The 72,089-nt window shown below is 41.7% G+C and overlaps 2 protein-coding genes and 1 long non-coding RNA gene across 20 annotated transcripts in view; 1 reads left to right on the plus strand and 2 right to left on the minus strand.

The window, feature by feature from the left end:
• pard3ab (par-3 family cell polarity regulator alpha, b) overlaps positions 1-10,251 on the minus strand; it is a 354,566-nt gene extending 344,315 nt beyond the window's left edge. For 12 of the 14 annotated variants that reach the window (XR_004898393.1, XM_031292481.2, XM_031292478.2 and 9 more), the window contains exon 1: positions 9,871-10,250. Coding sequence is in view for 13 of the 14 variants with exons in the window: in XM_031292481.2 (XP_031148341.1) it covers positions 9,871-9,990 (120 nt within the window). In the remaining variant the exon portion in view is untranslated. Of the gene's footprint in view, positions 1-9,870 lie in introns of all 14 variants that reach the window. The other 2 variants (XM_036005563.1, XM_036005564.1) reach the window with 1 other exon arrangement.
• A 20,194-nt stretch (positions 10,252-30,445) lies between these two features.
• Positions 30,446-56,915, plus strand: crema (cAMP responsive element modulator a). 5 transcript variants are annotated; one of them, XM_036005152.1, is made up of 8 exons: positions 30,446-30,551; positions 31,626-31,731; positions 33,142-33,268; positions 42,347-42,440; positions 42,561-42,706; positions 44,245-44,412; positions 53,860-54,019; positions 55,128-56,915. In XM_036005152.1, exons 2-8 carry the CDS (start codon positions 31,636-31,638, stop codon positions 55,267-55,269), a joined length of 933 nt encoding a protein of 310 aa, XP_035861045.1. In that variant the 5' UTR covers positions 30,446-30,551; positions 31,626-31,635; the 3' UTR covers positions 55,270-56,915. The 5 variants fall into 5 exon arrangements, with proteins under 5 accessions (XP_035861045.1, XP_031148287.1, XP_031148288.1 ...); XM_031292427.2 differs by having other exon boundaries at positions 30,452-30,552; positions 31,631-31,731; positions 33,142-33,273; positions 42,352-42,440; XM_031292428.2 differs by having other exon boundaries at positions 30,452-30,552; positions 31,631-31,731.
• LOC118495850 lies at positions 40,949-49,943 on the minus strand. Its single transcript, XR_004898299.1, has 3 exons — positions 49,732-49,943; positions 41,550-41,554; positions 40,949-40,959 (listed from the first exon to the last, which is right to left on the minus strand). It is a non-coding gene; the product is annotated as an uncharacterized LOC118495850 (long non-coding RNA).
• Positions 56,916-72,089: the final 15,174 nt, after the last annotated feature.

Here is a 72,089-nt window from a genome sequence, read left to right on the forward strand (position 1 = left end):
CTATGGTGCAGTAAGTGCTGTCTTTTTTAGTAGTTTCGGCCATCAGCTATATCAGTTATGAGTACCCAAAATAAGTCATGTGATCTGAATGTAGAGGGATGTCTCTAAAGAGTTTGGGTAATCATTTTACTGTCTTCCACTGCCTTCATTTTCTCTTCCAAATAAGATCAGCTAACCCAGGGTTTGTTTACTACCTTTCTGATCATCTCACTGCTCATGTTTCTTGACCAATCAGACTTCTTTTTTAGCTGTTGCCATGTTACTAGATCTCAGAATGATACCAACATAAGAAGTGCTGGGTATCGTTCAAAAAGTTTCGATATCGGTACCGATACCAATACCGTGACTTTGATACCGATTCCATACCAATTTTATAAAACAAAGAGAAATTACAACATTGCACATTACGGCACAAATCTTTTTATTTATTTTTCAGCTCCTACTACGTGAGCCCCAATTCTGACAAACCTGTATTTTATATGAGTATTGTCAGTTTAAGCTACTTTATATTATTCCACTATATTTCGGAGGGAAATATTGTCCTTCAATATCATGGACTATTCTTACATTGTGGTATTGCTATTTTTAATTAAGTTCAGCTGAAATGACTACTCAATTAAATAGACAATTAGGAAATTAAACTGGTATTAATTTGGTTCATCGTATAAAAAAAAAATCGTGTGAAAAATGTATTTGTAGAAAAAAGTAACATTGGTTGGTTGGTCGGACATTGTACGGGCATGTCTCACTATTTTCTGACATTTCATAGACCAAAAGATCAAATCAATACAAAATAATCAACAAATAAGACAATCTTTGGTTACACTTTACTTGAAGGTATCTACATAAAGATTGACATGACATGCATAAATGACAGAAACATTATAAACAAGTCTTTAACGTTTATGACATAACGCTTCTTTTAGTGTCATTTGGTTTTTGTCATGACAAATTATGGTTAGGGCTAGAGTTAGGGTTTATGTGTCATGACTGTGTCATGACAGTGTCATGTCACTCTTATGTAGTTCAAGTAAAGTGTTACCCAATCATATTTCAAGTTGCAGCCATGTAATTAAGTAAAGGATTTGAGTTCTGAGTATTCCCAGATGGTCAGCCTGGCAGCACTATGAAGCAAAGTCAAAGTGGTACGGCATGAAAGAGTGAGACACATAGTCTCAGAGAACATTGTTCCTTTGAGCAGGCTACTTGGAGACAATGTCTGGGCTTTGTAACCTCCATGTTTGTTATGGGAGAAAGTTGATGACTACTCAGTTATGCTTGGCCAGCTTAGTATAACTATCAGTTGAGCCTATTTAAATGTTGCTGTGGCTCAAACCACAAAACTCCAGGGTGAATTCAACCTGAGCTGACTTGAACAGAGAGGTGAATACAACGCAGTGTTCTCAACACAAGTGATGACGCTGTTCTGTAAGCAATCACTCAAACTGCTAATGACTTCAATAACATGGTCACGCCAGATGCTTTATGGTGTCACATGTTTCAAAAAGTGAACACAGTATATCTAACAGTGGAGGCCTACTTCAACAAGACTCGCATTTAACATCCAAGTCGGGAAATCTTCTCGGAGTTAAATCATCGTAAACTCACACTTGCGGTTGGCTTCTGCAATGACTGTATAGTCCTGAAAACACACAAGCTTTCTCAGCATCCAATCCTGGTTTTCCACTCTCTTCTGGGAAGACGCGCTAAGAATCCCTTTCATAAATAAACCACGGCTTCCAGCTGAAAGGCCTGGTAGACAAAGGTTGACAAAAACCATCAGAGCGGAGCAGATATGTAACGTTTTCATAAGCTTCCTGATCCTTCTTCCATACACCAGTTTACATTCAGGAGCTTCCGCTGTTTATGGAAGAAAGTCTACAGCTGAACCAAAAGGGGGGGGGGGACTTGACATCTAAAACACCACCCTGTGATGCAAGCACTCATCAAAAAGAACTTCAAGTGCTGGTGATAATTTTCTGAAGCATCCATCACCCAAAATAGTTACTGTTGTCAGAACGTCTCTGGCCTACTTTGTTTGTCCGCGGGGGCCCTTGCTGGGGGAAGCAGCTCCATATGTAGCCAGCTTCGGTGCACATGGTTGGGGTACCAATGCTCAGCTGACTGGGATCCATGCCAGGGTTCAAGTAATCTGTTTTCATAGCACTCTGTAAACCACTTAAGCGCTCTGTGTCATTAAGTCTTATGATCTGGACTCTCATTAACTATGGTCTGGTTGGGAAGCCCCCCCTTCACCGTTCAGTTTTCAACGGGGCACATTAAAGACAACCTTTACAGTTTTATGCATTGTGCTCGTTTTCAATGCAGGGATCATTTAGGGAAAGCGTCTGTGTGGATTAGGGCTGAACGATATGGGGAAATGATCTCATTTAGTCATTTGGTTATCTTTGATTGTACAGCACTTGGTCAACTGTTGTCGTGAAGTGCATAAAAAAAAAAAAAAATCCATTTTAGTTTAATTGGGATTGCACTACTGTGAACGGCAGCGACGAGCCGCGAGCCCATTAATGAGGCAACTGTCCATGGTTAGTTCCCGTGTGTTACAGCAGGACACTCGAGTGGGTTATCTGGACTGCTTAAGTTAGTTGAACACGGGTAGCGGAGATAATGCTGTCGGTAGCCTAACAGCTACAAACAGGCTCGTTAATGAACACCACGCCAACGTGCTGACGGATTCTGTGTTGTTATTTTAGCTGAGCTGGAGCAGAGAATTTTCTGATAAAACAGTTGGATGGTTTTGCCCTCATTGTTCTCTGTGTAGCGTTTTATGTGTAGCGAGCACAGCGCCGGACTCCGTTTAAAAAAAAATAGCCTTCTAAATGCTACATTGCTGTGCAGTGGATCCAATTCATGCCGATGTGAAGAGTGGCTGATGTGGACTAGAAACTTTAAAGTGTTAAATTGAGGACGGAATTTGGTGTGGTGGTGACAGCACCCCAGTACTTAGTGTTGCAGCAAACCTGTTCAACAAGTGGAACATTCAGTTCGAGGAGGATTACTGCATCTATAGAATACCTCATGGAAGACCTTGTAGCAGGCATTCTATGCAACAATATGAAAAAGGTTTCCTGGCAAGTTTTCAATAACATTTTATTGCGGAATATTCTTTAATCTCCAGCAGGGTGCTGAATGATGCTTTGATCCTTTCACTCTTTAACACAGGGTTCCTCCATTACTGGAAATAGAAGGAATGTCATTATATTCAACGGTTGCTCTTACTGTAACAATTGTGAAAAACCACATGAGCTCAACTTCTTAAATGCAAATGAACTTCAAAAAGGAAAGCACCTCTCTCTCTCTCTCTCTCTCTCTCTCTCTCTCCTCTCTCTCTCTCTCTCTCTCTCTCTCTCTCTCTCTCTCTCTCTCTCCTCTCTCTCTCTCTCCTCTCTCTCTCTCTCTCTCTCCTCTCTCTCTCTCTCTCTCTCTCTCTCTCTCTCTCTCTCTCTCTCTCTCTCTCTCTCTCTCTCTCTCTCTCTCTCTCTCTCTCTCTCTCTCTCTCTCTCTCTCTCTCTCTCTCTCTCTCTCTCTCTCTCTCTCTCTCTCTCTCTCGAAAACCCGCTGGCAAAGGGCGAAAGAGGTGCATTTCTATTTTCACATCAACATCATGATGTCAAACACTAGTAGGGATGACAGATCACTTGTGTAAATTACTCACAGTAAATCTGTTATTTAGTTGTAAAGAAATTCTAAAATGCACAGCGTGGCAAAGAAGCACTGTGGGAAATGTAGTAAAAATGATGATATACTTTGCAGCTGCTGACTACAATCATCTTCTTGGTGTTCAAAGCCCATTCTGTAATGTCAATCATTTGATATAATTCTTATGTTCTCCATGTTCAAGAATATTTGCAAAGATTGTATTTCACACAGGAAGCCTCACATGGCTAACTTTCTTCAGTTCCTTCCCGTGGCTCTTTAACGGACTCCTTTAGGAAATGAAATGCTGTGCCAGGTCATGTTTTAGGACATTTTTCACAGTAGTTTGGTCAAGGGCAAAGTCAGCGGCCCGGGGATCATCAGTGAAGCTTTTAATCCTGCACTGTGCCCGTTTTGGAAGCAGGAACCCCTGGCTGGTACAGCCTGGTGACATGAGGATCAAACAGATGAACTGTAAAAGGATTTGAGCTTTCGACCCATCATGGGGTAGATCTACTGCACCTACACTAACAGTACAATCACATTAGGTGTTTCTTTAGCTCCAATCAAATGAGAAATCTGTCCCGAACTAACCTTTGATCTTGGTTCATTTCACTGAGATCACTCGTCCACACCGAACCTTGGACAATACATATCTAAACTAAATAAACATTCCTGCATTTAAATAAAATATGCATGGTATGAGCATGCCCCATGGATGAAATGCATTGTTAGCAAGTAAACAGGAGAGATAAAAATCATCACTGCATAAGTAGAGAAAACCATGCAAGCTTCAGGTGTGAAAATTGTTGCACATGGTTCTCTCTTTACCATGCATCCGTCAAAATGGGCGGCAATATCGTTTCTTGGCAACTGTGATAAACAGATGCACTTCAAACAAACTACAGATTGGAACAAAGACTGGGTAAGTAGACCAATGAGGTCTGAGTTAAGGCTGACTCAGACAAACAAACCGAGTTTTAGCTCCAGTAACAGAACTAATCTCCGTCCATATTAACACGTCTGACAACGCATACCACATGACCATTCACATACACTGGGCATGTAGGTGCCGGTGTAAACAGGAAGCAGTGTCTGACGTTACTCTGTGGTTGAAAATCAGGGATGTAGAAGTTGATAATACAGAAAATACTTTGGAGACAACAAAAAGGCAAAAAGAGCAGGGATTTATTAGCTTGGTCTGTAAGGCTACCTAACAGATAAGACTGACGGACGTGCGTGCGTTGTTGTTTCCAAAGGTCTCCGTTTGTGTCCATCCAGACGACAAAGCAACCCCGGAGATTTTAAACCAAAACGGGGGCAGCAGTGTTTCCAAACGTCTCCGTTTTAGGGGATTGGAAATGATGATCCAATAATGTCACTCTTTTGAACAAAATGGGGCCAACTTGAAGATTGGGAGCTTTTCCTTTGAAGACGTGGCACATTTCTGGTGGCGACCATGTTAATGTGTATGACTGTAACAGCAGCAGTTAACTCTCACAGCATGCAGGACTGCTGATCTCCAGGCCCCGTCCTCCATTAAAGGCTCCTGCACACTAATTAATAACTTGTGCTAATTTGTGCAATGGATTGAATGATATCTTGAGCACACTGCAGCACATAGGAACATCACATCAGGACAAGATTAAAAACAGGCTGACAGATTGGAGTCAGACCACAACAGTACTGCTCAAATGTGATGGTTTTCTGAGCTCAATCCACATTAAGGTTATCTTTGGATTATTAGTTGTTTTTTTACCTAACCTGTGAATAGGTTAGGTAAAGAATTTTCTCTTCACATCTGCCACTGAATGTACCACCAACTCAAAAATGTAATCATTTCCCTCTGGTTTGCTATAACACCCTATTAACCAGAGGACATTTTTCAAACATTCTTGTTCTGGGGGGGCATCTCATCATCTTGAAACTTTCAATTTCAACATCACCAAAAGTTAGCATTGATAAGTATGCAGGTTTCCACTTCTTAAATGTGAGAATTAAATGCTTTCCTTTCTTTGACGCAATTGTAGATTGAATACGTTTGGCTTTTCCATTCTTGGTCCGTGACAAACAATTTGAAGACAGCATCTCAGGCTCAATAATGAAAGCAAACATGAGTTGTGCAGCGCTAATGAGTTCATCTGAATGCATAATTTGAAGTAAAAATCACAACATAGTCCTATTAAAACTATTGTTGGGCATCGTTTTGAGTTTAACAAGTATGATTCAGATTCTGATTCTTTGAGGGGCGGAGTTGAAACGGGTCACATGCTTATTTCACAGATAAGAGGAACATTTTATTGTGATTCCAAGGTGATTTACAGTGTTACCGAGCTTTTTCAACGTAAAATAAAGCCACACTTTAGAGCGCTTCTTACTGCGCTCCATGGCTGCAACACAACAAGCGCCTGGAACTACGGTGGTCGCTACGGAAACCAAAACTTGCACATTTTGGGGCGACCTCTAGCTCACCCAGTAGAGTGTGCGCTCCATGTAGGATGAGTCCTTGGCAGCGGCCCGGGTTCAAATCTGACCCATGGCCCTTCGCTGCACGTCGTCCCTCCTCTCTCTCTCCCCTTTCCTGTCTTCAAGCTATCTTGTCAATTAAGGGCCATAAAAAAGCCCAAAATATAATCTTTAAAAAAAAAAAAAAAAAAACTTGCACGTTAAATTTGAACCGATGATCGGATTTGAAACCCAATTTTCCAAACGATTCCATAAAAAAAAAAAAATAAATCAATTCCATTGGAATCGTAATTTTTGCAAAGGTTCCAAGCTGGAACCATTTCTCGATGCCCAATCCTATTTAAAAACTATATGTTTTGGAAGAAAACCTACTTATACAGACCAACAGCAGATACTGCTCTTTTTACCTGCAACAGGTCAAAATCAAGTTAAATCTGTCTGCCTCAACGGTATGTACACAATAGCCAACTCCTCCGGAGGAAACTCCAGCAGTGTGGAGCTGCGAATGGAAATCTGCAGTGTGCCGTTGTGTGGACACAACAATCCAGACACCTGATATCCCCTGGGAGGCTTCGGAGCATTAGAAATCTCATGGTTCTTCTGACATGCCTATGTTTATGTGTCATTTGTGGGTTTGGAGCGTTAAACCACCAGACGGTTTTCTAGTCAAGGGTGTCATTTTAAACGCTTGCCACACTTAGTCAAACTGGTGAGGATCTACCCTATGATCTGTGGGTGGAAAAAGAGCAGTGGAGGATAATCAGACACCATTTGACTTTTCAAGACATTCACAGACTTTGAAGCTGGCAAAACGGTTTCTTCTCTCAAGTCCAGTAAGATTTCTGTGCGACAGTGTTGTACAAACAGCGTCCGTACAGTTATACTAGTTTCCTCATCTTTCTAATTCCAGTTAGGAGATGGCTTAAGGCCCTCAGAAGTGGACAGTTTTTTGGTTTTCTGCAGGAAGCATTCCTCTCTAATGACAGGGGAAGTTAACAAGAAGGTTCTTACAAACACTAAAACAAACTTAAATTGGGGCCTCTTATTAAGGCGGGCTAACCAAAAAAAGCTGTGATCTTCAACAACATCTGTGACCAAAAGACTTTCGGAGACACCCGCTAGACATGAGACATTGAAAATGCCCAACCTCGGTCAGAGGAAATGTAGGCAGGGTGGGAGTGGAGCCATAAACGCACATCTGAGGTGATGAAATGACAAGGGGTTTTTTGTATTTTGAGGCAGTATGTTTTGTTGTGGGTGACAACTTCATGAGGAGCGGTTTTATTTTTAGCATTTTAGATCAAAGCTTTGAAGGAGAGAGAATTGAACGTGTGGCCTCGTTTTCACAGGACACAGGATCAGGCCACCCTCTGCATTTAAACAGCAGCACGACTGCCCTTTCCTAAATTGTTATAATAGCCTCAAAAACAGATACGACAGTGATCTGAGCTTCTAGTCAGATGCAACACTGACTTCAACTGGTAACAACAAAGAGTTAATTTACAAAACCCTATGAAGAACCGGGCAATAAAGAAATATACTAATATTGTGATACAATATCAAATTGTCATGGTCAGCCACTTTCAATTCTTTCAAGGGAAACTTATTGACTTCTCTCAGAAAGCTACACAATCTGACACTTTTTTTCCCTAAATCTGAAGACAAACTAAATTATTGTTCCCTTCTGTCAAGATTAGGCCAATAAAATCCCAGTTTGCGTTAAGTCAAAGAAGAGTTAGTATCTTCTCTATACAAGCACGGTGGAGGGAGTAGTTTAGCAGGGTTCACTAGCAGTTCTTTACCTGCCTCAGCTACACACAGATATTCTCCTGCGCTCCTCTGTCTGCTCACACTGAATTATTCAAAGCAGGAGGATACAGATGACTTCTAGGTCACTATCACTGCAACAAAAGAGACTGCCTTAAAGTTAGCAAATGGAAGGGCAAAGTCTTCATTATTTAGGAATCTTGACAAGCTGTTTTAACATTGTACCTTAAATGAAGGCTGGACAATAAACCAAAAATAATTAAATTACCATCTAGTCTCGCATTGCCAGACCTTCCTCCACAGCGCTGCGGAGGAAGGTCTGGCTAGTCCACACAGCATTCCGGGATGGGAGAAAAACGTGCTCTGGTTTATTGGTATTTCTTTAAACCAATCACAATCATCTTGGGCGGTGCTAAGCTCCGGACGGAGCCACGGTGCCTCTGCTAAATAGTCTCAGGAAGGAACTTGTTTGGGTGGAACATGTGGACGTTCAAAAGTAGTTTTAGTCGTGCAACAGAAAACTCAGATTGGACAGATAGTCTAGCTAGCTGTCTGGATTTACCCTGCAGAGATCTGAGGAGCAGTTAACCATAGTCCTCACAAATCCACCGGAGTTTACAACGCCAACACAAACAAAGAGGAAGGGGACGGACATCCGGCCAAAAATCCCAGAAGTGGAACTTTGTGAATATAGACTAATTACCATCTAACCTGACCTTTTCACAGTAATCACTTATGATTGTGAATATGAATTATGTAAACTGAAAATTATAGTCGGTCGGCCAAATAATTACACATAGACTACAGAAGAGAGGAACAGAGTTGTACTTTTGAATGAATTCGAGCAAAAGATATAGTGATGTTGATGCCAAAAATGGGTGAGTTCCATTGCATTATGGTGGAAAGAATTTCTAGGATCAAGGAAAAGATCGTGTTTATAATGCTCCTGTACCCCCAGTCCCATCTTATCTGATCTAGCCAGAGAACATGGCACACAAAGCACCGGGCTGGTTCAGAGGTTATCTGCTGCTACCCTGACATCGTGCTACAAGTTATTTTAGATTCACCTTTATCTCCAAGATTTATGTGTCGGGTCCATGCCTCCACCAGTCAGCTGGAGCTTGGCACTGCAGTTTCCCTCCCTATCCTGTAGGGCCTGGTGTCTGCTCCGACAGCCATGCAGCTGCAGGCAGCTTCTTCTCGGCAAATTCTACATTTAGTCTAAAACTATAATGCAACAGAACTTATCAGATAGGCCTTTGTTCTTGCTCTTCCCCATGTTGCATTTGAAGCATCATTGATTAAGCTGAACTTCTGTGCCATTACTTGCATACTCTAGCTAACCCTCCTATCTCTGCCATCATAATGAGCTCATAACAAGTCGAACAAAGGGGAACTTTTAACGTTTTTCGTGATGGACACTTTAACACAGAGTATAGACTAAGCTGATGGGACTTTCCTGTTGCTAATTATATTGCTCTGAACCGAAGCCTCAGACTGCAATCCTACTTTTGCAGCCTGCTGGCTAGCTTGCTAGTAGGCTAATGTCTGCTGGCAACTTTCAGAGGCATGAACTGAGGTCTTACAACTGGGTTACTAAGTCGTGTTTTGTGCTTACATGTGTTAAAAAAAACTCCTATGTTCTGCTTCTAGGCTGCAACAAAACCACAGTCTGCTGTGTTCGGTGCCACAGTTAGAATCCCAGAGGAAGTTCTGTGGCTTTACAAATACAAGAACCACAATGGCGGTGCGCCTTTCTTTGAAAGCAGCAATACACGGCGAATAGCACGCGCATGCAGAATATGTGCCCGTGAGCTGAACAAACCGAGCACCCCGAGCATGAGACAACACAAACAGGCGACCCGCTCGCTCTTCTTTGCGTTTATTTTAACTTAGCGCCATATTGAGTGCGCGTGCAGAGCCCCCCGGGACATCACAACATTGTTTCCAGGAAAACAAAGTAGCCGCCACTTCACGTACCTTAGCGATAGCCTTCTTATATCTCATGACAGCCTGCTGGATGAGTGTGTGGACTTTAATATTTCCATCCCCGCACGGCACCACCACCCGGGTCCTGCCAAAACACACCGTGACTTTCATGGTTCAGTATCCGAGATCTTGCCCAGATTCGGAGTAAAACCGAGAGGAGGAGGAGGAGGAATCCGCGTGGAAATAAAAAAGGAGCATGGGTTTTTTGTTTGTTCGGCTCCGCAGCTGTGCTGGTATTCCTTTACAGAAGCGAGGACTGACGGCCTTTCCGCTTCTCCCCGCCGGACGACATTGTTTTCTGTGTGTTTTCAGACCACCTGTTTAGCTTCTCTCTCCCTCCTTCCCTCTCTCGATCCCAATCCCTCTCTCCCTCTCTCTGCTGAGTGCTCGGTCATATGTTGCGTTCAGGTGCGTTCGGGAATGTTGACATCTAGATATTAACATCCAACATGAATGACAATGGGTAAAGACTCTTAAATTATTTCAAATATAAGCTAATTGTTTCTGTCAATATGACGGGGAAAATTAATATATATAAACTTAAGTTCACAAAAAGTAATATCACACTAGGGGAGATGATTTTTCCCTGACCAAATTCAATAAAAAAGAAGCCTAATATCAACTGCTCTAGTTTGTTACCAAAATCTCAAGCAGATTTGGGTGCAAATGAAACAGATATTTTCTCATTTTTGCCAATTCTGTCGAGTTTACAGCCCTGACAAAACTTTATAACCTATTGATGTATAGCCCAATTAATACAACCATGGAATGGTGCTTTATCAACAGAGGTGTTGCATTTAGGGGACAGAGAGCGTAGTTTATCATTAGCCTAGATGTTAATATTGGGAACCTGTACATTATTACAGTAATGGCTGTATCTTTAATCTCATATTCACTTATTCATAGGAAACATGTTGTTCCTTAGAGAGAACAGCTGCTGCCAGTGTTTAGCTAAGAGTTGTATCACATGGCGACAGAAGATGCAATGAAGTCTGGATAAATGAACAGCTACTTTTGGATTATTAGTTTTTTGATTTCATTTGATTTGATTTACCACATGTAAAAAAAAAAAACAGTGTTACACATACAAAAAATTAAGTAAAGAAGACATGCAAAGGAAACCCAGAAAACCCTAAAGTGGCTTGGCATGTTGGGTTCCCTAAAATAATTCAACGAATAAGCAATCACAAAAAACAAGATACACGTTAGGCTACTGATACAGTCAATCATTTTTCACAGATTTTTTGGAATGGTACAGTAGAAAGTTTCTGTAGGCTGGGAGGGAGATAATTCCATATCTTAGAACCTCTGTAATTAACTCTGAATTGGGATGAAGTGGTTTGCGTCTTTTAGGATATAAATTTATGAACACATCCATTAGGCTACATGACAGATGTATGGTCTGTTGTCATCTAGCTAGTTGCTGCAGCATTAAGTAGCTGTGCCATACCAGTTCTGTTGAATGCCTATACTTTACACATTGTTGTGAATAAGTTACTATAAATAATATTGAGTGTTGATTTGTGTCTATCCTACTGTCTACTTTATTCCCTTATAATGCCAATATTTAATGCTGTATTTTTTAAAACTATGTCCTTGCACTGCTATATAGTTTTTATATTACTATGTCGACATTATTCTCTTATATTGTCCATGTTTAAAGTGTAACTCTCGCCAAAATGCAGCCTAGGGCGTTTTTGTGAATGTACCCGAGTCAAACTTTAGTTTAAAAGCATATTTAGGACAGAAGCGCCACTTTTAAGATTTACCGTATTTTCGTTTTCGGGTCAAATGGCCTTTTGAATGGGAGTGCTAGGGGCACTACTATAATCTCATCAAAATCAACATTTTTAGATCAACTCTTTTTGACTGGGAAAATGGCGGATAGCGTAAACAACAACAGCTACAGTGAGTTGTTAAAACCTTTTTTTTAGTAAATCTGTGAACACAATCAATGTTCTCAGTGCTGAGTTCATGTGTAGAGCTCCTGGTGATACTTGGAGCAAAGTTCCATGTTGTGTCCAGCCTTCTTAGTGTTTTAAAAATGTTGATTTTGATGTGATCATAGTAGTGCCCCTAGCACTCCCATTCAAAAGGCCATTTGACTGAAAACGACAATACGGTAAATCTTAAAAGTGGCGCTTCTGTCCTAAATATGCTTTTAAATGAAAGTTTGTAATCTGGGACATTCACAAAAAGACCCTAGGTTGCATTTTGGCGAAAGTTACACTTTAATGCTGGTCTCTAGACTTTATCCTTGCACTATTGGACTTATTTGCACTACCACCATGACACCCACTCTCATAGAGCACCTTACCATGCAGACCGTCCCAGGGTCAGTCACTGCAGGCCTCTCATGCTTATACATTCCTCAGTACATTCATGTGGATTTTTTATTTAGTATCTTTTCTTTTATTGTCCATATTATTCATGTGGATTTGTTATTTTATCATCCTGTTTGTGATGTATGTGTATGTTATGTGTGATGTATTTAAGCTACTGGGACCTTCAATTTCTGCTTGGGGATCAATAAAGTATCTATCTATCTATCTGTCTGTCTGTCTGTCTGTCTGTCTGTCTGTCTGTCTGTCTATCTATCTAAATAGGCTACAAAGAAAGTTTTTCATACCCTCACCTTATTTGGTTGTCACATCCAACAATTATCCATTAAAAGGAATGAAAAATGTCTTTCACACAATTTTCTGCTTATAGAACTCAGAAGTAGTCAAACAATCGCATCTGAGAGTTCTAACTTTTGAAGCAGGAGTTTACGAGCGGTCCATGAAGGCATCAGAGGAGCATGGAAGGCCACAGCTGCAGTCTGTACACCCCCCCCCCCCCCACGCTGGTCAGCATGGGTAATGTATGGCAAGCAGGGAAGCAGCGCTGCACTCACAGCAGTGGTTATTCAAATCAATACATTTCATATATTGGAAACAATGCAGATTACAGCTACTACAGCATTTAGATGTGTCCTCACAAGAATAGAAAGTTGAGTAAATTCTCTAAAGTAAAGAATTTTAGATTTAAGGTTAGAATTAGGATTAGACAGACATTAGGATTTCTAATGTGACTGACCCTTTTAGGTAATTCAAGTCTTTACAAATCCAGCTGTTTTGAGCATGTTTCCTTCATAGGCCTTCATTTCTTTTTGCTAAGCAGTGATATATAGGCTAAATATATATTTATAACTGTGCTTAATGATACATCACCACTTGTTAAAAGCCACAGGTCTTCTTGTGTACCTGCTCCTTTCCTATTTCAGGGCAGCGTTCCACCCAGGTCTGAAACTGAACCAAAACCTCCAAATAAAAAGCAATTCAAATCCGTCTGGGGAGCTTTTAGGAACAGCCACCCCCGGCACATGGACCACATGGATGGACTACACTGAACACGTCTGCACCGCAGGGTCCAGGCTACTGAACAATCCACCTGAGCCAGGGAGATCCTATTTCTAAGTTCTGTGTTTTCATACTGGATTCATTCAATCAAAGACACAAAAAGACAGACACATTTTAGAGTGTGCAGTGAGATATCCCTGCTCTATGGGTTGTAGTTAAGGTTGGGCATCGTTTTGATTTTAACAATTCTTAACGATTCCAATTCCGATTCTTCCTTTCTTTTCCGGATCTTATTGATTCTCGATTCCGATTCTTTAAGTGGTTGAGTTGAAACCGGTCACATCATGCTTATTTCACAAATAAGAGGAACATTTTATTTTGATTCAATGGTGATTGACAGTTTTTACCGGGCTTTTTCAACGTAAGATAACTTTAGAGCGCTGCTTACTGTGCTCTGTGGCTGCAACACAACAAGCGCCTGGCAGTACTGTGGCGCTATGGAAACCAAAACTTGCACAAGTTAAATTTGGAACTGATGATTGTATTCGGAAACAATTTTTTTCAAACGATTCCAATCGCTTCTAATAAAAAAAAAAAAATTCCATTGGAATTGGAATTTTTTAAACGATTCCAAGCTGGAATGCCCAAACCTTGCAGTGTCTATAAGGCAACGTAGGGCTGCAACACAAGGTTTAATGAGAACATGAAATGAGGGGAGAGACACTGAATTTCAAGTATGTGGAAAGTGTGTGTGTGGTTTACATGGGCACTGGTTAAATGGGGCCGCTCCACCATTTAATGCCAGCATGCAGCTGCGGGACTATTTTAACTCTTAACACAGCTGGAGCACTCGCAGGCCACCAACCACAGCTTCAGCAGCTGTCACAACGCATTACACAGCTTCAGCTCTGGAGAATATGAGCACTATATGAGCACAGAGGAAATGTGCCATCACACTGGTGGGATGAAAAATAATAAATGGTGAGGGGGACTATTGTAGGTGTTGTAGCATTACAAGCGGATGTTCTGGCACATAGTTACTTACAATCCAGTAGAATGTGCTTCAGTTTTTTCTTTACAATATTAGCAGTAATATAACAGTAGTGTCAAAGGTCTAAACTACTGGAGTGGTGGCGGATTAGTGATCACAGAATAAACTAGTCATTTAACAAAGTGACACTAAAGAAGCATATCACAGAGTTTTTATTCCCTTAAAGACAGACGTATAACTCAAGGTCCTTGGAGACACCGTTCAATAAACTTTTTCACTCCAAAAAAGAAGAAATCCACTTGACTTGACCAAATATAAAATTTGTAATAATACAAATATATGTTACTCACTTGGTCATCTATTTTAGTTTTTAGTCAAATATTAAAGGACAATTTAAAAATAAATTCCAAGTAAAATATTTTGGAAAAAAAATGTACTGGCTTTTTCCAAAGCTTTCAACTGCATACTATATAATAAATGCAAACTCCATCCACGTCGGTGGACATTGATTTTTTTATTGTCTGTTATTCTCTGGCAAGTTACAGACTGAACTGTGACCAGATGTCATCAAATGTTTCAAAGCAACCAAGTGTGTTATGTTGCTTCTTTATACATAATTACAATGTGGCATTATTGATCATACATGCAATATACAAGGTTGGATGCAAGGGATTTAGATCATATTTTGGACTATTTCACATATTTTGAATTTTGCCCAGTACCTAAAATACGTTACATTCAGGTCCCCATACCATATTTGTCTTGTCAATCGAAATAAGGGGAAATTACAATTTCTTCACGCTGTTGTTAGAACACACTACATGCAGGCCTTTACGTGCACTAATGGAGATAGGTCAGAGTGAGGGGGCTGCGACTGCTGAACAGGCGCCCTGAGCTGTTGGGGGGGGGGTTCGGTGCCTTGCTAAAGGGCACCTTGGCAGTGCCCAGGAGGTGAACTGGCATCTCTCCAGCTATCAGTCCACACTCCGTATGGGGACTTGAACCAGTAACCCTCCAACCCAACTCCCTACAGACAACAGTAACAGTGAGAGTCGCTAATATTAGGGACATATAAGAGCAGAGTTTATATAAAAAAAGGACAGAGTTTTTTTAATCTGTCGGGTTTTCTTTAATCCCATCATCAGGAGCGGGTAGGTGTCAGGAAACAACAGCTAATACATTCCAGGTTTGCCAGCTGATTACAATCACACAAATACAACTGAAATGTGCAAATGTGTTATACTATAGTATCAGTATCCCCATACAGATTAAAAGCATGGTTCCACCTTCCAGTACAATTCTTATATATCATCACAGAGTGTGTAATAAATAACAAACATGTACATATAAATATACCTGTCTATGACCCTTGTGTCTGTCATATTTGAATCAGTAGCGGCCTCTTGTGGTGCACACTGGACACTCACTCCTGATTTGAATCTCAGTACTTTCAAACCTCCTCTTCTCTCGAATAGTAGACAATATTTCATTTAATCCACCTCTGGGTCAAATGAATCATAAACAGTTCAATTATGTGTGTAACACAAAGTGGCACTGTATCAGAAAGCATTTTTCAGACAAACCATCATATAGACAATGTCAAACAAATCAGAAAACATTTCAGACAGCAGGGAGATACAGGGTAGAGGTGTTTGGGTTGTGTGGATGGTACAGTGTTGGGACGAGGACTAGGCACCTCTGACACAACAAACCCATGATTACGGGGGACTGCTACAGAAAGAATACATTCCATAAAACTGTACACAATGTACAGCTGTGTGTGAGAACACTATCTCATTACCTCACACATTACAATATTATGCTGCTTGCGCTCTGGTCATTTCATATTTGTGTGAATGCTGATTCAGCAGCATTCACAGTATTGTTATCCGATTCTTCATTCTTCAACTTTCTTTGGTCGCCTCTAACTTCTGCATACGTTCAGCTACAAAAAACATTCAAATATCAAAATGTTCAGCTCTTTAGGCACATGACATGACATGACATGACAATTAAATTAAATTAAAGTCAATGAGAGCAGGCTTCAAATCCTTTTTTACTTCAAAATGCTACTCCTACTTCATACTTTCCCCTACAAACACCAATCAAACTTTAAACCATTCACAATAACTTCAGCTATTACGCTCTCTCTCAGCAACAGTATTTGTGAAAATTAAGTTTAAGTTTAGTGTTCCTTTCCTTGTCATACAACAATTTCACTTACGCCACCTATAGCTTAGGCTGTCTGAGCCTGTCTTTCACAGGTCGCTCTCAGCGTCCGTTAATGGCAGCAGTCTGACACAGGTGATAGGTCGTTAGCTGAGCTCAAAGGGACCATGGTCACTGATTAGTAAGCATGACACAGCATTTTTGGAACATAACAGTAATTTCCCAATTTGAGATAAATAAAGTCCATCTATCTATCTATCTATCTATCTATCTACCTGTCTGTCTGTCTGTCTGTCTGTCTATCTATCTATCTATCTTATGTCAGTCCCCTAACACTTTATCTACAGCCTCCTACATTGTCTGAGAAGCTAACATCTACTGCAGACAATTCGATGTTCATCTTTTGTTCTGTTTGCAAGTCATACTGCAAGAAAAACATAAGTTAGATCATTATATTCTCATAGCCATTGCATTAGTGATAACTCTTGCTTTTATGATTTTATGTAGGCAACAGTTACTTTGTATGTATGTATCTGTTTTTCTGCATTTATTGTTTATTTCACATTACTGTAATGTTTAATATGTTTGTTTGTTATATATGCACCTTTCACCATGGCAAATTCCACAAGTGTACTTATTGTGGCAATAAAACTTTTTGTATGTATTTGTAAGTATGTATGTATTTGTAAGTATGGAAATAAGTTATAGAAGCTTCATCTTGCATGAAAGACTTTGACATATTAGGCCAGTTAAGCTGCAAAGGCCACAGCGGACGCCTCTCTGATGGTATTAACAGCATGTAATTGTGTAGCGCGTTCATCCCAGGTTAATTTTGTGCTAAAGAGCTGTCTGGCCCAGGTCATATGGCTCCCTGCTGTCAGGCCTTCATGCCCCCCCGAGGGTCCCCCTTCTGCTGCTGGTACCCGGCCATCTGGAGCCTCCATCCTCTAACTGCAGCACAGGCCCAGGAGGGAAAGGAGGGGTTTACCCAGGGCCTGTTTGTTTAAAGCAGGGGTCTTCAACTAAAAGAGAGACAAAGCAGGGACCCCCTACTACATATATTTTATAAAAGGAAGTTGCATATTAAACTGGGCCTACAATAATGTGTGGGGGGGCCTAAAGACTTTTTTATTGGCATTTCCGCCTATAATGATAGGACAGCTCAGACATGAGGGGGGAAGACATGCAGCAATACCATCACAGGTCGGACGCAAACCCTGGACCTTCTGCTTCGAGGAATAAACCTCTAAACATATGTGTGCCTGCTCTACCAACTGAGCTAACCGGCAACTACACACTGTTTTTAGTGAATAGAATACTAAGCTGTTAAAATAATACTTGTTGGCACGATTTTATAAATCATGTTTTGATGTTAAACATACATGGATGAACTGTATCTGTGAATGGCTACCTTAGTGACTACCTTACCTATAGGCCAGTTAGCCTATCAATAATGTTTTTGTTTTCACTAATAGGCTGATTTATATCTCCTAATATGTTGGATTCATGTTAAGAAGTTTTCATTTTTTTTAAACATTCAAAAAATGTACAATAATTTGGTGACCCCCTACAGTAACTCTGAGGACCCCCTAGGGGGTCCCGGACCCCCATGTTGAAGAACTCTGGTTTAAAGCACTTGAATAAGCAATTCATGTTGTTAAGTTTAAAACAGTCTAAAGGAAATATTAAATTATAGTATGGTTAAAACTTACTATTTACATTATTTACAGTAGGCTACATGATTGACAGCTAACATGTGAGAAATGTAGCAATCTTATTTAACAATATTCAGTTTTACTACAAACCGTCACAGGAAGTGCTTTTATTTTGAAGTAGACTACACTGAAGTTGTCTGTTGTGTACTCTCCCTAGCTTGTGTGATGAGATGAACGTGAGACGCTAGTTGTGATCATAGACAGTATATAATAGACCAACAGATCCCGTTGCTCTCAAGGGGGTAAGCTTCTCCTCACAACCTGTAGATCCTATGGCGCCATTTTGATGCTACCAAGCCATCACCTCCCGTTAGCATCCCATTGACTGCCATTCATTTTGGCGTCATTTTGACAGTGAATAACTTTACATCTGAAGAGTTTAAAGACTTTATTTGTCCAGTATTTATTTCTAAAGAAACACAACAATGTATGTCGTAAAAGACGACGCTGAACTTGGCTCCACAGTTGCTCCAGTTCTCCTTCGATTCCACCTTAAAAAATGCCCGTTTCAGCCATTAGGTGGCAGTGTTTATCGCAAAATTGAGCCATTCTGCATCAGTGCAGATCACAGCTTTATATATATATATATATTAGGGCTGTCAATCGATTAAAAAATGTAATCTAATTAATTACATACTCTGTGATTAATTAATTGAAATTAATCACATACATAATTAATGGTGCCTGAACCATACTTTTTAAGAAAGTAAAAAAAGAAAAGAAAAGAAAAAGCGTACTAAACAACAGTCGGTGAAGAAAGAACGGCTTGTTTATTGCTAAGGCCATATGGTCAAAATTAAATGATTTAATAATAATGTATAACAATAACAATAACTTATTTCACTAATAAATTGCTGTTGACCGACAAAAACAACCACCAGATGGGAAAAGGACATTTACAATAACTTCAAATGCACCACTAGGCTGTAGTTTACCAGCTTCATTGAACGCACCGTCTGTGTTTCTCCATGGCAGCTGAAGATTATTACATCCCGTTGTTGAATCCTCTACAGTAAAACACAGTCAAACTTTACACCGTTTAGAGTTAGCTGTCAGCATTTTAACCGTTTTTAATCCAGCTACTAGCTAGCGGTAGGCTAACGTTAGCTGCTGTTGAGTATAGTGTTAACTAGCTAGTGGTAGGCTAACGTTAGCTGCTGTTGAGTATAGTGTTAACTAGTTAGTGGTAGGCTAACGTTAGCTGCCGTTGAGTATAGTGTTAACTAGTTAGCGGTAGGCTAACGTTAGCTGCTGTCGAGTATAGTGTTAACTAGTTAGTGGTAGGCTAATGTTAGCTGCCGTTGAGTATAGTGTTAACTAGCTAGCGGTAGGCTAATGTTAGCTGCTGTTGAGTATAGTGTTAACTAGCGTCACGTGCAGCGGTGTTTGTGTTGCCTGTATCTGTTTCAGAGCATCAGAGAGAAGAGCAGACATATCAGTGGCTCCAGATTTCGGTAGCCAGGGTTGGCAGGAAGAAGATTTTTACAAGTAAATGTTCCAATTAATGATCCAGGCAGCACATTCTCGTCTCCCTCCTTCATTTTACAGTCCAATGGTGGCTAGAACGGCTCTGGGTCAAATGTCAATATGGAATGGATTGATCTGCGTTATTTTTTTTTTAACGCGTTATTTTTTCTCAGATTAATTAATCGAAATTAACGCGTTATTTTGACAGCCCTAATTAATTAACTACATCAGCACTCAGGTAACACGTTGTCTTGAGTTGATCTAAAACAACTGGTTACCTGTGTTTCTTTCCTCGTGGCTACGGCTATATTGACCACTGTAGCCTACATTACAGCCCCCTACGACACTACACAGGTCTATGGTAAAAAAAGTTTTTTAAATAGTGACGATCTAACTCAGATAGAACTGTAAACATACAGTACGAGCCGAGTGAGCCACTGAGCCAGGAAAAGTCGGACGCAGCCGGACACTGCAGGGCATTGCAGAGCGTTGGACCACAGTGACAGCTCCAACCAAGATCGTGGTGCCACCCTAATCCAAGGGAATATTCTGGGCGGGAAAAGAAACATAAGGACTCCGGGGAGTAAACTCCCCAGAGCTAGGTTAGTAACAAGCATTTCTGGGGCAAGGATGCACACAAATGGAAACAAATGGAAAGAGAGAGGAGAGAGCAGCTCAGTGTGTCACAGGAAGGAAGGAACCTCCCCCGTAGTCTAGAACTATAATAGCATAACTAAGAGAGGCAGGTTAAGGAGAGGAGCCTGGTCGGGCTAGAACTCTCCCTAACCGGATCGGGCTGTACTGGCCTGCCTCCCTCTACTCTACTCTATTTGCTCCCTAACTATAAGCTTTATCAAAGAGGAGTGTTTTCAGTTTATTCTTAAATATGATGACGGTGTCTGCCCCCCGAATCCAGACTGGGAGCTGGTTCCACAGGAGAGGAGCCTGATAGCTGAAGGCTCTGGCGCCCATCCTACTTTTAGAGACCACGAGAAGCTCTGAATTCTGGGAGCGTAGTGCTCTAGTGGGACAATAAGGTACTAAGAGCTCTTCAAGATATGATGGTGCTTGACCATTTAGAGCTTTGTAGGTCAGGAGAAGGATTTTAAATTCAATCCTGTATTTTACAGGAAGCCAATGCAGAGAAGCTAATACAGGAGAAATATGATCTCTTTTCTTAGTTCTTGTCAGAACACTTTTGGATCAGCTGGAGAGTCCTAATGGACTTATTTGAGCATCCTGATAATAAGGAATTACAGTAGTCCAGCCTAGAAGTAACGAATGCATGGACTAGTTTTTCAGCATCGTTTTGCGACAGGATAGTCATAATTTTGGCAATGTTATGAAGATGAAAAAAGGCTGTTCTTGAGGTTTGTTTTAGATGGGCGTTAAAGGATAAATCCTGATCAAAAATAACTCTTTCTAACAGTAGTGCTGGAGGCCAGGGCAAAGCCATCCAGAGTAGCTATATCTTTAGATAATGAGGTTTGGAGGTGTTTGGAGCCCAACACAATCACTTCAGTTTTGTTTGAGTTTAACATCAGAAAATTGTAGGTCATCCAAGTTGTTATATCTTTAATGCACACTTGAAGTTTAGCTAACTGGCTGGTTTCGTCTGGCTTGATTGACAAGTATAATTGGGTGTCATCTGCATAGCAGTGAAAGTTAATTGAATGTTTCCTAATAATATTGTCTAGAGGAAGCATATATAAGGAGAATAGAATTGGTCCAAGCACTGAGCCTTGAGGAACGCCATGGCTAACTTTAGCGTACTTGGAGGATTTATCGTTGATATTAACAAATTGAGATCGATCAGAGAAATAGGACTTAAACCAGCTTAGTGTGATTCCTTTAATGCCAACTAAATGTTCCAGTCTCTGTAAGAGGATGGTATGGTCAATAGTATCGAATACAGCACTTAGATCTAATAAGACAAGTATGGAAACAAGTCCTTTTTCAGCAGCAATTAGAAGGTTGTTAGTAATTTTCACCAGTGCCGTCTCTGTGCTATGATGCTTTCTAAATCCTGACTGAAAGTCTTCAAATAGACTATTCCTATGTAGAAAGTCACATAACTGATTAGTGACTACTTTCTCAAGGATCTTGGAGAGAAAGGGAAAGTTAGATATAGGTCTACAGTGTTTCCCGCAGAAAATGTGTTAGTTAAGGTGGTAGGGTTGGCATCTGACTGGGGGGGGGTGTTACTACACACTACACTAATATACAAAGTATTACATTTACATAATACTTTATAATTAATAAATAACCAGCTTTTCAAAAATGTGCAATTTAAAGCTCATTAAACTATTAAAAAAATAAAGTGCTATAACAGTGTTACTGGCATTGCTCCCATTATCCTCCGTGATCCTCTCTTCCACTTCACCTGACAACTCTTCTCCAAAACAAACAGCTCTGAGATATCAGAGTTCAGCCCATAGATTCACTCACTCCAGCAGATAGTATGCGTGAAATAAAAACAGGACACGTCATTTCACTGTGTGTAGTGTTAACTACGCTAACTAACCGTGTATTGTGAACCGCGTGTAGTGATTAAAAAAAACAGACAACAGCTGTGTCTCAAAGACCGGGCAACAGCCGGGACGTTGAGAATCCACCGTGAGAGGTGATGATAGTTCCAGTCACTTCGTCATGTATTCACTTTGTAGAAACAAGAGAAGAAAGCCTCACTGATGTGAAGAACAGGACAGAGATACATATATAAATGTTCTCTGCCTGCCATATGCCAACGCCCCGTCTCTGCCGGGCATGCCCCCGCTGCCCGCACATTTGTTGACAAACTCCGATGCGAACGCGACGGTGAAATGGCAATTTATCCCTTTAAATGTGAATAAACGACAGTTACACTCATCCGCAGCAAATGCTCTTTCCGTTGTGATTGGTGGTATCTTGACAACTCGCCGTTACCTTATTTTCCTGTGACTGTTGATGCGACTTGTACATTACAGCCACTCAAACAGGAGTAACACGGCGGATATTTTAATTTTTTTTTGAAGACTTAATTAAGGCGGCATGTTGTTAAGGCGGGCTGCCTAAACTGGAAAGTGCTGCGGGAAACACTGGGTCTATAGTTGGCTAAGACCTCAGGATCGAGGGTGGGTTTTTTCAGAAGAGGTTTTATCAGAGCTACTTTAAATGAATGCAGTACATAACCTGTTAATAAAGACATATTGATCATATCTAGTAATGAAGTGTTAACCACGGGTAACGCTTCTTTAAGTAGCCTCGTTGGGATGGGGTCTAAAAGACAGGTAGATGGCTTTGCTGAAGAGACCTTTAGCATTAGTCCAGAATGCTGCTGCTAGACTACTCACTGGCACCAAAAAATATGACCGCATAACTCCCGTTTTAACTGAGCTTCATTGGTTGCCAGTGAAATACAGAATCACTTTTAAAGTTTTACTTTTTGTTTATAAAGCACTCCATGGTCAAGCCCCTCCATATATTTCTGATCTCCTGTCTACTTACTCTGCCACCAGGGCACTCAGGTCCACAACCCAACAACTCCTTGTCATCCCCCTGACACGCCTAAAAACCAGAGGGGACCGAGCCTTCTCTGTAGTAGCCCCCAAACTCTGGAATTCCCTCCCACCCCATATCAAATCCTGTAATGCAATTGGTAGTTTTAAATCAAATCTGAAGACGCATTTTTACTCTCTTGCTTTAAACTTTTTCTAAGTTTCAGAGCTGTGAACTGAACACAACTTTTTCTTACCTTTTTGTATTTACAAACGTTCCATTGTTGTTTTATTCTATGTTACATTATTTAATTCTTCCTTTGTTTAACTATATTCATGGCACCTTGTACACTTGATTATGTATCTTTAAGGCATACTGTTTCTGCCTTCCCTGCTCTACTTGTAAAGCACTTTGGGTCAACTGTTCGTTTAAATCCATCCATCCATTTTCGTCCGCTTATCTGGTGTCGGGTTGCGGGGGAGCAGCTCCAGCAGGGGACCCCAAACTTCCCTTTCCCGAGCCACATTAACCAGCTCCGACTGGGGGATCCCGAGGCGTTCCCAGGCCAGGTTGGAGATATAATCCCTCCACCTAGTCCTGGGTCTTCCCCGAGGCCTCCTCCCAGCTGGACGTGCCTGGAACACCTCCCTAGGGAGGCGCCCAGGGGGCATCCTTACCAGATGCCCGAACCACCTCAACTGGCTCCTTTCGACGCGAAGGAGCAGCGGCTCTACTCCGAGCTCCTCACGGATGACTGAGCTTCTCACCCTATCTCTAAGGGAGACACCAGCCACCCTCCTGAGGAAACCCATTTCGGCCGCTTGTACCCTGGATCTTGTTCTTTCGGTCATGACCCAGCCTTCATGACCATAGGTGAGGGTAGGAATGAAAACTGACCGGTAGATTGAGAGCTTTGCCTTCTGGCTCAGCTCTCTTTTCGTCACAACTGTGCGATAAATTGAATGTAATACCGCACCCGCTGCGCCGATTCTCCGACCAATCTCCCACTCCATTGTCCCCTCACTCGCGAACAAGACACCAAGGTATTTGAACTCCTTCACTTGGGGTAAGGACTCATTCCCTACCTGGAGAAGGCACTCCATCGGTTTCCTGCTGAGAACCATGGCCTCAGATTTAGAGGTGCTGATCCTCATCCCAGCCGCTTCACACTCGGCTGTGAACAGATCCAGTGAGTGCTGAAGGTCACAGGCCGATGATGCCATCAGGACCACATCATCCGCAAAAAGCAGCGATGAGATCCCCAGCTCACCAAACTGCAACCCCTCTCCACCCCGACTACGCCTCGATATCCTGTCCCTAAATACTACAAACAGGATTGGTGACAAAGTGCAGCCCTGGCGGAGGCCAACCCTCACCTGAAACGAGTCCAACTTACTGCCGAGAACCCGGACACAGCTCTCGCTTTGGTCATACAGAGATTGGATGGCCCTGAGAAGGGATCCCCTCACCCCATACTCCCGCAGCACCTCCCACAGTCTCCCGGGGGACCCGGTCATACGCCTTCTCCAAATCCACGAAACACACGTAGACCAGTTGGGCATACACCCAGGCTCCCTCCAGGAACCTTGCGAGAGTAAAGATCTGGTCCATTGTTCCACGACCAGGACGGAATCCACATTGTTCCTCTTCAACCTGAGGTTTGACTATCGGCCGAACCCTCCTTTCCAGCACCTTGGAGTAGACTTTACCAGGGAGGCTGAGAAGTGTGATACCCCTGTAATTGGCACACACTCTCTGGTCCCCCTTTTTGAACAGGGGGACCACCACCCCAGTCTGCCGCTCCTTAGGCACCGTCCCAGACTTCCACGCAATGTTGAAGAGGCGTGTCAACCAAGACAGCCCCTCCACACCCAGAGCCTTGAGCATTTCTGGACGGATCTCATCAATCCCTGGGGCTTTGCCACTGTGGAGTTGTTTGACTACATCAGTGACTTCCACCAGGGAAATTGACAACAATCCTCCATCATCCTCCAGGTCTGCCTCTACCATAGAGGGCGTATTAGTTGGATTCAGGAATTCCTCAAAGTGCTCCTTCCACCGCACTATTACCTCCTCAGTCGAGGTCAACAGTATCCCATCCTTACTGTACACAGCTTGGATGGTTCCCCGCTTCCCCCTCCTGAGATGGCGAACGGTTTTCCAGAAGCACCTTGGTGCCGACCGAAAGTCCTTCTCCATGTCTTCTCCAAACTTTTCCCACACCCGCTGCTTTGCCTCTTTCAGGGCAGAGGCTGCAGCCCTTCGGGCCCTTCGGTACCTTGCCACTGCCTCCGGAGTCCTCTGGGATAACATATCCCGGAAAGACTCCTTCTTCAGTCGGACGGCTTCCCTGACCACCGGTGTCCACCAGGGTGTTCATGGGTTACCGCCCCTTGAGGCACCTAAGACCCTAAGACAACAGCTCCTCGCCGCAGCTTCAGCAATGGAAACTTTGAACATTGTCCACTCAGGTTCAATGCCCCCAGCCTCCACAGGGATGCACGAAAAGCTCCGCCGGAGGTGTGAGTTGAAAGTCTGTCGGACAGGGGCCTCTTCCAGACGTTCCCAATTTACCCGCACTACCCGTTTGGGCTTACCAGGTCTGTCCAGAGTCTTCCCCCACCCCCTGACCCAACTCACCACCAGATGGTGATCAGTTGACAGCTCTGCCCCTCTCTTCACCCGAGTGTCCAAAACATACGGCCTCAGATCAGATGAAACGATTATAAAATCGATCATTGACCTTTGGCCTAGGGTGCTCTGGTACCAAGTACACTTATGAGCATCCCTATGTTCGAACATGGTTTCGTTACAGACAATCCATGACTAGCACAGAAGTCCAACAACAAACAACCACTCTGGTTTAGATCAGGGAGGCCGTTCCTCCCAATCACGCCTCTCCATGTGTCTCCATCATTGCCCGTTTAAATGTGCTATACAAACAAAATTGACTTGACTTGACATTAATTGTTGAAGGTCTATAAGAAAAAAGCAGTCTACAAGTGGTAATATTCTACCCACAAGTTCTGAAGGCATGGACGTAATGATTTACGGTAAAGCTGCCTATATTGAATAGTAAAACATACCTCTGTGTTTGCAATACAGTGTTATTTGAGCTTGTGTGTCTATCGAATGATTCTATCCAAAGCAATGTTCTAATCATGTTAATATTTACAGTATATGGTTCTAATCAAACTCCAACACAGCATATAACATTATTTAAATTATTTAAGGAGCATTGAGCTCAGGCGATATGTTTCTCTCTGGGTTCAATAAGTGCGCCCCTCGTGCACATAATAAAACACTGCCTAAGCCCAGGGTAACAAGTTGTTTTAGCTTTTCGTGTGGCTCAGTGTTAGCTTAAGGTGACCAGATTTCTGAGACAAAATCCGGGGACATTTTCAGCTCAGAAGCATAAATAACTCCAAAATAAGGTAATGTTTCTATCTTTGTAAAACTTAAAACGGGGACACTGCCCCAGGGGCGTCACTAGACCTAGAGCTGCACTGGGGCACAAGCCCCCTGTAAGAAAATGTTATTTTTTTTAACGTTTAAATGCGTTTAAAGAATAAAATTATTCTTATCTATGGATGGAAATATGTGTGCTGTAGCCTATAACCTCAATGTCCCTAGGAAGCATACCAGTAGAAATATATATTCATATTTGTAAGTGGGATATGTATATATAAGTAAGTGGGATTGTCCGGAATCTGGCAATATAATAACCAATATAGTGGGATACACTGGCTAAGCAATTAACATAAATAGTTTACATGAGAATACATTATCATTTTGGCCCTTTGGCTGAGTCTCTATCTGTCAGAGGGAGAGCAGGAGTGTGGTTGTGAAGAAGTTGGTAATTTAATGGCGCAGATTAACACTTTAGCACTTATGCACTATATCTGTGTCACATTCTCATTAGGGGCTGACCGCCCTAAAGGTCTGATCCTAGAATCGCCCCTGCTGCTACATCATACTTGTACTCCACTACACCTCAGAGGGAAATGTTGTAATGTTTACTGCACTACATTTATCTGACAGCTTTTGCTTTATTGCTTCACGCTGGGCTTGTTTCTGCAACAGCTCATTGAGTATCGGATAAAATTAAAACTATTGAGGAAATATTTTCCTTTGACATTGGTCCAGCATTAAACAAGATAGCCTCAGTCGGCAACGGCAAAACAAGTTACAATGTAAGTTAATAAGATGTCAATTTACGTTCATAAAAGTGCTCGTTTTGCCGCTGACAGACTCAGATTAATATTCTAAGTGTCTGACAACATTATGGAAAGGATTTCTAAGGAGGTCGATCTTTCTGTTAAAGAGTAAGATCCTTTTTCAAAACATAAAAAAGTCTGCAAAATTGCATTCGCTAAACCCACCAGACTCCATGTAAATTCAGTCATTTTAGCATCGTAAAATGGGCATTCTAGAACATCTCTGAGCTCTGAGGCTTGCTCTGGCTGTCTTGAGCCTGTGCGTGTAGGGTGCACGACTATTTCACAGGTCACCGAAACTGGGGACTGTCCCCGGAAACCGGGGACGTCTGGTCACCCTATGTTAGCTTGTCTGAGTTATATTGTCACTGTTTAAAAGTATTATATTATATATATATTATTGTTTCCTGACACTTGTTTTTGTTGAATCTGTCTGAATGAAAGCCAACAATCTTGTAAATTATATTTAAAAAGTCACAAATTCTCATGACCTGTAGCCTACCACACTGTGAGGTGTAAGTGTAATATGTTGTTGTAATGTTGTTGTTTTTATGTCCATATCTACTGTGGAATTATGGAGAAAATCAAGCTCAAATCAAATCAAAGGTCAAAAATTGACATTTTGACAAATTTTATTGCAACAGATGCTGACTTTGCACTGGAATTACCTGGAAAATAAAATGTAAAAGAAAGTATTTTTGAAAATTCTTTTAAATTGTGACAATTAAAACGTCTGCTCTAAACTGTGTTGTGTGCTTTGTTATTACATCTTTAAACCAATAATAAATATGTTAAAAAACAAACATCTTCTCACTGTGTCTTTTTGCTGAAAACGCAGCTTCCCTCTTCTAAAGAATATTTTTCATAAAGAATGCCTTTCTACAGGGCCCAGAATTTGGTACTACGCCCCTGCGAATGTGACACATGAGTTTTACAGAATGATGGCTAGTGAAAATGTTCTGTGGGAAAATTGAAACAACAAAAAAGAGCAGAAATAGGAATACAAAAAGAAGGGATTGTACTACATGAGAACATGCAATAGGATCGAAAAATGGAAAAGAAATATTCCAATAAAAGTTATTTTTCAGTGACACTGAAAAATTTATCACAGGAAAATGAGAATACAATGGGAAATGGGAAACAATATGAAATTGTCTTCTAAAAAAAGATCTTTATTGTTGTTTTTTCTTCATAATGTTTTTAGATTATATATTTTTTTTTCAAAGGCAGAGAATGACACACCTGACAGAACATTTTGCCTCCCAAACTAGGGACAGAGTGGTGATTCCAATTTGATCCATTTACAATGTACAAAATACAGGTAGGTAATGCAACCTCTGCATATTATACTCTACTATGTACTATATACATAAACACAGCACTCGAAAACACCTTATTCACTTATTGCTGAATTAGGTGCTTGTACTTCCCACTGTTAGAGATTAAGGGAGGGACTTGTCCATGCAGAGCAGTGCTCTTTGATAACAGTGGGGTGGGGGCAGGGTTTGAACAGTCCCACCTCTGCTGGCATGCAGGAGGACAGATGGTGCTTCTGGGCTCAGCCAGTGTCCCATCTAAATAAAGGAATTTAGAGAGTACAGAACAGATTGTACAGTACAGCCACAGTACTGTACACACCTTTATACACCAGAATGAAATGATAATAATAATAATAATAATAATAATAATAATAATAATAATAATAATAATAATAATACATTTTATTTATGGAAGCCTTTCTTGATACTCAAGGACAACTTACATGAACAAATAGTAAATAAAAATAAAAATATAAACATAAAAACAGATGCATAACAAAGACCACACAGAATTACAAAGCTATGACAGCAGACAAATACTTTCAAAACTATCAGATGTTGATGTTGCTGTAGATGTTGTAGTCTCTGTATATGTATATATATATATATATATATATATATATATATATATATATATATATATATATATATATATATATATATATATATATATATATATATGTAGTTGCTGTGTAGTCCGTGTGTATAATATATAATATGATATATATAACGGTTATATATAACAAATGCGTTTAAGGAGTTTTTTTCCAGCCCTACATTAGCATAGCATAGTAGCACACATCTTCAGTATGTTAAATGTTATGCAAAGTAAATAGTTTTATTTGTACAGTTTGAGAATTGTATGGCAAAATGATTGACATGTGAAATAGATAAGGAGACATGGTCACATATTGTATCAAGTATTGGGAGGAATATAACAGAAGCTAGGGGAAGAGGTATCCTATTTACAGTGCTGAACAGAGTCTACACACAGTCTACATCACAATACAGTGGCTGGGCCTGGAGTCAGGAGAAGATGGACTGGGTAGCTGGGACAGTTTTATTACAGGAATCAACTCAAGATACAGTCATTAACTTTGCACTCTTTAATGCTTACTGCTGCTAGAGATGTATACTTATTCTACTTTTACACACTTACTATTGTTTCTGTTTTTTTTTTTTTAAATGCTTAAAATGTTATATAACCCTGAATGTTAGGATCAACTGATCCTGTTGCGTGGCTGCTTTTTAAGTGTTGTTGCTTATTTCAGCCAGCAGATGGCAACATTACTCTGGTCTGTAAACACGGGACTCACCATAGCAGAACACTGAAAAGTATCCAAAATTGATATGAGATTTGCTCTATCATCTAATTCATATTATTGCAATCTTGAATCACTTTTGTGTTGTTTGAATTGGCATTACTTTGTCCGTGTATTAGCTTTAAAATGTCCTACATTTAGTTTTGTAGACACGTTGTAAGCCTATTTGAAGTGATAGCCTACAAGTCACTTCATGTCTATATTTTCTCTTTTTACAATGAACAGAAATATATCTTAAAAATATGTATTTTACAGATGAGTTGAACTTTATTCAGGCCAACTCAATTGTAAACAATGTGGTTTGGTCCAGAGTAAACAGAGTAGAAACGGTCTTTAAAACAACACATTACAATACATTTCAATATACTATAAACGTTTGTGTTATGCAGCAGTACAATTCTTACAATTTGCTCATTTAATGCTTTTAAAGATACATTTAAAGATGTTGGCCGCTGGTGGTTGACGCCGGGCATAGCGAATGCGGAAGTAGGTGGGACTGAATCATCTCGCTCCACCTGGACACTCTTTGACGTTAAACTGACTCGTCGGTCGACATTTTCGGCACAGCATCATCAGCGCTGACGTGAAACTACGTGTGCGAAGGCCGTCCACCCATACTGTCATTAGTGACGAGTCAGACTACGTAAAACTTCGGTAAGTCATGCAAAGCTGTCACATTTTTTGCTCGGCGCCAGTCGGCCAGAGTCGAGGGACAGTGGGCATACACGTCCGCGGTGCCGGACGGCTCATTCCAACTTTGCTTTGAGAACAGGCCGATCAACATGGAGTGAAAAAAGCAACGTTCCCCTCGGCTCCGCTGGCACTAGTTCCTTTCTGCTTTAAGTTTTCAGAGCTGCGTCAAGCGTCAAGATGTCGGATGTTTGAGCAAAAGGTGTCTCTGTCTTCAAAATAAAATATTCCATATACGAAAATACTAATGGTTCAATTTTTGTTCCAAATTCCTCTTACATATAGCCTTTACTTTCTGTATTTGCTGTATTGCGTTGATAAAAGTATATAGGCCTACCTTTCAAAATAAAAGTGTTTAAATGACACAGGGGAAGTTCTAGCCCACAGCTTCCTTTTCACTTTGCATTAGGCCTAACGTTACTTTGTTCAACTTGGAAATTCAAAGTGTACTTTATGTTGCCTATATTGTCCTCTGCTTTGACACTTAACAGTAATTATTTTAAATCTTGGGGCTTGGTGAGATCCAAGACCTACAGTTCTTGAATTATGCTTTAATTTAACTTGTTTTAATCTAATTGATTATGCATTATGGGAACACTTTCTAATCAGATGCTTCACTCCTTCAATGGCAGATAGTAGACCATATGAACTTGAGATGTGAGTGTTTGAACGAATGTTTATCAGACAGGCCCATGTTCATTTTTGTGAACGTATTTGGAAATACTTGAAGTACAACCTCCTTGTGACTGTGACACTGGCTGTTGACATCCGTCAAGTCTTTGTGATCTTCATCCTTCAAACTTACAGGCAACGCACGAGTAGACAGCACAAATTAAAGTATACTGAATCATTGTGTTTGGCTGTTCCAATGATATATTGATATATTGGGGTTCCAGGGAAATGCTGTATCTAACTAGTCCTGGGAGAGGCAAGTTAGGTATCACATGAAAAGACAATCATTTGTTTGGGATCTCTGATAATGGTACTGGAGAACAAAATACAAGGAAGTATTAATACTCTTCTTGTGTGTATGTCTAGGTGACTGACTATGGATATATCAGTCTCGCCTCAGCTGGACAGCAGTTTGAACAACTCGGTGACAGATGGAGAGGAGAACTACAGTGAAGACAGTCTGTCTCCCCAGGTACACACACACACACACACACACACACACACACACACACACACACACACACACACACACACACACACACACACACACACACCCCTAAAGTGTTCAGCAATTTAAACGGACAGAGAAGGTACTGCAGGGCATCACTGTCACTTCAACACTTCATGGACAGTTGTTACACTTGTTCAGCATGTGATGTTTGGCCACCACCAGCTGACTGTCACCTAAGACTGGAGCTTCCATGTCCGACAACATATCGGAGAAAATGTGCAATTGGCCATCAATTTTTGTAAAACTGCCCATATTCAAACTGCCCATGTACAAACTTTACACTGTAATTTCTCGCATAAAACAGTCTCAGAAATGAATTTAGTGGTGAAATAGCAGACGAAAAAAGCAATCAATTCTAGAATCTCGCGGCTCGGCTGTGGCCGGGACACATCACTACGGGCTGTAGCGGCGATGATGCCGAATCTCTAGATGAGCCGCAGCTGAGCCTCGCATGATTGAACCGCGCTTAGTTAGATAAAGTTGTGGGGAAATGAGACTGTTTTATGCGAGAAATTAACTGTGTACAGTTTGAATATGGGCAGTTTTACAAAAATTGTAATAATACTATTTTTAATTTGATCATGCTTCGTGTTCTCAGAAAATGCTTATACAAAAAATTTTTCAACCTGGAAACAGACCAACCAGTTGACAAGATGAATCATGACGATAAAACATTGGATCTGATGCAAAAGAACATGGCAAAAAGAAAGGCTTCAGTAGTAGCAGCTCGCTAGCCGTTTGCGGGTTCACGGGTGCGGTATACATTTCCATGGTAACAGCGAGCACCACCAATCAGAGACGATGCTGTTACACTAAGATTGTGGGTAGTGTAGTACTTCTCCGTGACATTGTGAATAAAACCAGGTTGATTTCATATGGACTTGTGGCTTCTACAGGAGTAGAAACCTACGTTTTACAACCTCACAGTTTGTGGTCCGTGTACCTTGGATGGTTTAGACATCTAACTATAAATCGGGGAATCTTTGTATGTGCGTGTGTGTTTGTCTGTTGTCTTTGAAATATCTCATGAACCGTTCATCCAATCAACTTCATACTTTGTTTTCCTGGGTACCAAATGAACTTGGGGTTTGGATTTTGGAGCCGTTTGGACAGCATTGGATATTAATAATTAAACACAATAAAGGTTTAGAAGAAAAAAAGTAGTTGGCATTTTTGCCGACACTTTATGTATCACACTGTATCATACTTAATTGCTGTGAGCTGTAAATTCAGCACTTCTAAGCACACTATATAATAGGATACTATAATGGGATATTTTGTAAAAACATTCAGAATCTGCAATGTTCTCTGTCCGTCCGTTATGTTTACCCCTGTGGATCTTGGCGTGATTGTCTGGAGTTGTGCCTGCAGGTGTCGGTGGCAGGAGAGTCTCCTGGTGTGACGGTGGTCCAGCTGTGTGATGGTCAGACGGTGCAGGTCCAGGGGGTGATCCAGGCCCCTCAGACCTCTGTCATACAGTCCCCACAAGTCCAGACTGGTCAGGTGAGAGCATGCAGTGGTCGCCGATGCCATGATTTGTACTCATATTAAGCTTCAGCTTATTTTTCTTAAACCGAGAACAGCCAACTGGCAACCATTTCGTGGCCTCTGGTTGCCCCCTTTGGCAACCACCTGTTCAATGTTTGCGTTTTTTTTAAATATAAAAACAAATCAAGACTTACAAAACTGGAAAATCTTATTTCAAAAGAAGTCTATTTTATTTGGTTGTCTCCGTAAAGTTGAAACACTACGTTTGTGTACAACACCACATTTCAGACGTTAAAGGCAACAGAGGCATCGCTGCATGTCACGCTAGTAAACACTAATAATGTTACACTTGGCAGCAGCTAACGTTAGCCTACCGCTAGCTACAGTAGTAACTGGATTAAACACGGTTAAAATGCTGACAGCTATACGGTGTAAAGTGTGACTGCATTTCACTGTAGAGGATTCCAACACCGGGACATATAACAGTCTGCAGCTAAAGACACAAACTAGCACTATGGTCACTGCTGTTGTCGGAAAAACAACACAGACGGGACTAAATGGTGCATTTACTTGAAACTGGTAAACCTCATGGTGCATTCAAAATTATACAAATACCCTTTTCTCATCTGTTTTTGTATTTTAACAGCAATTTACTGGTGAAAGAAGTAATTATTGTTGAACGTTATTGTTTTTAGATTTTTAATAATCATTCAAATTCCCCCCTTTTTTTTTGTGCTGATCCAAAAATTTATCCGATCCATGACTCAAAACCGTGAGCTGAACCGTGAGTTTTGTGATCGGTCGCACCCCTATTTGAGAGGGATGGCAAATTATATTCCAAGCCATTATCTCATTGTTTCATCATTAAAATGGGTGGTATAGTTACATAAGAAATGAATTGCTCCAAATATAGGCTGTTTTAAACATGGCAACCGTATTTGTCAATTTCGGCAACCAAAAGCTGATGCCTGGTTGCCAATTCGTCAACCACTTTAAAAAGTTAGCGTTGAGCCCTGGTAACGGACATCCATTAATATAAAAAAGTTACGCACTAAAGCTTTAAGTCAAATTTAACTAAATAAAACTGCTGTAAACAAACCATGCCATGTGTAGGAAGTACTCCGATGTCCCTGTAGTCTAATGCAGTGCATCTGTTAAGAGGATTGATGTGAGCAGTAGGATCTGAGATTTAAGCTCTGCAGTGTAACCTTCACATTGAGGAGACGTTGTTGTTGCGTCTGGCCAGGAGGACAGCTCCACCAGCTGTAGACACATCAGACAACACTGACCTGTGGGCTGGAGCGGTGTGACGCTGGCCAAAAGTCACAATCGGATCGTTTCCCTCGAACAATGTGCTGTAGGCGCACAGATGTTTCCGTATTTTTTCAGCACTTGAAAAAACAAAAACAGTTTGTAGATGGGAAATGAAATCAAATTTGATCAGATACCATGTTGCAGCAGATTTCCTCACAGGTGCAGCTTGGTTTGCAGAGCACAGGTTGATTTGTCATGAAAAGTATCATTCAGAGGAAACGGGTCAGGAAGGCATCACACCTGTGAACTGCACCGTGAAGCAGCAGGTGTCAACCACAAAGTGGTTTTCTAACTGATTTCAACTCTTACTCTGTACTTCATATCAGTGACTTTCATCAATAACACGTCCCACTTAATTGTGGTATTGGCTGAACATTCACAATAACAATTACATTGTCACAGAAATGCACAGTTCTGATTGAGCCGGTGTATTAAAAGTTATATATTTGCATCTCTGAACATCCAGACTAAACGGTGTGCAGAAAAATTACAAATGAAGTCATTTTGCTACTTTTATTAGGCCTTACAAGCATAGGCATAACTTTCACTCACATAATAATCAATAAATGGACATAGACACACGCCTGTTTAACCTGGCATATATCAGACTGGTCCTTTGTCTGGCGCAGTCATTGTCCTCTAACAGTGCCAAAGCAGCCTTTGTGTTGATAATGCTCAACCATTACGCACCAGTGTGTGAGTCATAGAAGCTTACTTAACCCTAACCCTTACATAACCCTGGCAGATTCCTGTTTGTTATTATTCCAACAATACCCTTTGGGTGGCAAAATGTAAACCTGTTTATTCATGCTGCAGGGAAATTATGCTTGGAGAAAAGAGGGCGTTAACTCACACATTCACGAATAATTACACCGTAGACAGATAAGAGTCTCTGTTGAGTCTTGTGATGGGTTGGCTCAAAACAAAATGCTGCTTCGTTTCCTTCTCTTTCACAAGTTGTTGTATCAGACACATCCCAGAATACTCCCAGAGGTCTGTGTACGGAAACCAATGCCCTCTCAGTGATAACATTTAACACCAAATATGTTGCCAACATTTTAAAAAACTATATTGTGGGCAGAGGTGGAATGTAACTAAGTACATTTACTCAAGTACTGTACTTAAGTACAAATGTCGAGGTACTTTTTTCCTCCACTACATTCATCTGACAGCTTTAGTTACTAGTTACTTTACACATTAAGATTTTTGCACACAAAACACATGTAGTTTCTAAATACAGTCTGGTATAAAGTACTTGAAAGCAATACTCAAGTAAGAGTACAGGTATCTTACCAGAAAACGTCTTTAGTAGAAGTTAAAGTCACCTTTTAGAATATAAATTTTGATTATGAACTTTATGGCCAAAGGTGTGTAACGCTATCTTCATCACCACTGTCGTCGGGGGAGGGGGTCATTGTCTGTTACCATGGCAGCAGAGACTGCACCAGGTGTTTCCATGACACTATCAGTCATTATGCTTCCTCCTCTTCTTCTTTAGTTTTGGCAACAAACAGGCATCAGGTCATCAACTGGAACAGAGCATTATCTCGGCAATGAGCAATAATTTTCCAAACCTGCTTTTTTTCCAGTGTAACACATTTCTTGTGATTTTATTTTGTAGTAATGAATAACTAAGATGCTCAGGGGAAATGTAGTGGAGTAAAAGTAAAAGTTTCGGGAAATATAAGTAAAGTAAAGTACAGATATGTGAAAATTCTACTTAAGTACAGTAGCAAAGTATTTGTACTTTGTTACATTACAACACTGTATAAATATACGATGATTTATTATAAACTAGAGATGCACCGATTAACCGTCTGGTGACCTGGTGAATTGGCTGATTTTCACGTGACCGGCCGGTCAGTCTGACATATGCCGATTTTATGCCGGTCAAATGCTGTAAATAAATAACATTGTAAAGGCTACCATACACAATGCATAGGAATTATATAACAATAATAGCAAATAATAACAATAAACCCACTATTAATTACATTATCTTAATGCAGTGTAACTACTGTAGCATGTAAATAATGCACATAAAATACAAACGTGAGCGAGGGCGTTATATACAATCGCCATTATATTGAATCAACAGCCACGTGCAACCTAGCTAGCAGGTGACGAACACAAACAACGAAATCACCAGCTAGCAATGAACCAACAACATAAGTTATACGACTTAGAATTCTCAAGGACGCACACACGCCATCTCCACTGTAAGTAACTAAGTAAGTCAATAAGTAAAGTTTATTTATATAGCACATTTCACAGATAAAAAATCACAAAGTGCTCCACAATAAAATGTAATACAGTACAACAAATTAAAATACAAGAAAATGAAATACAAATAGAAAACATAAACAACCATAAGAAACCCTCGACTAACTAAAAGCCTGCTTGAAGAGCAGAGTCTTCAGTTGCTTTTTAAAAGATTCAACCGAATTCACACAATGCAGAAAGGGAGGCAAGACATCCCACAGCCTAGGTGCCACTGCCTGGAAAGATCGGTCCCCTCTAGTTTTAAACTGAGTGTGGGGAACCACTAATAGCCTCTGACATAATGACCTCAGACTCCTGGTGGGAGTGTGAAGCTGAATCAAGTCAGATATGTAGGTAGGAACTTGACCGTGCAGGGCTCTAAAAGTAAGGACCAGAATTTTAAATTGAATTCTATACTGGACTGGTAACCAGTGAAGTGACGCTAAAACAGGTGTGATGTATGCTCTTTTGTTAATGTGAGTTAAAAACCTTGCAGCCGAGTTCTGAACAGCCTGGAGACGGTAAAGCTCCTTCTTGCTCAAAAGGGGTAAAAAGACTGTTGCTGTAATCTAGACGAGAGGAAATTAAAGCATGAATGATAATCTCCAACTCACCCTTAGTCACAAAAGCTCTTAATTTGGAAATATTCCTCACTGGCTAGTTATCCCTCGGACGGCGAGTCTCTTTTTTTCTTTCTCTCACTTCTCCGCCGGGTGGCGCGCGTGCCCGCTCGTGGTGTAATGCGCGTGTCTGCGCTATTCTCCGACATGCACTCTAATGGCGCTTTTCCATTACATGGTACCTGCTCGACTCGCCTCGACTCTACTCGCCTTTTTTGGTTTTCCATTACGAAAAAAAGTACCTGGTACCTGCTAACAGGTACTTTTTTTAGTACCTCCTCAGTCGAGGTTCCAAGCGAGCTGAGGCGAGCCGAAAAGGTGACGTGAAAGCGACAGACGGGGGTGTCCTGAACAAACCCGCTATTTTTAAACAGTTTAGCCAGCTGTTTTTTTTTTTTTGCTGCCTCCAGCTTCTTTAGAAACTAAATGTGTCTTCTGGCAACAACACACACCTTCGACGTTCTGTGTGTGTGTCGCGTTAGGTCACGGCAGTTTACTACGGCGCTGCTTTTGTTTACAGTTCTGCGGAGGCTCCAGGCAGAGCTTTCGCCGTATCCTACGTACACACACACACATGCTGGCTCGACACACACACCAGCTGACAAATGTATACATCAGGCCACATATTACATAGGCTATGGTGAAAGCTCTGCCTGCGTGGAGCCTCCACAGAACTGTAAAACAAGCTCAAGTGGCCTGATGTTATACTTGTGCGCTGGTGTGTGCGTCGAGCCGGCATACGACCAGCCACGCTGAGGCGGTACTAAAATATGCAATGGAGTCGAGGCGAGTAGAGTCGAGGCGAGTCGAGCAGGTACCATGTAATGGAAAAACGCCATAACAATCACTGCTTATAGACGGCCTTTTGTACAAATAAATTACCTGTTTTCCCTGTTTTCATACAGAAGTTTAGTTTGCTAAATATATGACATTTTTTTAGTTGGATATTGGATGTGAAAAGAAGGAAATGGTTCTTTCATAACATTGCACTTTAGATGTGTGTAAATTTCCCACACCAGGAGTAATTTATATAGTTCGCGGGGGTAGCAGCTCCAGCAGGGGACCCCAAACTTCCCTTTCCCGAGCCACATTAACCAGCTCCGACTGGGGGATCCCGAGGCGTTCCCAGGCCAGGTTGGAGATATAATCCCTCCACCTAGTCCTGGGTCTTCCCCGAGGCCTCCTCCCAGCTGGACGTGCCTGGAACACCTCCGTAGGGAGGCGCCCAGGGGGCATCCTTACCAGATGCCCGAACCACCTCAACTGGCTCCTTTCGACGCGAAGGAGCAGCGGCTCTACTCCGAGCTCCTCACGGATGACTGTGCTTCTCACCCTATCTCTAAGGGAGACGCCAGCCAGCCTCCTGAGGAAACCCATTTCGGCCGCTTGTACCCTGGATCTTGTTCTTTCGGTCATGACCCAGCCTTCATGACCATAGGTGAGGGTAGGAATGAAAACTGACCGGTAGATTGAGAGCTTTGCCTTCTGGCTCAGCTCTCTTTTCGTCACAACGGTGCGATAAATTGAATGTAATACCGCACCCGCTGCGCCGATTCTCCGACCAAGCTCCATTGTCCCCTCACTCGCAACAAGACCCCAAGGTACTTGAACTCCTTCACTTGGTGTAAGGACTCATTCCCTACCTGGAGAAGGCACTCCATCGGTTTCCTGCTGAGAACCATGGCCTCAGAGGTGCTGATCCTCATCCCAGCCGCTTCACACTCGGTTGCGATCCGATCCAGTGAGTGCTGAAGGTCACAGGCCGATGATGCCATCAGGACCACATCATCTGCAAAGAGCAGCGATGAGATCCCCAGCCCACCAAACTGTAACCCCTCCCCACCCCGACTACGCCTCGATATCCTGTCCATAAATACTACAAACAGGATTGGTGACAAAGTGCAGCCCTGGCAGAGGCCAACCCTCACCTGAAACGAGTCCGACTTACTGCCGAGAACCGGAACACAGCTCTCGCTTTGGTCATACAGAGATTGGATGGCCCTGAGAAGGGACCCCCTCACCCCATACTCCCGCAGCACCTCCCACAGTATCTCCCGGGGGACCCGGTCATATGCCTTCTCCAGATCCACAAAGCACATGTAGACTGGTTGGGCACACTCCCAGGCTCCCTCCAGGATCCTTGCGAGAGTGAAGATCTGATCCGTTGTTCCACGACCAGGACGGAATCCGCATTGTTCCTCTTCAACCTGAGGTTCGACTATCGGCCGAACCCTCCTTTCCAGCACCTTGGAGTAGACTTTACCGGGGAGGCTGAGAAGTGTGATACCCCTGTAATTGGCACACACCCTCTTGTCCCCCTTTTTGAAAAGGGGAACCACCACCCCGGTCTGCCACTCCTTAGGCACCGTCCCAGACTTCCACGCAATGTTGAAGAGGCATGTCAACCAAGATAACCCCTCCACACCGAGAGCTTTAAGCATTTCTGGACGGATCTCATCAATCCCTGGGGCTTTGCCACTGTGGAGTTGTTTAACTACCTCAGCGACTTCCACCAGGGAAATTGACGACAATCCTCCATCATCCTCCAGCTCTGCCTCTACCATAGAGGGCGTATTAGCTGCGTCCCATCCTTACTGTACACAGCTTGGATAGTTCCCCGCTTCCCCCTCCTGAGGTGGCGAACGGTTTTCCAGAAGCACCTTGGTGCCGACCGAAAGTCTTTCTCCATGTCTTCTCCAAACTTCTCCCACACCCGCTGCTTTGCCTCTTTCACGGCAGAGGCTGCAGCCCTTCGGTACCTTGCAACTGCCTCCGGAGTCTTCCGGGATAACATATCCTGGAAAGACTCCTTCTTCAGTCGGACGGCTTCCCTGACCACCGGTGTCCACCACGGTGTCCGTGGGTTACCGCCCCTTGAGGCACCTAAGACCCTAAGACCACAGCTCCCTGCTGCAGCTTCAGCAATGGAAACTTTGAACATTGTCCACTCAGGTTCAATGCCCCCATCCTCCACAGGGATGCACGAAAAGCTCCGCCGGAGGTGTGAGTTGAAAGTCTGTCGGACAGGGGCCTCTTCCAGACGTTCCCAATTTACCCGCACTACCCGTTTGGGCTTACCAGGTCTGTCCAGAGTCTTCCCCCACCCCCTGACCCAACTCACCACCAGATGGTGATCAGTTGACAACTCCGCCCCTCTCTTCACCCGAGTGTCCAAAACAAACGGCCTCAGATCAGATGAAACGATTATAAAATCGATCATTGACCTTTGGCCTAGGGTGCTCTGCTACCAAGTACACTTATGAGCATCCCTATGTTCGAACATGGTGTTCGTTACAGACAATCCATGACTAGCACAGAAGTCCAACAACAAACAACCACTCTGGTTTAGATCAGGGAGGCCGTTCCTCCCAATCACGCCTCTCCATGTATCTCCATCATTGCCCACGTGCGCGTTGAAGTCCCCCAGCAGAACTATGGAGTCCCCCACTGGAGCCCCATACAGGACTCCATTCAAGGTCTCCAAGAAGGCCGAATACTCCGAACTCTTGTTTGGTGCATACGCACAAACAACAGTCAGAGTTTTCCCCCCCACAACCCGCAGGCGTAGGGAGGCGACCCTCTCATCCACTGGGGTAAACTCCAACGTAGCGGCGCTCAGCCGGGGTCTTGTGAGTATGGGTTATACTTTTACTTAACCCATAGAACCCGACCTCGTCGTCGGCGACGAACAACGGCACCTCTGATTAATATTTAGATAATTTGATAACGGTTTAATGTAGAAACTTACTAATTTTTGCTTCTAAAAGCTAAGGAGTTATCCATCATGGTGGTGTCATTGGTGTCTTTGTAGCCTTTACAGAAGGTTTTCTATCCAGCCTGGAAGTTGTGCCTCTTTTCGGAGTTGTTCAGCAATAAATCCAAACGCTTATATCCAAGATTTATCCACTTGATGTCCATAATTTATCAATCTTCCGTCATTTTTGCCGCTAGCTCGATGCTAGCTGCCATTTTGAATATCCCATGATGCTTTGCGAGATTGTGTTGACGTCTTTCAACCAATGGGAAGGCAGGTCCGTCATACAAAGAGTATATCGAGTGGAAAGATAGATCGCTCCAGCGAATCCAAGCGAGAACAAAGGCTATAGAGTGAAAGATGGATCACTCCAGTTTATTACCGTTCTACAGAGAAGAATGTTTTGAAATTTGGCATAAATTTGGGCCTTTTTTGAAGAAATGTAAATAGTTTGTCCTTTGACATGAGTTATAATGTTCATTATGTTTATTTTTGCACTGCATGACTCCAAATATATAGGAGAACTGTTTTAGAACATTGCTGTGTGTGTGATTTCAATAAATATGACATTATTATTTGATTATTGGCATAAGTGAATGTCATGAGGGCAAAAACGTCTGGGCTTTTTTTTTTTTTAATTTATATATTTAGTCAACTGTATAAGTTATAATGTTTATTTCTTCACAGTGTGACTAATACATATGGGAACTGATTTAGACAGGAGATTGGCTTAGCTTTTATTGATCTGTCTGTGATATCAATATATATCTGTGAGATTCATGTTGTTCATTTGTCTTTAAGGTCATATAACCTTTTTTTACATTCAAGTGACCCCATTGCAGCACAAATATTCTAATAGCCAATTTTTGGAAAAAAATGATGTTCATAAATTGACTGTAGACAACAGGGTTGATGTTTTACAAGCTTTTTTAGAAAATAAAACGGACAATGAACTGTAAAAATGACCTTAGGTTTCTGAGCGTTAAGTAACATTTTCATTGCAGGACTTTTACTTGTAACAGAGTATTTTTTTACAGTGTGGTATTAGTACTTTTACTTAAGTAAAGGATCTGAATACTTCTTCCACCACTATACTATGGGTTACTGTACTCACCACGTTGAAATACTGCGTGTACTCTCCAGATTGCCACTGTAGGAGAGCAGGAGGATGACGAGTCAGTCACAGACACCCACAAGAGACGGGTGCTTCTCTCCAGGCGTCCATCTTATCGGTGAGAAGACGTTAACATTAAACAAGAGCGTGATAAACGGCACAGAGTCTGTCAAGTGTAACGCTGATAATGTTGAACTGTCTGTGTGGAATCACTTTGTGTCTCTCTCTTCTCCCACAGAAAAATACTTAATGAGCTTTCATCGGATTCACCGGCAGTTCCTAAAATCGATGAAGAGAAGACGGAGGAGGAGGTGGCGGTGGTCTCCAGCGCTGCCTCAGCATCAGTACCAACCTCCATCTACCAGACCAGCTCAGGACAATATAGTCAGTACACACATACTAGCCTCAACACATGCAGTTTTTGGTTCATCCACCCTCTCAGTCTACTGCTCTATAAGATAAGATAAGATTAGATTAGATAGATAGACTTTTATTGATCCCAAATTGGGAAATTTCACTAGGAACAACAAATATTCAAAAAATAAAATGAAAAAAATACATCTATACAAGTTGGAAGAAAAAATGTACAACTACTTAAATAGTATTTATAAAGATGTAAGTAAACCCTATATTTCTGCACTTAGTGCAGTATTGTGATGAATATGAGTCTTATCTAACACTCAATGTTGAAGTGTTAAAAAGTTATATTGTCTGTGGTATGACCAGTGGGGGGGGGGGGTTATCCATGATAGATAAGTCTGTTCAGTGACCTCCTCTCCACCACAGCTTAAAAAGTCTCCTGTTTGCAGCCAATAACGGAGCCAGCCTTCCTGACCAGTTTAAGAAAAGATAAGATAACATAAGATATGATAGACTTTATTATTCTCACAATGGATAATTTCCCTTGTTACAGCAGCTCAAAAATATTCACACCCATCAGAATAAGACAAATACACATAGGAACAATATACAAAAAGTATTATAAGAAATAGAAAAAATAGAATACGAGTAATGACAATAATAGTTATGTGCACACTTTAAATACCCTTTTTATGAACACAAATAAAAATAAATATATACAGATATACAGATAGAGTGTTGTATTTATTTACAACATTGGTCCATTGTGTCCATGTAAATATGTCATTTTCTATATATAGAGTAGCAAAGTGGATGGAACTGTGGGCTTAACTGTGGGCCCCTTCAGAACACAAGACAAAGGTTGCGTCTGAAATTGCATACTCTGCAGTACATACTCCATATGTAAACTATCTTTCAACATACATTTGTGTAAAGAAACTGTAGTGTGTATCTTTTCGGGCGCACTAAGCCGTAATTTTCTATGCCACTTCCTGAGAGCCTCCTTGCCATTGGAGACGCGTAACCATGGTTACCCCTGCCGACCTCAGCTCTGGCGACATTGCCAGATAACGCTTAAATTACTGAAAAAGGTAAACAACTAGACCAGCAGTCGTTTAAATATGTAGAAATGTAAATTAGAGCGTTATTGACATTACAGAGCTCCTTGGTTTCTGTCCTGACTTGTTATGAACGTTGTCGTTACTTCCGCATTGCATTGTGGGATACTTATGCCGGCGTAGTGTCCAGTGTTTGTATTCCGTAATATTTCACCTGAAAACAATATGCAATTCACATACTATTTGTTTCATACTAAGGTTTCTGACATACAAAAAAATCTCACATACTGTTTTAGCTGACTGAATAGCATGTTAGTATGGGATTTTGGACGCAACCAAAATAAGAGCTTACTTGCATAACGTAAATTCGATTTATTGCACAGCCCTATTTACAAGTGCTCCAACTATCAGTCATCTTACATTTTCTATGAGAAACATGAATGAAACCTGATGATACCTGACATAACATAACTCCCACGTTGCTACTCTGCTGACCCCACACAGTTGCGATCACCCAGGGGAGAGCCATCCAGTTGAGCAGCCCTGGAGTGGAAGGCCTCCAGGGGGCCCAGACTCTGACCCAGCCTGGAGCCACAGTCCTGCAGTGTGCTGCTCCGCCCGGAGACTCCCCACAGCAGTTCTACATCCAGGGAGGACAGGTGCTCGTCCAAGGTAGGCTTCAACCCGTTTAGAAATTTCTTAAATTTTTTTTTCTACACTTATTTTTTCATTTTTTTGATTTTATCAGGGAGGGTATGGAGCCCTAGCCTGGTCCTACCAGACTCTGGGACATTTCATTTGTACAGAGAGTCTGGCCACTCTCCATTGACAAGTGTTAACCTCCTTGAAGGCGGGTACTGTGTTGAAGTTTAAAACTATTGGATCTGCTCAGAGCCACTCTGGATCTGCCATAACCAATCGCTAACGTTTGGCCGTGGCGTCGGCTTAGCATCACTAGCGTTCGCCTTAGCCAACTCCTTCACCATTAAAGGTGCTGTAGGTAGGATTGTGAAGATCCAGACTTAGCCAAAAAATGTGAACATCGACAACTTGTCAGTCCCTCCCCCCTTTCTGCTAAAGCCCAAAACAGTCTCCTCAGCCCCTCCCCCCACAAGAGAGAATGAATGCGTGTCTATGAGCAGTGATTGACACGCAGTTAGACACCCCCCCTGGCCCTGATTGGTGCATCTGAACAGGGAGCTGTGGATTTTTGTAAATCCCACTACAGGCTGTAGGTGGTGCCAGAGGAGCCGGATTTTTTTTTTTAAATGACCTGCTTCATGTAGTTCTACTGGAACGTAGGGTCAGTTTCAGCAAATATGACAGAAAGTTAGTTTTATAAGTCTTACCTACTGCACCTTTAACGGAGCGAGCTGGAAAATCAAACTTCTCCCGAATCCCGTGGGGAGGAGGGCCACAACATCATGGCCACCAACACAACTCAGCAAAGATTGTTCTTGCTCTGGCTTTAACTTCTGGATATTCGGCAGCGCGGACCGAATGGCTTCGGTCGCATCTTTCTCTGCCGCCATTACGGAACTACAACTCAAACTAGCGCACGACCTCAACGTCATCGTTCTCAGCCACTCCCTCTGTTCGCTAAAGATTTGACCGGAGAAAACCTGCGAATATACCACAAAGGAAAATTAAAATTGAGCGGAAGTACAGAGGAGGGTGGAGCCAGTCTAACGGAGACCCTAAAGGGAAATGGGATTTTTTCTTTTCTTCTGGTGTGCACAAGATTTTGCTAGCCTTAAGGCTGTTTTATGCTTCTGAGGAGGCTCCACGCAGAGCTTTCTCCGTAGCCTGCGTAAGTGGCCTGGGGTTTAAAGTGTCTCCCCTGTGCTTTCTGACCAATGTGAGACATCTTTAGCAGGAAAAGTTAACCTTCTCCTTGATTTCATGTTGATTATGGAGGAGAACCAGGAAATGAGTAGGGGGAAATGCAACGCTACCAAGCCAAGCAACGTTGCGACCTGCGTTGCTGCGACGTGTAGTTACATTTTTCGAGAGGTGCACGTCAGCCTACGGCGTAGGGTCCAGCGTAAGTTTATGTCTTCAGGTATCTACGTGCGTAGCAACGGCGTAGATTTTACGCAGAAGCATAAAACAGCCTTCAGATTGTTTTTTTGTGAGCATAAAGCATCTCTGCACCAGAAAGCATCTTGTGCGCACTAGAAAGCTTCTCGTGCGCACAAGAAAAAAAAAGTCCTGTCATGTCCCCTTAGGAGCTCCATAGTACGGCATAGGGACATCATACATAGTTCAAGACAATCAAGTAACTTACAATTCTCCCAGTGTAGATACACATACAGTACATAATGATACAATATCACTCAGACAATTGCATCAAGCCATGAGTCAAAAAAAGCTTTCCTTGCATCTATCATTCTCCCTTTCATTTTACCTTAAAGGTGCAATATGTAATACTGACAGCTAGTGTTTAAAATAGTTACTGCAGTACAAATTCAAAATACTGGAGAGAGTCGTCTCCCCCGCCCCCTCCTCCCCAGACTCAAAGATCATGGAGGTTGCCAGGCTGAGACCACAGCATCCACAACAATGTTGGTAGACGCTTGTCTCACATAGCCAGACATTACTTCACAGCACAGCGGAGTAGCTAACGGTAGATGCTGGCTATGTTGACAGTCATAAAAGCCTGTGTTCACGCGGAGCTCTGTACTACCACTAAAAATACCACTACCTCACCGTCCTCTCCACCCGACTGAACACACTTTATTGGCTTAGAATTACGGCAACAATCGCTAAACACACTGCAAACTCACGGTCCTCTCTTCCTGATTTACAACCCCCCTCTCTTGGCTTACAATAACTCACCGTTGTCGGCTTCAGCCGCTAGCAGTTAGCAGGGTTAGCATGGCAGTGTTAGCCAGGACCAGTCGGGATCACTTTACTGGCTGTGTCTCAATTGTTTTTGCGAGTAACCAACTCGGGTACTCTAGCTATATAATTCAATGTGAGTACACGGATGTTGAAATTACATAAAATGCCCGTCCCTCGTAACTGTGATAAATTAGCCTGAAGCTAATGTTTACCTGTTCAGGAGGACATTAGCCAACTCGGCATCCTTGGGCTCTAAGCTGTCTCCATCTTTCAAATACACTCACCTTGAAGATTATTAGGAACACCCTACTAATAGCGTGTTTGACCCCCTTTCGCCTTCAGAACTGCCTTAATTCTTCGTGGCATTGATTCAACAAGGTGCTGGAAGCATCCTCTAGAAATGTTGGCCCATATTGATAGGATAGCATCTTGCAGTTGATGGAGACTTGTGGGATGCACATCCAGGGCACGAAGCTCCCGTTCCACCACATCCCAAAGATGTTCTATTGGGTTGATATCTGGTGACTGTGGGGCCATTTTAGTACGGTGAACTCATTGTCATGTTCAAGAAACCAATTTGAAATGATTCGAGCTTTGTGACATGGTGCATTATCCTGCTGGAAGTAGCCATCAGAGGATGGGTACATGGTGGTCATAAAGGGATGGACATGGTCAGAACAATGCTCAGGTAGGCTGTGGCATTTAAACAATGCCCAATTGGTACTAAGGGTCCTAAAGTGTGCCAAGAAAACATCCCCCACACCATTACACCACCACCACCAGCCTGCACAGTGGTAACAAGGCATGACGGATCCATGTTCTCATTCTGTTTACGCCAAATTCTGACTCTACCATCTGAATGTCTCAACAGAAATCGAGACTCATCAGACCAGGCAACATTTTTACAGTCTTGAAAGGTCTAATTTTTTTTTTTGTTGTTTTGGTGAGCTTGTGCAAATTGTAGCCTCATTTTCCTATTTTTAGTGGAGATGAGTGGTACCCGGTGGGGTCTTCTGCTGGTGTAGCCCATCCACCTCAAGGTTGTGTGTGTTGTGGCTTTACAAATGCTTGGCTGCATACCTCGGTTGTAACGAGTGGTTATTTGAGTCAAAGTTGATCTTCTATCAGCTGGAATTAGTCGGCCCATTCTCCTCTGACCTCTAGCATCAACAAGGCGTTTTCATCCACAGGACTGCCGCATACTGGATGTTTTTCCTTTTTCAGACCATTCTTTGTAAACCCTAGAAATGGTTGTGCATGAAAATCCCAGTAACTGAGCAGATTGGAAAATACTCAAACCAGCCCGTCTGGCACCAACAACCATGCCACGCTCAAAGTTGCTGAGATCACCTTTCTTTCCCATTCTGACATTCAGTTTGGAGTTCAGGAGATTGTCTAGACCTGGACAACACCCCTAAATGCATTGAAGCAGCTTCCAAGTGATTGGTTGATTAGATAATTGCATTAACGAAAAATTGAACAGGTGTTCCTAATAATCTTCAAGGTGAGTGTACATCTCCAATATTTACCCGGGGTTTGTAACGTCTCTGGTCACGCAACTGTTAGAAACATGCCATTTGTTTTAGGTCGGGTAGAATCTATCTCCGTTGATCCTGTTGGTTTGTTTGCTGCTTTCATGGCTGTACTAACGTTCCAGCTGTAGCGCGCTGGGTTTACGTGTTTACAGGTATATCTGGCAACCCGGCCTGGCTGACAAACTGGGCAGATGATACCAACACACAGGCCAAAACACAAACAGACATTACGTCACGGAACGGAAATTTCAAAAGGAGAAAATACTGGCATTAGCATTGTTGTCAGAAAAGATAGTATTTCAACTTAGCATTTTTCCTTAATATCTAATGACGCATTGGGGTCATTTTTGGATTTATTACAGTAAATATATTACAGATTGGACCTTTAATCAACTATAAACATTTTAACAAAGGATGTCACACACCCATTCAGTTATGAAAATCTGCTACACAACACGGGTCTCCTCAGTAGGTCAGTCTAATGGCAATTCAGCAAGGTGATTAAAGCAGGTCTGGTCTCCGTGGGCTAATGTACCTGTCCCATTTTGAACGTAACTCCTTCATTTTTTTTTATTGCATTTTTATAGGAAATGTTAGTCTCTCCATAATGTAAATTTCATGAATAATTTTTAACCAATCGTCTAATGTTGGAGCATCTGGTTGCTGATTTTGAAATTGCATGTGCACGTGTCTATAAAATTTGGGATTGTGTACATACAGGAACATGTATGGGAATAACAGGAACATGTAGGGGAATAACATTCATCTCTACAGTCACATAGCATAAATTGAGGCTAAAGTGACAATCTGTGTGATTTAAATTTAACACCGTCATCCTGAATTAAAATACTGGGATGAGGCCGAGAAAACAATTGAGAGACTGTGTAAAAAGAAAATGTAGTGAAGTTCTCTCTTAGCTGTAAATAAGTGTCAGTATGAATGGGGATTTTAATATGACAAATAGGGCTACACGATATGAGGAAAATATCTAATTGTGATTGTTTTGAGTAATATTGCGATTGCGATGTGATTCACGATATTGGAGGGTATGATCCTTTTTTGTATCATTATTTAAAGAAATTTAAATGATAATGTGATTTTTGCGAGGATCTGTACCAACCAAAGATTGTTTTCTGTAGTCTGTAGGATAGGATTCTTAGGCCGGGACGTCTCTGCAGCACCACAATACTTCATTCAGAATGGTTTGACACATATTTTGCCTTTAACAAATACTATGCCCATCCTGCGATTTTGATATTTCACTGGTCTATATTGCAATTTCGATACAATTGCGATTAATTGTGCAGCCCTAATGACAAGTACACATTGGTTCTGTAATGTCAGCTGTCTTTGTTTGACAGGAAACATTTGAATGACACTCGTTTGATGCCTTAAACCTGTTTTATTACAATATGTATTAAATCAGTGAAAAAATGGAGACGGGGCTTACATACTTGTGCTTATTTGGCACCATCAGCACCATCAGAGTGTTTGCTTTCTCATATGTGTTTGGTGATCAGCTGGGAATGGGCTTGTCGCTCTTGCGCTTTGCTTTGTTGTTGTTGTTGTTGTTGCTGTATACACCGATCCTTTTAGTGCGTTCCATTTGCACTCAAAGTCGGAAACACGTCCCCTGACCTCGGATTACAGAGCTCGGGAACTCGGGCAACCACCGAGTGCCCTGAGCTATAAATCCAACATGGCTGCTCAGTGCATCAACAGTTGTGAAAGCTGTAGTAACATACAGTTATAAGCACTTCTGTCTTATTTGTGTCTCACTTAATCACTCGTACACACAGCGGTATCCAACTTCTATCTGTGGACATGTTGCTATGCTGTTTGTATGCACAAAAATCAGCGTAATGCGTTGTTATAAACTGGCATTGCTAACAATGGCTAACCTGGCTAGAGCTAATGAAAACAATGAAAATCTGACTTGTAAATGGATCGCATTCATCTCGGTTATAACGTCATTCCCAGCTCAGAAATGGGCGGGAACAAGGAAATGTCTGGACACAATGGAAGCTGCTCGACCTGAGAAACCAGGAAGACTAGTGTATAGGCAGTAAGGCTTCTAGGTCTTAAATCATTTTAAACAGGTCTTAATTTCCCTAAGTCCATGTAATATTTCCTCTAATGCTCATTGAAAGGTTTTTATTTTATTCTGTGCTGTTGTAGTTCTTTCTTACGATAGTCCAAATATAATTTGCTGTATATGTACAGATCATTATTGCTCCGAGCCGCTTTTTATTCAATTTGAACACATTTATTTACTTTGCAAGTACGTTTGTGTTTGTGTATTTTGTTGTACTTTTATGTCGTGATATAGGTCTTAAATTAAATTCAAAAAGGTCTTAAAAAGTCTTAAATTTGACTTGGTAAAACCTGCAGAAACCATGAAAAAGCATTCTTCCAGCAGAGAGCCATCAGGCAACCGAGTGTTTAAACAGCAAATATAATCTTTTCACAGGCTTTGTTAAAGAACTGTTTTCCTGTAGAATTCAGTTAGATCAGTTGTGGACATGTTGTGATGACTTTAAACAAATAAATGCAAAAACCTCAATTATCTTTATTGTCTCTGTGATCCCTCCTCCCGTCTTTTAAAACACAAACACACACAGAATGCCTCCAATCATGGTGCTCAACAGTGTGCACGGCAGCCACTCGGGACACAATATCCTCTTGTTTGTTGAGCAACTCTCCAGTTGCGTCACCATTGCTAAAAATACAACCCCTGCACTACCACCTCCCCCTTCGGCTCCCTCCCTCCCTCCCTCCCTCCCTGCCTGCCTGCAACAGCTCTGTGTGGTTCTTTACTTCACCATCTTATCCGCGGGGGGGAGGGGGGAGGGACTAATCCAGGGTGTTTTACTGACTTCAGCGGGGCAGGAGTGATGTCATTGTGATGTCAATGCCTGTAATTGTAATCGGGCTGCAAAGTTCACGAGTTGACCACTCGGTTGCAGCGAGAGCAGAGAGGGAAAAGGGAGAAGGAGACGGAGAGGTTGTAGTGAAGCGAGGAGGAATAGGAGCAGACCAGTGTTTGTGTGCTGAGGTGCTTTGCTGCCGCGGTGCTGGATTATTGGAAACAAGAGATGGCTGTGACTGGGGATGAGACGGAGTCAGGTAGAGTTTCTCTCATCCATATGTTTACTCATGTAAAAGTTACTTTTCTTTTACTCTTGACATATGTATGCATTTATTTGCATATGCTGTCAGTTATGTTTCCCAATAAGGATTTTTAAGTATTTCTAAGCAGAATGAAAAGAATACGATAGACTGTGAATTTGATGACTATTTTTTCAACTGGAGAGACAACACTTTTTTTCCGCAGAGGAAGATTTATGAAATTTGAATGACTTTTACTTTGTGCATTGTGAGGTTGAGGAGGAGACATACCACAGATTGGACCACAGGAAAAGCGCTACGACAGGTCAGGGCAGAGTTGTCAAAGAAAAAAAGCGAGAAAACAGCTTTCAGAGGTTGACAAGCGCTTGGTTAGTTTGCTCCACTATGTTCCTGTCAGTCTGTATCTCGCTGTAACACACACACACACACACACACACACACACACACACATACAATATCTCTCACACACACACACACACACACACACACACACACACACACACACACACACACAGTCTGTTCTCTGAACCAGTCCACTGGCTGTCAGGCAGACAGGCAGGGAGGAGGGAGGGAGGGGGGAGCGTAGGGGCGGGTGTTAGTGGAAGGGGGGGGGTAAGATAGTTGTCAGTTTGACGTCACTCCGGCTTCCTGGAACAGAGGCCAGGCAGGGAAGAGAGAATGTAAAATGGGCGAGTGAGACGCACACACTGACGTCAGCACAGCGCGAGTCACAATGACAGAGAAAGAGAGGGACTGTGTGTGTGTGTGTGTGTGTGTGTGGACAGAAGAGAGGGGGCGTAGATAGAAACTTCTCAGGAACAAAGTGAAGAAGAGAAACTGAAAAGGTGAGAGACAGCAGCCACCTCATTGATGACTCAACTCAAACAGCACATTAACCACATCCAGGAAGCGGCTTTTTCCAGAATCACTTTTAATGACCCAACAAATACACTGCTGGTTATCAGTAGCACACAGTAGTTCACATTGTGGGTAAGTATTTAAAAACACATCAGTTCCAAAACACTGGCTGCTACTGTAGTGTGCCGCACTGGTGGAAGAAGTATTTAGATGCTTTACTGTAGTAAAAGTACTAATACCACACTGTAAAAATACTCTGTTACAAGTAAAAGTCCTGCATTGAAAATGTTACTTAAGTAAAAGTCTGTAAGTATCATTAGGAAAATGTACTTTAAGTATTAAAAGTAAAAGTACTCAATGCAGAAAAACCCTCCCATTATAGAAAGTGTAAAGGATCCAAACAGTTGTGTGTGTATAATGGTCTAATCAGCTCAGCTGGTTATATTGTTGGGTAGTTTAATTTATAATAAAACATTGTATTTTATAAACTACATGTGTTTATGTAAAGTAACTAGTAACTAAAGCTGTCAGATGAATGTAGTGGAGTAAAAAGTACAATATTTCTCTCTGAAATGTAGTGGAGTAGAAGTAGAAAGTGGCATGAAAAGAAAAGTCTCAAGTAAAGTACAAGTACCTCAACAGTACTTGAGTAAATGTACTTAGTTACATCCGACCAGTGGTGTGCCGCTAACACTCAGGAGCTCCTTCCTAACTGACCAGAGTAGCCTCAAACCACACTGACTTCACTTTCTCCTGTTCCAGCTACTTGAGAATAATCCGACATCATAAATGACTTCTTTCAAGAGCATAAATGATTAAATAGTACTCCTGACATCTACTAACGCATGGGACAAAATATACTTTGTGTTTTAAAAGAGAAGTTTAGGGTCTGTTGTTTTTTTGTGTGTTTTATTTTGCTTTTGCGCCAGCATCTAGTGGCCATTAGAGGACCTGCAGCCTAAGTCATGCGCTAACGCAGGGGTTCCCAAACTGACACCAATCAGACCACGGACCCCCATTTGATAAGATTTTGTCACCCATCTGATAGGATTTTTGCTTTTAGATTTAGTCTTATTACAGAACGTGTATGAAACCCATGACCTAAACAGTCATACATTCATTGTCATTGTGTTACTTATGGATGGGATTATAATTAAAACTTTAGAGAACCAATGATTCCCCCTGGAACCTCCTAAAGGACCTCTGGGGGGTCCCTGGACCGCACTTTGGGAAGCACTGCCCTAAATGGTCCTTGCTTGGTAATGCATGATGTAAAAAGAGGAAATTATGATGATTCACTGATGAGTTCACAGACTCTACCTTGTTTTGTATTGTATTATATATTGTATATATTAATATTATTAATAATATTATATTGTATTATAGAGTGTGGTCTAGACCTACTCTATACCACCCCAATTTAAGAACAAATACCTGTCCACAGGACGGTCATGGCTGCAGGAAATTCATCTTTTAAGGCAGGAAGGAGAGCGGATAAGCGCTCTTGGCTGAAGGTGCTGTCTAACATCCTCTGTTGAAACACATTCATGTTTAGTGTCGTGTTAAAGTGAAAATGTGAAGAAACACACTGTGTGACTGAATAGATAGTCAGTCAAATTGGAAAAATCTGAAAAGAAAATGGCCTTTAATGGATCACATTTGTATTATACTGTAAAAGAGAAGTAATGGCAATAAAAGTTAAAGTTCCAGGACATGGAGTCCTAATGCTGTTTGTCCATCTCCCCCCCTGCAGCTGCCACAGGAGACATCCCAGCCTACCAGCTGCGTTCGCCCAACTCGGGCCTGGCGCACAGCATCGTGATGGCTGCGTCCCCGGGCACCATGCAGAACCCTCAGCCCCAGCACACTGAAGACATCACCCGCAAGAGGGAGGTCCGACTGATGAAAAACAGGTAGGAACTGGGGCCAAGAGATGCAAATCTGGAGAAAATTCCACAGAGATGTCATTACAAGCAAGAGTATTTAGAGCAGGGGTGTCAAACTCAATTTCACTAAGGGCCACACTGGAAATGACGAGCACAATACATGTTGAGTTTATTGAAATGCTTTTATTTAACTAAAAAGGTCAATTAACTTTGAATTATTGCATGTCTCATATAGCTTTCTCCCATACAGTTTGGTCGACATAAAACCCTAAAAAAAGTTTCTTAGCCATCGGAGAATTTAGCAAGTCATGAAAAACAAAGATAACATTTTTGAAAGCAGCTACCAGCCAGCCGACTCACCACAACCTGTTTCACAGCCTGATTATTAAAGAACTCTCTGCTTCTGGGGGAATTCTGAGTCTCAGAGTCAGCAAGTCTGTCAAATTCTGCACGGCAGTGTCGCATAATTACAGTATGAAAACATTTTTTTTTGGTGTGGTGCACAACTAGTCGGGCCAAAATTTGCTGTGAACCTAAATTGAAATGCAGGCCGGATCAAAATTTGCATAGGGGCCGGATTTGGCCCCCGGGCCTTGAGTTTGACACATGTGCCTTAGAGTCTTATTTTCTATCCTGCAGTCATTCTGTAATATTTATCCACATGGTGAATCTCATTTTGGGATTAAAAATGTCTGTCCTACTGCTAAATATGGTTACAACAACAACTTGCCATTTACAACCATGTTTAAGGAGTTCCGAATGCATGCACTGAAATTTAAAGACATAACCAGGGCTCCATGCAATGGAACAGTCTGGACAGACTTTTTTGGTTGCCAAAGCGACAAGTCACAAGTAGTGCAAAGGGCAAAGCTGCAGCGTAGTGCCTTTGTAGATGTGCAAATGTTTCCAAACCCCGTGATTGTTCATGATTGATAGGGAAATGTCACAGCAGGTGAGCGAATGGTTGCCGGGGAAAATATGGATATACACGTGGAAGCAGTTTACGAAATAAAAGCGTAACTTGACCGCCTTAAAAACATCCCTTGGATTGTGCATAGCTTGCATTTTGTCTGGAGCCTAAATCCCATTTTCATCAAGCGACTCAAATCTCTTTTGTCCCTCTCTTCCTCTCCAGGGAGGCAGCCCGCGAGTGTCGCAGGAAAAAGAAAGAGTATGTCAAATGTCTGGAGAACCGCGTGGCTGTGCTGGAAAACCAAAACAAGACCCTGATTGAAGAGCTGAAAGCACTGAAGGACATTTACTGCCACAAAGCCTAGCAGCGGCGGCCTTTTGTGGTCACGAGCTGAAGACAACCGTTTACAAACTGCTACAGCGAATCCAAGAAAAAAAACAAAAAAGACTCTGCTTTGACCGTCTTTGTGTCTGCTCACTCAGGCCTGGTTTACGCTGAGTTCAGAAGTGTCCGGGGGAATTGGAACAGCTTGAGCTTGCCAGTTTCGCTCTTGTTCTCATCTTCCGTTCTGCGTGCACACTGTGCTTGCTGTTGCTTTTGTGCGCTGGGCGAAGCCAGCCAATGACAGCCAGCTGAAGAAGAGGAACAGGAAGAAAGGAAAAACAGGTGCTTCCTGAAAATGTACCGCTCGAGCACGAATTACAGATTACGAAAAGAAAAAAAAAAAGACCTTGTTTGGTCAGCCAGGTCTCACTCCCAGCCAGTTTGTCTGAGGTCAGACGCAGATCCAACACCAGCTGCAACCAGGCAACTCAACCTTATGTACTCGGTAATGTCATCTGCGGCGTTTTTGGGTCGTTTTCATGCATTCCTTCATGTGAAAAACGCAGAATATCTTCAGGCATTACTGTCATTGTAGTGATTACCTGGATTTCATCAACTTGTATTCAGTTTGTATGGAAGTTCTTGATTTGGTCAAAAAGGTTTTGTTTTTTCAAAAAGAAAAATTCAAGCTTGAATTCAAGATGAAAATCCTCTTATGTTTGGCAGTTTATGCACAGAACTGCGACATATATGTCAAGCCAATGCAGAGGGGCACTATCTGAGTCAGAACTTGGTTAGCAAGTTATTTTTCATTAGATTGTTGTATTTGAAATGACAGAGCACAACTGCTCTTTAGTCAATGCACAGAAAGTACCAAAGTGTCCATGTGGATATTATGAGGATGTATATGCTATTACATTTATTTGAAGAATTTCACTCCACAGGTTCATATTATCTTCTACAAAGCAAATGTTTAACCTTTTAACGTGTTGTGAAACATGTTAAAAAAAGTGAAATTCTCTATTCTATACCGAAAACCCAACTTTTGTAAACCAACAATCTTAAGATGATTCATAACTCCCAGAATAAATGCTGCGCTTCAACGTCACGCAAGTCTTGTTGGAATGATGGAGATCATTGTGGTATAAAACTGTATTTACATGATTATGGCTAGATATTAAAATGCTCTGTTTCAAGGGTGATGCCAATTTCTTTTCTCTTTTTTGTTTGTATGTAAAGACTTTTTATTTGAATGGTAATAAATCATCTTGTGTTAATGTTTCTGGTGATTGTGATCTTCTGTCTCTGTAGTTGTGGAGTATATTTTATTGAAAGGATAGAAAGAGCACTGACAGATCTCTTATGATCTATATTTAATAACAGTTAAGGTATTGGAACTAGTGTTCAGCTCCGTGACAACAGAATGGCTGGCAGTCAGCCGACCCGTCATGGTTAGTGCTCACAGAGGAATAGCCGTTCTGATGGATTCTATAAAAAAGCAGGTAATAATACAAGTCAGCTTTTCTTTAATATCAACTGAGTTGAATTTCTCTGCATGTATTTTTTTTTTTTTGCTGTATCAAATGACTCTATATTTTCCCAGGTGGTCTCCTCCTAGTGTACTTTCTTGTGTGAATTGTAAAACCCAAACTATTTTTGTTTCTCTAATAAAACATTCAAATGTGACATGGATTGTGACTTATTGATCACCCAACTTCCTCCTCGCTAGGATTCAAGACAACCTTTAATGTAGGAGCAGATAGATAGATAGATAGATAGATGGACTTTATTAATCCCAAATTGGGAAATTACAGCAGTGTTACAGCAGCAAGTTACAAGGACATACACTCATACGCACTAACAGGCACATACATAAAATACAAGAAATATACTAGAAGTAATAAATGCGGTAGAAAATAAGATAAAATAAGATAGCAAGATAAAAATGCCAGAACTACTGAAAAAAATATATACTTAGAGGAATGAAAAGAATGTACATGTGTAGAATAAATGTACAACCTACATACATAGTATATACACATATCAAGATGCACAAAACCAATGTGCTGCCTCTGTCTGGTACTTCAATGTTCTGCGTGAAAGGAAATGAAAATGAGGAAAGAGGAAGTTCCATGTTGAAAGGTTCAGTTTTGATTTCCTTTTTTATAAATCAAGCAATTTATTTGGAAAGGATAGAATGTTCTGCTATGTTGAAGCCTCACTAGAGAATGTGTGTAACACCCTCATCCCCCCTGTAAATTACGCCTATGTAACCATACAATTATTGCAACAGTCTGTGCAGGATCATATAGTATTGTATTCTTTCAATCTCTCTCTCTCTCACTCAGTGCTTCTAACGTCAAAGCTCCTGTGAAACTAAACGGTGAATCCCCCTGTTGAAACAAGGCCACAGCCACCATAGTCACACAGTATGCACACAGTCAAGAGTTCAGCGGGCGCTTCTGTGATTTGGTGCTCGTTGTTTTGTCGTGTTTTTGTCGTAAATTCAGTTTTCATCTGCGATACTTGGAGCTCTTTCACCAGAGATGAGCTCATGGACATCAGGGAAACAGCACCAGCGGACTTACAGTAATTCCCACTTTCCTCGTATGCAACAGCTACTTTATTATTTATTATTTGAGTTTCTGTATTTATTCTGTATTTATTGTTTATTTCATATTAATATTTAATATGTTTTTTTGTGTGTGTATGCACCGTTCACCAAGACAGATTCCACATAAGTGTAACTTATTGTGGCAATAAAACCCTTTTCTGAGCAGCCATGTGTAGCCTGAGGTAGCGGAGCAGTACTGTATGTCTGCTGGACACACGCACAACCAAACCTTGTAGAAGCATGTTAAAGAGTAGTTTGTAACTTCTTTGTCATATTCCCTTCACATTGGAGCTCACTGTAATTTCATTGCACAGATGATAGTAAAAGTACCAATACCACACTATACAAATACTTCTGTCCTAGTCCTGCATTGAAAATGTTACTTAAGTAAAAGTTTGTAAGTCAGAAACATGTAATTTTGTATTAAGTAAAAGTAAAAGTATTCAATGCAGAACTCTCCTCTCATTGTAGTGTGTGTAAAGGATCCAACCAGTTGTGTGTTTAATGGTCTAATCATCTCAGCTGGACTTGTAGCCGTTATATTGTTGGCTAGTTTACTTTAGAATAAAACATCAGATTTTATAAACTACATGTGTTTTGTGTGCAGAAATCTTAATGTGTGAAGTAACTAATAACTAAAGCTGTCAGATGAATGTAGTGGAGTAAAAAGTACAATATTTCTCTCTGAAATGTAGCGGAGTAGAAGTAGAAAGTGGCATGAAAAGAAAAGACTCAAGTAAAGTACAAGTACCTCAACATTTGTACTTGTAGTAGGTGCTACTTTATATTTAGTTTATTGGCAATGAAGAAGAGTAAGTGAGACCCCCCCCCCCCCCCCCTCCAAGACTGTCAGTTTGTGGGGATTTTGTAGGGTTTCTTACTGTAGAGAAATAGCTCAGTGTGCCCTCTGTATCTACAGGAAGTTTCAGTGATGATGGATTACTGATCATTTATGTATTTTGTCTCTGTGTGGTTGGGTTCTTATAGAAGCCATTGTAGCTCAAGGTGATGGGAGGGGTGGGTGGTGATGACGCAGTGGATGTGAAGCATGCCTTTGGTGTGGGAGATCAGGGTTCGATTCCCACTGCGATACCTCAACCAATGTGTCCCTGAGCAAGACACTTAACCCTTAGTTACTCCAGAGGTGTGCGACCTCTGACATATATAGCAGTAGTAAGTCGCTTTGGATAAAAGTGTCAGCTAAATGACATGTAATGTAATGTAATGGGAGGGCTGCTTATCAGCTGTTGTTTCCTATAGTCCCTTATTGTTTTCAATATTTTTTATAACCATTTATACGTTTTTTTATTTAAAGATTGGTATTGTTTTAAACATTTTACCATCGTTTTATGCATTTATTTTTCACGTTATCCATATTTTATTTGTCTTAGTGTGCATTATTTTTCTAAATCCACTTTTTTATTCTCTAAAGCCATTAAATCCCCTGTTTTCTGTCTGATGTTTTTCAATTGCTGTTTTTTGTATTCGTATTAGGTTATGTTTGAAAGGTGCTGTATAAATAAAGCTTGATTGATTGATTGATTGATTGATTGATTGATTGATAAAGGTCACAGATTAACAGAGACACAACCTTGCTAAAAAAAAACCCTGCTGAATTACTCTGCTAAAAAAGTTGGCTCCCGTTTGCTGAGTAATAAATGTCTTCTACTTAGATTTCAAGTAAAAATGAAATTACCTTTTAATGGGGATACACATGAAAATGAGGAGTTTCCATAGCAACCCCTAGCGATACAGAAATGGCCTCCAAGGGGTTGATGGTGATAAAAGCAGAGATCATTTATCCTTCCTTTATTAAAGTGAGAGTGGTCTTTTTTGCCTCATATTCACATGTTTCTCCCTCTCATACGTGCACGTAAAGACTCTGCATAAACAAAATGTATCATGCTGTCTCAGATACATACAGTCACAGATACGCACACACACACACACACACACACACACACACACACACAGTAGTGATCAATGTTGGGGAGTAACTAGTTACATTTTACGTTCAATTACTGGGAAAATAATAATTAAATTACAGTTACCTATGAAAATGTTAATGAATACATTGGTTATATACAAAACGTGTTCCAGTGCTGGAAATATAGAAAACATTTCATACAAAAATCTGAGAAGGGTTCGAACATAACCGTGCAATGCAAAGAATGTTTCCAGGCGGTCACGATGCTTTCGATGTGGAAAATGTCAATGTCCAACCTTTTGATCTTCAAAATGAAATGATTATAATCTTAATTCACGTGATGAAGGATTTTAAAAGGAGTTTGACAGTAGTCAAGTGTTGAATACTGCTGTAAGGTTAACACTGCCAGGTCTAAACATTTGAAAATGGTTAACAGTTGAAAACATTGATAACAAATTTAGAAGTAATTGAAATAGTTACACCATATTACATTGTAAAGCTATAGTGCGTAATTTCTGTCTCCCCCATGAGGAATTATAAGTAATGACAACAAAGCTGTTGGTGCGTCCACATGATACAAGCCCCCCCACCCCCCCTTCCTCCTCCTCCATATAGTTGCTAGTAGCCAAGGAAGACACGGAGGATTAAAAAAATGAGATTTTTCTGCTTGCGAAATTCGTCGGACGCCACAATCTTCTGAACATAGTCATACTGAGAAATCCAGAGAGAGTTGTGTGGAGCTGATAGTCTTAATTAGCTTTGTAGCAACTCATTTGGCAATGGCTTGAATGTAACAGACGTTCATTAATATCAAAACGTTACGCACTAAAGCTTTAAATAGGGTAACCTATCACATTTCCAAAGCAACCCTCCCAACACTAGTGGTGAACAGCTTGTAGAAAGGGAGAGGGAAAGCCTTGCCTTGCCACTCCCAACACTGAAGCTTATCTCTTCAACATTCTGCTTCTTCTCTTGAAACATCACGTGCATCTTTAGTTTTAACTGTCATTTACAGTGGTTTGATTACATATTTTGGGGCCTGTTCAACTTGTATGAGTCAATGATCAGTCAACTGTGATCATTTTACTTTACTGGGATTATTGAACTTCACATTCGTTCGCTCTATTTTAATCACTATATCATGTTGAAAATTTCATTTTCTAAAAGTATTTACCCAACCTGTAACTCCACGGCATTTATCTTTCCCTTACAGAGCAGACAAGTTGCAGTGTGGGAGGCTCTTTAATATTTCATTCTGTTGCCTTTCAAACATCTCCATGGCCTTTGGTCCAGTGTGCCTGGAGTGGAAATTTCCACCAAGAGACTAAACCGCCTACAAGCAGTGAGATGAAGCCTACTGACTTGACAACATCAACAGTGCTTCACTGTGGCAATCAACAAGGCCCTCTGCTGTTCAACATGCACTACTGCAACACAAAGCTCAATGGAAGTTTTCTTACTTCCTTCAAATTGCGATACTCATATGGAATGTTCAGTTTCAATAAAAAAAATGATTTAGGTGACTAGGTGGTTAAAAATGCCCAAATTAGCCAACAGGCTATTTTTCATCTGTAGTCCCCTGGCCTCGATGTTTAAAAAAAAGGCTTTTTAAAATACAAAGAAACAAAAACAAAGACAACACAAGCAAATATGAACTTAGCACAAGACAAGACACAGCACAGAAGCAAAAAGATTAGCAACAAAACACAGCACAAAGCAACACAACAGAGCATAGAGTACAAAGATTAGAAAAGACAGTTGTTAAGAGGAAACAAGTAAATATATGTCACCAACAGAATACATACAGCACATAATAAATCATTTTAGTGCTGACATGTAAATGTTTTGACCATTGATTATTTACTTTCAACTCCGTCAGTCAGTCAACTGGTTTGTACATACTGAAAAAAAAAACGATCATATTGACTTTATTATTTATGTTTTATCTTAGCAGCTTTTTGTTATGCTTCATGCTCAATATAAGCATTCCACCAGCACCTCAAGCAGACTTCTTGTTAAAAGATGTATTTATGTCTCACTTCACATGACCACCATGAAAAAGGCCTCGTTAAGGCCTCGTTATGCTTCAAACAAGGTGCCCCTGAAACCTGCATCCAACAACATACAAGTTGACAATCACACCACGTTTGCTGGTGCTCTTTGTTTAAAAGTTACTTTTACACCTTCAAGTGTGTATGTGCATGATCCCTATTTGCATGATTCATTGCGTCGCGACTACACAGATGTGCAAAAGACACCAAATTCAGGGAGGCAGTGAGATGCAGCCAGGAGGAGGCTTCGAACCGCGAACCGTCTGGTCTTTCTTACTGATTGCAGTCAAAGCGGTCAAGGCAAGGCAAGGCAGTTTATTTATATAGCACATTTCAGCAACAGGGCAATTCAAAGTGCTTTACATAAACCATTAAAGAGCAGTTAAAAACGATTAAAAGATTAAAAACAGATAATTGATTTAAAAGAACTGAGAGTTGCAGCAGACCTGCAGTTTTCTGGGAGTTTGTTCCAGATATGTGGAGCATAAAAACTGAACGCTGCTTCCCCCTGTTTATTTCTGACTCTGGGCACAGAAAGCAGACCTGTCCCAGAAGACCTGAGAGGTCTGGGTGGTTCATAGTGTAGTAGCAGATCAGAAATGTATTTTGGCCCTAAACCGTTTAGTTATTTATAAACCAGAGCTGTGCGAGCGCGTTGTAACAAAATATTGGAGGTGTGTGGCTCGGTGCTCTATGGCAAGCCGTTTGAGCATTTATTCCATATCCTTGATATCAGACGTCCGGTTCCTCCACTAATTAGCTCTTGGTCAGTACTCGTTGGATACTAGTTTGTACTAGTGATGGTCAAATGAAGCTTGGTGAACCACTGTCTTTATTTTCTGAGCTCACTAGATGGCGCTCTCTGTTCAACAAAGGGTTGAAAACACACTGAATTGCCATTCCTTTAACCTTTTTCTTTGAACAGAGAGTTCCATCTAGTGAGCTCAGAAAATAAAAATATTTTGGTAAATTGACTGTTTAACTTGCTGCCCTGCTGTCTGAACGGCCTGCGGCTTGCCTGAAAATAGACCTGGTGGAATATCAAGCATTGACTTGAATGGCTGCGATTGCTCGTGGGGGCCACAGCACCACTGAAACGCAGCGCAGATGCGCCTGGTGGAGAATAGGGGTAACTAGTTACAGCAGAAGCCTTACTGGTGACGCTGGGCAGCGTACTAGTAGCACCAAACTGTTTGAAGCCCTAGTGGTCCTGTGGACCGAACCTGTGACACTTAAAGTCCTCCTAATGAGCTGCAACAGCTCTGACATGTTAACTAGTATAATTCAGGTTACTAGTTTACTAGTGAGCTACATATCTCTGCACTAGTTAACTAGTGAGAACCTAATTTTCTTACTAGTTAAGTAGTAAAGGCAAAAAACATGTTGAAGCCTCTTTTTGCCTTACTAGTTAACTAGTGATGTTCAAAAAGAGCCACTAGTTAACTAGTGCACTCCAAAATGGCATTGTGTCCTACTAGTTAACTAGTGCACACTTTTGCTTTTAATAGTTAACTAGTAAACCTTTTGGACCGCACTAGCTAACTAGTAAAGTCCAGAAACAGTTCAACTAGTGAACTAATGCGATTTTGGCTTTTACTAGTTAACTAGTGGAGGAACCTGATGTCTGATATCAAGGATATGGAATACAATCTCAAACGGATTGCCATACTCCGCAGACCCTCCGCGCCCTGGCCACGTTAAAACCTCTTCGGGATTTAACGTTTTGCAAAAGTGGAGGTTCTTCAACAAGACACTACGCTCACTACGGGCTGTGTTCTTTCCCCTCTGCTCTTCTCCCTGTACACTAACAGCTGCACCTCCAGTCACCAGTCTGTCAAGCTTCTGAAGTTTGCGGACGACACCTCCCTCATCAGACTCATCTCTGATGGTGACTGAGGCTGACCACCTGGTGACCTGGTGCAAGCGAAACAACCTAGAGCTCAATGCTCTAAAGACAGTGGAGATGGTTGTGGACTTCATGAGGAACTCAGTCCCACCTGCCCCCATCACCCTCTGTGGCTCCACAATTGACACTGTGGAGTCTTTCTGCTTCCTGGGAACTACCATCTCCCAGGACCTCAAGTGGGAGCTGAACATCAGCTCCCTCGTCAAGAAAGCACAACAGAGGATGTACTTCCTGCGGCAGCTGAAGAAATTCAACCTGCCAAAGACAATGATGGTGCACTTCTACACAGCCATCATTGAGTCCATCCTCACATCGTCCATCACCATCTGGTACGCTGCTGCCACTGCCAAGGACAAGGGCAGACTGTTCTCACGTCCTCCATCACCATCTGGTACACTGCTGCCACTGCCAAGGACAAGGGCAGACTGTTCTCACATCCTCCATCACCATCTGGTACACTGCTGCCACTGCCAAGGACAAGGGCAGACTGTTCTCACATCCTCCATCACCATCTGGTACGCTGCTGCCACTGCCAAGGACAAGGGCAGACTGTTCTCACATCCTCCATCACCATCTGGTACGCTGCTGCCACTGCCAAGGACAAGGGCAGACTGCAGCGTGTCATTCGGTCAGCTGAGAAGGTGATTGACTGGAATCTGCTGCCACTCCAGGACCTACATGCCACCAGGACTCTGAAGCATGCTGCAAAGATTGTGGCTGACCCCTCCCACCCCAGACACAAGCTCTTTGAGCCACTCCCCTCTGGCAGGAGGCTGAGGTCCATCAGGACCAAAACCTCACGTCACAAGAACAGTTTTTTCCCCTCCGCCACTAGCCTTATTAACAAGGCCTGGAACCCACCCTGGCTCTATCCACACTAAACCTCTGGCTCCTCATGCCACTGTACCTACTCTGCTGTAGCATTCCTTTTCACTACTGTTTAACTTATTTTATTATTTATTTTTTTATTTACATTTATTTTTATCTTTATTAATACATACTGTGTGTATATGTTTATACTTATATTGTTTATATTCTTTTTATCCTTCTTATATTTAGAGAATGTGTGCCATGCACCAACTACACCATGACAAATTCCTTGTATGTGTAAAAAACGTACTTGGCAATGAAGCCCTTTCTGATTCTGATTCTGATTCTTAGCCATTAATTTGTTCCTGATCTACCCCCTGGTTGATATTTTAAGCCTGCAAGTGCAGAAAATGTGTTGCAGATTCATGTGTATTTATTGGTAAAAAGAAATGTTATTATTAAGCTTTCATTACACATGTATTGGGGACAGGTCACACTGGTTTTTGAATATGAGACTTGCTTGTCCAAATGGTACTAAATGTAAAAGGAGGGCCACAGAATGAGTTTAAAAGTGGTCAGTTTTTATAATATAACTTTTACTGAACAAAATATCAAAAATGACAGAAATTAGGTCATTTATACTGTATTTTGACTTTCTTCCATCACGTAGACGTGCATTTAAAGCAGCCATATTATGCTCATTTTCAGGTTCATAATTGTATTTTAAGGTTGTACCGGAATAGGTTTACATGGTTTAATTTTCTAAAAACACCATATTTTTGTTGTACTGCACCGCTCTCTCTCACTGCTGCAGATCCTCTTTTCAGCTGGTCTCTGTTTTAGCTACAGAGTGAGACCTCTTTTCTTCTTCTTCTTCTTCTGTACTATCTTTGATTGCACTGTACATGCCCAGTAGCTCAGATGTAGATCATGTCAGCTAGCTAGCTCCATAGACAGTAAAAGAAAGGCTGTTTCTACAACTTCGGTCAGTTACAAGGCAGGATTAGCTGGGAGACTTCTAAATGAGGGCGCACATGGAAGTAGTTCTTTTGTAGATTATGGTGAACTTGTGTGTGTTGTAGCAGTGCTTTGCTATTGAGAACGAGGTAGCATGCTAGCGTTAGCATGCTAGCGTTAGCATTAGCTAACGCTTAGCATGCTAACGCTAACGCTATGAGCTAATGGGTTGCGGTTAGCCTGCTCGTTTCAGCTTGTGACATCACAAGCCGTGCCGATTTTGAACAGCTCACCCAGAGACTGAAGGCAGGACACATTCAGAAACCGTATCTCACTCTAAACAGCATGGATGGATTTTTATCAAAGTTTGTATGTGTGTGGAAGCACCAGAGACACAACATAACACCCCAAATCCCAGAAAAAGTGATTTTTTCATAATATGGGCACTTTAATAAATCCATACAAATGCAATACGGTCCGTGTATCATCCGATCATTTGTTTTTGTTTTCACATATGAAAATGAAAAAACGAAATTATGACTTGATTTTTGGTTTTCCCGTTCTTGCACAGAAATCAGAAAAACCACTTGATATTCCGATTTTCCCCTGTGGGTGGTGCTAAATCTGATTGGCAGGATATGCATTCATTGTTTTTCAAATTAAGAGTTTACCCACACTGTATTTGTTACCCTGTAAAATTAATAGTCTATATGTAAAATTAATAGTCTATATGCATGCTTTTTGTCACCCAATTATTTGGCTTAACTCACTGAAAAAATCTATTGAAATAGCCTAAATGTAAACATGTTCACGCATTGACAGACAAACGGCACGATCTGTTTTTGTAGGAGAGGGGAAGACCCATCTCATTGTTTAATCCTGTTGTGTTCAAAGTCATGTTAAACCATTTTTTGTTCCCAGTCAAAAATAGATAGTACTTTAGTCCTGCTATATACATACATATATAGCTATATATACTCCGCTATGTCGCGTTAGCATACAGCTACATAATAATTATAATAAGAGTATGCTAACGTTAGATTGTAGTGGAACGAAGCAACACTTTCTAAGGTCAAAAATCACAGATAAAGGGTTCTGAACCAAACACTACACAATCGGACATGTTTCAGCAGGAATGTGACCCGGAATTGGGGAGAATTTAACAACAGTGGCTAAGATGACATGTTTACTGCCGTTAGCACGTAGCTACTACAGTGGTATACAGCAGTGGTGGCTGGAAGAGCTGTCATCCCGTCTTCGAAAGGACACTTATGTACGTTTACACTTCATCGCATTAATAATATACAGTCTATGGTTATTAGTCTTGATTGTTTGTATGACTATTGTATAATAAAGATTTAATACAAAAAAAAAAGTTGTGATGTTTGGTCGCTGTTGGTCGTCAAGTGTTTCAACGCATGCGTGGTACAAATCACACAGGGACTGAGCCCTGTTCCACGCCAGCCCAACACAGTCCAACTTTTTCCTGAATGCAGATACTTTATCATGTACCAAAAAGACATGGCACTCCTTTCCATAGATCATTTTATTATTTTTAATATTTTTTAAATATTTCCCTGCTTTTTTCACGCCTCCTACTCTAACCTTTTCTCAGAGTCTCTCTCTTTTTCCAAAGTGACAGATAAAATCTCTTACTTTTGACCCAAACAGGTGTTACTTTATGTGAATGTATACATTTTTAAATGGTTTCTTAAAAATGTCCTTGGTAACTTTGGCCCAAAGTAATCTGTGATAAACAGTATACTATGTTTCATGATATGTTTCTGATTATTTATTATCGTCAAAATAATCCAGCAATTATGTCTCGATCGAATTCAAGATGTATAAGCTCAGATCAATGAGGCATACAGGCCATAAATAACAAATAGACAAAAAAATTGTATTATTCATAAGAATTTAAGTTAATAAAAACACCTAAAACAAAGAATGAATGTATTATTTAAATTTGTATGATGAGTATTAATGGAACGGTCATTTTGTCAGTCATGACAGACTGAGAAAGTAATTTGTCCCCAGAGCCATACAACTCTACAATGCATCACTAAAGAGAAGAGGAGAGAGAGACTTCTTTGCATAGTCTGTCTGCCTCTCCTCCCTCTCCACCACTTCCACTACCTCCTATAATAACAGTTATGTACTGACTGTCCACTGGCCCACTGTATACTGTTTACACTGTTTACACTGTTAACTGGCTATATTAGCCTATATATGCACAATCCCTCCCTCCCTCCACCCGCCAGCCTGGACTGAGGTCTAACATAACTTAATACTTGAACAATGGCTGTAACACTATTATTTCAAACCTCTAATATTGACTTTTGATCTCTTATATTGTCCATATTTAATGCTGGTCTCTAGACTTTATCCTTGCACTATTGGACCTATTTGACCTACCACCATGACACACAATCTCATCCTGAATCACAGGGTCAGTCCCTGTCCTCTCACTGCAAGCATCTCATACTTATACATCCCTTAGTACATTCATGTGGATTTTTTATTGGATTTTTAATTTTTTTTAATTTATTTAGTATTATTATTTTTTTTATTTATTTAGTATTTAGTATTTTTTCTTTTATTGTCCATGCTATTCATGTGAATTTGCTTTATTTTATGATCCTGTTTGTGATGTATGTGTATGTTGTGTGTGATGTCTTAAGCTATTGGGACCTTGAATTTCCCCTTGGGGATCAATAACGTATCTATCTATCTATCTATCTATCTATCTATCTATCTATCTATCTATCTATCTATCTATCTATCTATCTATCTATCTATCTATTTTTGACTGGGAACAAAAAATGGTTTAACATGACTTTGAACACAACAGGATTAAACAATGAGATGGGTCTTCCCCTCTCCTACAAAAACAGATTGTGCCGTTTGTCTGTCAATGCGTGAACATGTTTACATTTAGGCTATTTCAATAGATTTTTTCAGTGAGTTAAGCCAAATAATTGGGTGACAAAAAGCATGCATATAGACTATTAATTTTACATATAGACTATTAATTTTACAGGCTAACAAATACAGTGTGGGTAAAATCTTAATTTGAAAAACAATGAATGCATAGCCTGCCAATCAGATTTAGCACCACCCACAGGGGAAAATCGGAATATCAAGTGGTTTTTCTGATTTCCGTGCAAGAACGGGAAAACCAAAAATCTTTCTCGTTTTTTCGTTTTCATATGTGAAAACAAAAACAAATGATCGGAGATACATGGACCCAATACCATGGCTTGGCCAGAAGATGTCAATATTTTTATTGTATCAAACTCACAGTTTTTCACAATGTGTTGTTTCAGCACAGATGATTCAGTGTGGCCCAGTGCTTCAGGAGGCTAATCCCATGCACATACAGGAAACAATATGATTCTGTTGGGCTTTTTTAAAGGGGTAATTTTTGAATCTTTGAAATTGGGCCAGAAGCCTATTGAGTAATTTCATCCACTACAAGTTCTGTTTTTGCTGCTGACAGACTCAGATTATTATTCTAAGTGTCTGACAACATTATGAAAGGATCCCTACAGAGATAGACCTTTTAGTTAAAGAGTTATTTGTTTAACATGAAACAGCTCTGAAATATGCTACTTTCAGCGTGTATAGAGCCAACATATTTCATTTTCATTGAACCCATTTCAAAGATTGTTGCAATAATAATAATCATCACATCAGCCCTGTAACCCCTCCTCTTATCTCCTCTGCTTTATCATTTGAAACAACCTACTTGAACCGGAACCTTTGTTCGGGATTTGCAGCCCTCCCAGTCCCTACAAGCCTCTCTATTGCCCTGACAGCTACACACACACACACACACGCACACACACACACACACGCACACACACACACACACGCACACACACACACACACGCACGCACACACACACACACACACACACACACACACACACACACACACACACACACACACACACACACACACACACATACAGCCACATGCACACATAAGCCTCTTTCAGACCAAGTAGTTAGAGGAACGTAGTTATAGGAACAGTCCACTTCTAAACAGTTCTACTAACTACTCTCCCCCAAAACCGGTTTTGCCATTTGCATTCGCACTGGCCAAGTGGCCATAGGGACTAGTAGGAGGGGTAAGGGAGTGACGCAAGCACGGCAACGGTCTTTATAGCATCGTCACTTGACTTTAGCGCCACATACAACAACAAACTAGCATGGAGGAGGCCACCGGAATGTTCCTGTTGTGCCTTGCCGGGATCCTCATAACGGGGTTGGAACGGCGGCGTTTAAAGACTAGGCTGGAGTACTTAACAGAGAAACACAGAGGACGAAGGCTCCAGCGTAATATGATCCTAATTAATATGATGGAGGAAGATAGAAGAGCAGAGCGCAACAGGCAAACGAAACGACAGGTAAGTTTAACTAGCATTAACAATTAGCTGGTTGAATGCGTGATGTTTGTCTTATGAGTTAGCATACGTAGGCCAATTGCAACAGACAGTGAAGAATATGTACTGTTTGTGTTTCAGATGTTGCTAGGTCACATGTTTATTTTTTAATAATAAATATAGCCTATATATAAATATTGCTGTATGCACACAGCTTCTCTGTTAAAAAAATGTATTTCTTCAATTAAAAAATCGAAATATCAGATCAGGAGATTTGACATTGTCGATCTCTCTCTCTCTCTCTCTCTCTTTCTCTACACAGACACACACAGAGAGGCAGACAGGCAGGCTGGCAGGCAGGCAGGCAGGCAGGCAGACAGACAGACAGACAGGCAGACAGGCAGGCAGGCAGGCAGGCAGACAGGCAGGCATGCAGACAGGCAGGCAGGCAGGCAGACAGGCAGGCAGGCAGGCAGGCAGGCAGGCAGGCAGGCAGGCAGAGAGGCAGGCAGGCAGGCAGGCAGGCAGGCAGGCGGACAGGCAGGCAGACAGGCAGGCAGGCAGGCAGACAGGCAGGCAGACAGGCAGGCAGGCAGGCAGACAGGCAGGCAGACAGGCAGGCAGGCAGGCAGGCAGGCAGGCAGGCAGACAGGCAGGCAGACAGGCAGGCAGGCAGGCAGGCAGGCAGGCAGGCAGAGAGGCAGCAGTCCGATCCAGCTCCTACCCCAGAAAGTTTTTCTTGTCTTGTGTGGAGGTGAGTGGTGATGAACAAAAGACTAAGCAGCCAGTGCCTCGAGTTTACAGCTAATTAGCCGAAAGACAAAACAAATATAGTTAACTTGTGTCTTGCTAAAAGCTCTGACACACCAACCCGATGGCCAACCATCGGCAAAAAAGGCAGTCGGAATGATCATTCGGCTTCTGTCTCCCCGAGTTGGTCCAAAAAATGCCTGTGAACACACCGAAGCGACGCCAACTTGAGCATACGTTCTGCGCGTGCGTGAGAAGTAATACGTCTCCATAACAGCAGGCGGCGCTAATCTGTATTGTCGCCCAAAAAATCCATCCATCCATTTTCGTCCACTTATCCGGTGTCGGGTCGCGGGGGGAGCAGCTCCAGCAGGGGACCCCAAACTTCCCTTTCCCGAGCCACATTAACCAGCTCCGACTGGGGGATCCCGAGGCGTTCCCAGGCCAGGTTGGAGATATAATCCCTCCACCTAGTCCTGGGTCTTCCCCGAGGCCTCCTCCCAGCTGGACGTGCCTGGAACACCCAAACCACCTCAACTGGCTCCTTTCGACGCGAAGGAGCAGCGGCTCTACTCCGAGCTCCTCACGGATGACTGAGCTTCTCACCCTATCTCTAAGGGAGACGCCAGCCACCCTCCTGAGGAAACCCATTTCACTCGCTTGTACCCTGGATCTTGTTCTTTCGGTCATGACCCAGCCTTCATGACCATAGGTGAGGGTAGGAACGAAAACTGACTGGTAGATCGAGAGCTTTGCCTTCTGGCTCAGCTCTCTTTTCGTCACAACGGTGCGATAAATTGAATGTAATACCGCACCCGCTGCGCTGATTCTCCGACCAATCTCCCACTCCATTGTCCCCTCACTCGCAACAAGACCCCAAGGTATTTAAACTCCTTCACTTGGGGTAAGGACTCATTCCCTACCTGGAGAAGGCACTCCATCGGTTTCCTGCTGAGAACCATGGCCTTAGATTTAGAGGTGCTGATCCTCATCCCAGCCGCTTCACACTCGGCTGCGAACCGATCCAGTGAGTGCTGAAAGTCACAGGCCGATGATGCCATCAGGACCACATAATCTGCAAAAAGCAGCGATGAGATTCCCAGCCCACCGAACTGCAACCCCTCTCCACCCCGACTACGCCTCAATATCCTGTCCATAAATACTACAAACAGGATTGGTGACAAAGTGCAGCCCTGGCGGAGGCCAACCCTCACCTGAAACGAGTCCGACTTACTGCCGAGAAACCACAGCACCTCCCACAGTATCTCCCAGGGGACCCGGTCATACGCCTTCTCCAAATCCACGAAACACACGTAGACCGGTTGGGCATACTCCCAGGCTCCCTCTAGGATCCTTGCGAGAGTAAAGATCTGGTCCATTGTTCCACGACCAGGACGGAATCCACATTGTTCCTCTTCAATCTGAGGTTCGACTCGCCCAAAAAATGAAAACCGGAA

The sequence above is a fragment of the Sander lucioperca genome, chromosome 9 (genome assembly GCF_008315115.2).
Source record: "Sander lucioperca isolate FBNREF2018 chromosome 9, SLUC_FBN_1.2, whole genome shotgun sequence".
Taxonomy (NCBI): Eukaryota; Metazoa; Chordata; class Actinopteri; order Perciformes; family Percidae; genus Sander; species Sander lucioperca.

Coding starts and splice junctions, on each gene's coding strand:
- crema (XM_036005152.1), top strand. CDS start 31,636: ATGGATATATCAGTCTCGCCTCAGCTGGACAGCAGTTTGAACAACTCG. Junction 33,269..42,346: donor GTCCCCACAAGTCCAGACTG/GTCAGGTGAGAG, acceptor CTGCGTGTACTC/TCCAGATTGCCACTGTAGGA. Junction 42,707..44,244: donor GACCAGCTCAGGACAATATA/GTCAGTACACAC, acceptor GACCCCACACAG/TTGCGATCACCCAGGGGAGA.